A 72,089-nucleotide genomic window follows, 5' to 3' on the forward strand; every position below is an offset into this window, starting at 1 on the left:
GAAGCACTCACTTCCTGATCGCCAGGCGAACTGCGCAGGCTCAAACTGAGCTTGAACACGTGAGCAACGTGTCTGACAGCTGTCAGTCTTCTAGTAGCTGTGCGGAGAGAAATCTGAATCATTCCCTTCCGAATCTCGCAGAGACGGAGAGCGTGAGCATTAGCTGTCCATGAGCTAGCAGCAGGATCAACTTTATCACTCTCTGTGGGCTACTCCCTTCACTTTATCGGACTTCATGCCTCCACGTTCCCCCGATTGCCTGCGAGCTTCTACGCCGGTCTATACGGTAATTTCTCTACAGTGCGACAGAGAGTCGCGTGAGTTATGACGCAATCGTTAGCCTATTTTTACAAAAACGGCTTCTACGGGGCCATAACGTAAGGTACAAGGTAATGGAGCCTTTCATACATTGTCGCGTTTCTTTAGAAATAAATAATGGACAAATGGAGTCTTTGGACGCCTCAGATGTAAAGTTATTCGCTGTCAAAGTGACGCAAAAATGAATGGGAGTCAATGGAATGCTAACAGCAGGTGAAGTTCTGCTACAATGGCGGCGCCCGCGGAGGCTTCAGTTTCCGGCGGATGGATTACCCCCTTGGGAAAGTACTGGGAAGATTATAAACTGCGCGCGTCCGCTCCTCCCAGTCTGGACGGACAGTAATCAGTTTTGATCGCCACATTATAATAAATATGGAGATTCAAACTGTGCTGAGGTTGTTTGTGATGCATTGGTTTACTAACGAGGTAATTAACAAAACAGAAAAGAGGCAGAAAAGAGACGAGCACTGATGCTAAAGCGTGTTCAGAAAGCTCGTAATGCTATAAAATTAGACGATGCGGACATTGACCGTGAGATGGCTGGGACGAACGCGCAGAAAATGTCCTGTTACACAAATACACTTATTAAAGCCCGAACCTCGTCGTCGGTTCAGCTGTGTGTTTTTTTTAATTAAATTCCATATTTGCAGACAGACAACTCTTACTGCATGAAGCCACGAACCGCAATAGATTTTAAAAAATGCCGGTTAAAATCATAGACAGTACAGGTTTCTTGTATACAAACAATACCGGATGAGCGCGCATCCTAGAGGCAAGACCGCTATATGTTATGCCGAGTTCTGTAAAAGTACATTGTAATTAACGTAGATTTCGCATTGTTTGTAAATTCTTGTTGACTCAATAATAAACTGCAATTTCAGAGTTGGATCTGTTTGCTTGTGTTTCATTTGCATATTAATATAACATTATGTAAAACGTTAGTTAGTTGACTAGTATGAAATTGTCCAACTAAGTTTGTGAATCATAAAAACCTGACATACTCTATTTATTTAGGTTAGTTTACAGCACAACAGCTCCGCGTCATCTCTGCTTCTGCTAGATATAGCCGTAAAGAGTGTTGCTTTCTGCCTCTTAGATGCGCGCGCATCTATGTGATGACGTTGCACAGAAACCCGTGTATATACACGGTTAAAATAGAATGCTGCGTGGAGTCATCCAATTAAAATGCGGCGTGAACACAACCAATCAGCATGTTCAGCGCACAAGTCCCACCCCCGAAAGTTCCTGAACTTTAAAAAAGTACTACCTCGTCACCAGGGACTTTCGGAGGGGGAAATATTTACCCGGAACTTCATTTAGACCCTGATTCCTGCGGTGTGAACACACCGAGTACCACCCCAAAGTTCCTAGTTCCTGGGGAAAGTTCCCGGGGTGGAAACCTGGCTAGAGACTGTGCTCCAAACCGCGCAGCGCATGCACGGCAGAGAGGGAGATAGAGCAAGATGCAATCTCCAAAATGCAGAATATAATATGAAAAGTTGGTACTTTTTACAGTGGTTTTAAGCACTCCCCCTCCCTTTCACTAGGCTGGGCGTGACGTCATAAGAGGGACTCCAAGCCTAGAGTTACCGTTAGTCTAACGGCAAGTAGGCTAGCAGTTATATTGGAGACCTAGCTAGCAAAAATGGTTAACTATTGTGTTTGTGCGGGATGTACAAAATAAAAATCGTATTATAGTAAGTCATAAAATGTCATAAAAAGTCATAGTATACTGTCATAAAAAGTCATGGTATAATATGTGATAAAAAAAAGTCATAGTAACGTATGTCTCAAAAAATGTCAACGTTCTCTTTCATAGGTTCACTCAACGCTGCGGATAGCGCAGTGGGATATTCTCTGAATGTGCCGATTGTCTGAAGCCTTATAGAATCACGCCAATTCATTGGCTGATGGCGTCCGCACGACATGGCTCCACCCCGACGCACTCACGTCGCGTCATCACATTCGCGCGCGCGCCATCTGCTCCTCAGATTTCTCTACCTTCAGAACGAAGCGGTCACTTTTGCCCTTCGCTCGTGATTTTTCTGAAAGCTACAACTAATTAAAAGGATTATTCTCGGCGCTTCTGCGACTGTTCAAGCGGAACTCTGTTTCTCCTTACGGTGAAGCTGCCATGGATTACAGACGCTGTACTCCGCCATGTCAAGTCAAGTCACCTTTATTTATATAGCGCTTTTTACAATACAGATTGTATCAAAGCAGCTTCACAGTGATAACATGAAAATAATACAAAAAACAATTTCATCATCGTCCACCTTTAAGGCAGATCTATAATATTGTTGAATATTAAATGTCCCCAACTAAGCAAGCCAGAAGGTAAGGCAACAGCGGCAAGGAACCAAAACTCCATCAGGTGACAGAATGGAGAAAAAAACCTTGGGAGAACCCAGGCTCAGTCGGGGGCCAGTTCTCCTCTGGCCAATGAGTGAACAGTGTATGAAGTTCAGAATGAATCAGAGTATTTGTCCATGTGCTCGTTACATCGCTAACGACGACCCACACAGTAAGTGCGTTAAATGTTTGGGTTTTTCACATGCGCGTGAGGCAGTTATAGGATCGTCTAAATGCAAATTCTGTGAAAATTTGTTGCTCAAAACCCTCAAATCGCGGCTTGCGGTTTTTGAGAGAGAATCATTCGTCTCCCCCTGCCGCGCTCCCGAGGCCTCTCGAGGATCCGCGGCTTGGGGTTCGGATGTAGAGCTTGAGGACGTGGAGTTCGAGCAGACGAGCCCCGCTCTTTCTCTCCCTCCCTCCCCTCGGCACGCACGAGGCATGCCAGTCGAATTTTCACATGATTATTTGCGCCCCAGCCCGGGAGCATGCGACGCGGTTTCTTTCGGGCTGGAGGATATACTTTTTACCGAGGCTTCCGACTCAGAGGATTTCGGGCCTACTCTCGCCGACGAGGTTATCCCGCCGAGCGGCCAGGAAGTGCGGCCTACTGCGGCCTACGCAGAGCTCGTTGACGTGCTTTCGCGCGCTACGGAGAAGCTCACTATTGATTGGCCCGACGAGCCACGTGAGTCTCAATCTTCGAAACTCGACGAGAGGCTTCTCAGTGGCCCTAATTCTAGGCCTCAACGGAGGAAGCTGCCATTTTTCAGTGATCAGCATCATGAGACCTCCAGATCCTGGAAGCAGCCTGAAGCGGTCAAGGAGCTTCGTAAGGCTACTGATCTAGCCTTAAGAGCCACCAAGCATACCGCACGTGCTTTAGGTCGCTCTATGGCTGGCTCCGTTGCGGTGGAGCGCCACTTGTGGCTTAATCTCGCGGAAATACGTGACAAAGAGAAGGTTTTCCTCTTGGACGCCCCCATCTCTCAGACGGGTTTGTTTGGTGAGGCGGTCAACACAGTGGTTGAGAAATTCCGCTCCTCCAAATCCCAGTCGGCCGCATTCAGACAGTTCATGCCCAGGAGGGCTAGAGAACCTTCTGCTCCACCCCCGGTGCGACCCAGAGAACGTCCCTCTCATAGACCGGAGTTCTCTTCCAGAAGGAGCGAACAGGGGCATCCCCCACCTACCACAGTTTGGGAAGCCCGCGGTCGCCCGTTTCCCCGTCAACGGCCTCACAAACGCCTCCAATTGAAGCGGTCTGACAAACCGACCGCTGCGGCGGCCCAGAGCCGTTCCTGACCTTCCGGTCAGAAAAAGGAGAGCTCCTCTGCTTCCTCAGGGTTGGGTCAGACCGCGCAAGCGTTTCTGCCCACCCCCCAGCTCTCCTTTCCTTGCCCTGTCACCTTCGCCACTCAGAGTGTCTCGAAGTGCAGGCCATATTTCACCATATCGACTCAGTCCGGTGCGGGAGGAAGGAGACGCTTTCTGCTTTCTCCCCTCACCCCGCACACTCTCTATAACTGCCGGCCGCACCCTCGGAGGCACTTTCCTTTTTCCTCCGGAGCAGGCGGACCGGGTCACCATGACCCCAGCATCGATGCCTCCTATCACGTGCCAGGACGCCAAGGGCCTTCCTGCACAGTCAACCTCTTTACCCCAGGAACGTCAACAGGGCACCCTCACTCAGGTATGTCGTCTGCATTACAACATTCCTCTTCCTCTATCTCATTTCCTTCCAGAATGGGAGCGCTTACCAGGGGTATCGTCTTGGGTTCTTCGCACATTTCGGTTCGGCTACACTCTTCAGTTTTGCCGCAATCCCCCCTGTTTCAACGGGGTCTTTCCAACTGTAGTAGACAGCGCCACTCAGGCTTCTGTACTTCAGCAGGAAATCTCTTCCCTCCTTCTCAAAGGAGCAATAGAGGAGATCCCTCCAGGGGAATCCGAGAGGGGCTTTTACAGCCGTTATTTCCTGGTCCCGAAGAAGGGCGGCGGTTTGCGTCCCATACTGGACCTCCGCCGACTGAACTTCGCCCTTTACAAAGGGAAATTCAAGATGTTGACGCTGAAAGCTATCATATCTCAGATTCGGCCAGGGGATTGGTTCGTGACGATAGACCTAAAGGATGCCTATTTTCACATCCAGGTTGTTCGGCGACACAGGCAGTTCCTCAGGTTCTCCGTTGGAGAAAGGGCGTTCCAGTACAGGGTCCTTCCTTTCGGCCTCTCTTTGGCCCCGAGGACATTCACGAAGTGCATGGATGCAGCTCTGGCCCCATTGCGGCTACAGGGCATCCGTGTTCTAAATTACCTGGACGATTGGCTTATTTTAGCCCAGTCCAGGGAGCTAGTGGCCCACCACAGAGACATCGTTCTGAGTCACATCCAGTCTCTCGGTTTGAGGTTGAACTCGGAGAAGAGTGTTCTTGCTCAAAGCACCGTTTTCTTGGGGGTGAACATGGATTCCGTTCTCATGCAGGCCCGCTTGGCCCCTGCACGGATTTCCAGCCTGACGACATGCTTGGCTCGTTTTTCACTAGGCCATCATGTGTCTGTGGGCACCTGCCGCAGGATGCTGGGTCTTATAACCGCGGCCTCCTCCGTACTACCGCTGGGCCTACATGAGACCCTTCATGTGGTGGGTAAAGCTCTCAGGGGTTCAACCCTCCGGGTCAACCCTTCGCCTACTGAAGGTATCGCGCAGTTGCTTTCGAGCCCTGTCAGTATGGCGGGACCCTCTTTTTCTTCGGAAAGGGGTCAGCATGGGTGCGGTATCTTGTCGCCAGATGGTTACGACGGATGCCTCTCTCACCGGCTGGGGAGCAGTTTTCGAGGGCAGACCAGCGTGTGGGGTCTGGACTGGAGAGGCTCTCTCTTGGCACATAAACTGCCTGGAGTTAAGAGCCATTTTTCTGGCTCTGCATCATTTCCTCCCTCTTTTGGAGGGGCACCATGTCATTGTCAGAACAGACAACATGGCAGTGGTGTCACATGTGAACCGGCAGGGAGGGTCTCGGTCGGTCACCCTAGACCGGCATGCGCGTCACCTTCTCCTGTGGTCTCAGAGCAGGTTCCTTTCTCTAAGAGCTGTTCATGTCCCAGGGGTTCTGAACCTCGCAGCAGATTTTCTGTCAGGACAGAAACTCAGATCGGGGGAATGGATGTTGAACCGCCAGACGATGGCCCTGATCTGGGAGGTTTTCGGAGAGGCGGAGGTGGACCTCTTTGCATCTCAAGAGTCGTCCCAATGCCCGCTTTGGTTCTCCCTGAGTCCCACGGCCCCATTGGGGATAGATGCGTTCGCCCACCCTTGGCCAACGCAGAAACTCTATGCCTTCCCGCCCATCAAACTCATCCAGGCGGTCTTGGCCAGAGTGAGAGAGAGCGGAGTCCGCCTCCTCTTAGTGGCTCCGTTCTGGCCATCTCAGCCATGGTTTTCGGAGCTAATTCCTCTACTGGAATCTTCCCCCTGGAGGATCCCAGTCAGGGAAGATCTGCTGTCCCAGCTGCAGGGCAGGATATGGCATCCTCGCCCAGACATGTGGAAGCTGTATGTTTGGCCGATCAGAGGCCGTTAGCATTAAGCTCTGGTCTCCCAACTGACGTTCAGGAGACCATTGCGAGTGCCAGAGCCCCTTCTACAAGGCAGGCCCGGGGTGGGTAATCGGGTGAAGCGGGTAGAATTCCTGGTGGGCCGCTTCACTTTTGAGCTGGTCGATATTTTTTTTTTTTTTTTTTACATTTGTCACGTTAGTTACAATATTAGGCTACACGCGTTCCGCATTCGGACACCGCAGCGTGCAGCCTCTGCATGGGTTGTTCCATGTGAGGCAGTTCTCCCCTCCCCTCCCATATAGTTGGTTGGGTCCATAGCGCGTCTTTTCCAAAACGTTTTCTCAGGTACCGATAGCTGGGCCGGCCCTACCGTAACGGTACGCGTCAGGGAGGATGGATGGGAGGAAGAGAAAAAGCCAGGTTGAAAAAAAGAAAGGCATTGGAGGAGGATGCTGCCAAATGTGCCAAGCTTACAGATTTATTTTCAAAAGGACAAACACAAGTGGCAAGCAGGTAAAGAGAGATAGGCCTAGTAATGATTAGCAATTATGCTACGTAATTATTCGGCTAATACCGTTGTATCGTTGTCAACCTATTCACAAGCAAAATATAAAATTTAATTAAAATATTAGCCTTTTTGTATGACTCAATACATGTCATTGCGATTCATAGACTTTGCAAATATTATGCAATTTAATTTTGATAACAAAACTCATGCTTGATCTGTGTATGCAGTAAAATTAACTCTTAATTATTTGTTGTTGCTTCTGAGCAGCAGAACTGTAAACATTAGTTCAATATGCCTCTTTGTGGAAGAGTGGGATACATTTCAAATTCTTTCTTTCTTTCTTTCTCTTTCTTTCTTTCTTTCTTTCTGCTTTTGTTAATTTATCAACCTATTCTTCTGGAATAGTGGAATATTTTTTGTTAACTTCTTCTGTGAATTATTATTTAACCTTTACATTATTTGTTGAACCATGGTATTAATACAAACTACACAATAGCTGAACTGTTGCTTCATTTATCCAATTTGGAAAAAAATGCTAATTTGGAATTCCACCATGGAGAAAGTGGGCCGTCTTGGGCCTGAATATCCCGGGCTGAAAAGTGGCCCCACTCCGGCCCTGCTACAAGGCGACTGTATTCTTCCAAATGGAAGGTTTTTAAGACTTGGTGCCTAGCACATGATAGGAGCCCAGTTAACTGCCCAGTTGGTTCAGTACTGGAATTCCTGCAGGAGAAGTTTGCTGCTGGGGCGGCTGCTACAACTCTCAGAGTTTATGTCGCAGCTATTGCAGCACATAGGGAATCGGATGAGATTCCCCAGGGTAAATTAAGATTAGTTTCTGCTTTTATGCGTGGGGTGAAGCGCCTGAAACCGGCTCGCTCCCCTAGAGTTCCCTCATGGGACCTTTCTGTTGTCCTAGAGGGTTTGACGATGGCCCCCTTTGAGCCCTTGGAGTCAGCTCCGGAGAGGATCCTGACTCTCAAAGTTTCTCTTTTGATAGCGTTGTCCTCATTAAAGCGGATGGGAGACTTACAAGCCCTGTCTGTTAGCGAGTCTTGCTTGGACTTTGCCCCTGGCCTGGTCAAAGTTTCCTTGAGGCCGAGACCAGGGTATGTCCCCAAGGTTCTCTCCACAAATTTCCGCTCACAGGTAGTTAACCTTAACGCTTTCCACCCTCCTCCATTTTCTTCTGAGGAAGATAGGAAGCTTAACTTGCTCTGCCCAGTTCGTTCTCTCAAGATTTATGTAGACCGCTCAGGCCGTTGGAGGAAATCTAACCAGCTTTTGGTTTGCTTCGGGGTTTTCCTCACTGGGTTACAGAGGCTATCTCGTTGGCTTACGGGGTGCGTGGCTTGCCTTCACCCCTTAGCATTAGAGCACATTCCACCAGAAGTGTGGCATCTTCTCAAGCTCTTTTTAGAGGAGCACTTTTGGAGGACATTTGTGTTGCGGCAGGCTGGTCCTCTCCGCACACTTTTGTAAGATTCTATAGTTTGGATCTTGACATGACCCCGGGTTCCCAGGTTCTTTCTGTTTGAACTCATCTTGGTTGTTGTCTCTTTTGTTTACCAGTCATATAAAGCGTTCTAGCTTGGCGAGTTTGGTAGTCCGTTCCCACTGCGCTATCCGCAGCGTTGAGTGAACCTATGAAAGAGAACGTCTCTGGTTACTTACGTAACCTATGTTCTCTGAATAGGGAACGAGACGCTGCGTTAGCGGCCAAGCTCCTCGCGCTGCTGACAGTTTATTTTCGGCAGAGAAATCTGAGGAGCAGATGGCGCGTGCGCGAATGTGATGACGCGACGTGAGCCATGTCGCGCGGACGCCATCAGCCAATGAATTGGCGTGATTCTATAAGGCTTCAGACAATCGGCACATTCAGAGAATATCCCACTGCGCTATCCGCAGCGTTGAGTGAACCTATGAAAGAGAACATAGGTTACGTAAGTAACCAGAGACGTTATACCTAACTACAGCTTTTAAACTATTGATATGTCAGCTCAAATAATATTAATTTTGATATGTCATCCACACCATCCACGTCACCACCTGTAACACCAGGGCAGGAACAACATCTGGAAAGGCACCTTTAAAGCCTACTTTAACTTTGGCATCGGTAAAAGCATATCTTTGCAGATATTTGTTATCATATGTTATAGTATTTTAAAATGCTTCTCATAATGTTACTAATTTATTTTTGTCAGTTTACAAAGCCACGGTATGGTGGGGCCCATGGTGCAGCTTTAAAGCCAAACCTAGGTGTGGCAAGGATGCATGCAACCAAGGTATATAGTCAAAAAAAAATTTTAATTCCATAAAGATATGCTGAGTTTATCTAATCATTGTTACTGCAATACCTGATAATGATAGATTATTTCATTCAATATTGTAAACTGTGTTCTCTTAATCTTGCAGCCTATTAGCACTTCTGCATTGTCTAGCCCTGCATCTAGGACTCCATCTCCTGCTCGCAGTCCCAGGCTGTATATTCAGACTGTCTCCCTCCTCCTTCTTCTGTCTGAAGCCACCTCTGCTTCTAGAGTTGTGAGAAACTCTTTAATTTAATCGTTTTCTTCACACTAATATTGTTTAATCACATAAATATGCTACATTTTGAACAAACATTACTCATAAGTGGCTTGTAATCATATCTACTGTATGCGTTTGCCTTTTTTAATACATTAGGAAGTGTCAGCCGCTGCCTCCTCTGGGACGTCCTCTGCTCCTCTCACCCCTGTGATCAGCTCAACCTTTGTTCCCTCTGCTGCTCCATCTGTGGCTGGATCCTCTATTCAACCTGCCGAGGATAGGGTGACCGCTCCAGGTTCAGAGTCTGGATGGCTTCCCGCAAAGTTGCTGAAAACCATACCACCACAGGATCAGAAATGGATTTCAGCAGCTTTGTGGAAGCAACATCGCCTTCGTACTGACCTGAAGCTGTGGTATGATCCACCAGAGCCAGCTCTGATCTATCACCAAGGCCCCGCTCCAGAGCGCTTCTTTACACACAGGCTTCTACTGTGGATGCCATACCACCTCTGGAAGGTCAGGCTGTCCTGTCCTGTGTGTGGGAGACAGCTCACAGGCTATGGGGCACACAAGAGAGCCTGTCAGGTTCTGGATGTGGACCAGTACTACCTGATGATCACGGAGACTCTCTGGTGCAGTGGGTGCAAAACCGCCTTAACTTCCACCAGCAAGGCCATCTTTGACCAGCTGGACTTAGCCCACAGACTGGAATTTAGGCTGATCCTAACTCGAAAGTGAGTATAGCCTACTGAGATTACTTAGTTTGTGTAACAAATGTTTGTCATTTAAAACACAATTGAGATGAGCTGGTTTTAATGTTTGTGTCTTTCTGTCTCTCTTTTCCTTTGTTTTATTCAGGTATGCCTGTGACATGCGGGTCATAAGGTTCCTGAGGGAGAGGGCCCTGGGCAACAGCCCCTCTCGCTTAGTGAGGCAGCTGCGGGAGAACCACAGCGAGGAGTGGCTGAAGCGTCTTTGCCGATACCTTGGTGCCTGCTCAGACTTCATCTCCCAGCCAAGCCTGCTCCCTGTGAGGTTTCAGGAGCCACCTGAGCAGATGGACCAGAGGCAGCGTAGGTGGTTGTGGCAGAGGATGGACCAGAGGCGGGTTGTGGCAGATGGACCAGAGGGAAAAAAGGGGGGAAAAAACATGTTTATGGAATTTAATCTATCTTTTTTACTTTGCTTTTTTATTAATCTATTTACTCTTTAGATTGTATTAATGGTATTTAGTTTGTTTCTATTTTTCTTTTCATTGCGCTATACAAATAAAGTGAATAGTGCTGTACAAATAAAAAATGTTTTACTGTTATTATTACAGTAAGAATAGTTACCAGTTGTTGATTAGGTGCTGCTGTGGTGGTGTTAGCAGACCCAGTCTGGACAGAGGCAGGAGTGCTGGCTACGCTGGTCGTGGTGGTTGATGAGCCAGGGGACAGGTCCAGCACCTCAATAGTGGGATCCAGGTTAAAGTCCAAACTGACATCTCCGAATCCCTCATCCTCCAACTCCTCCTCCATGCCCACATCCTCCAACATCTGTTCTGTCACCTCAGAGTCAGGATCCACGTCCTGCATGGCCTGCCCTGTTTGACGGTACAGGTAATCTATACCTATGAGTTCACCTGGGACAGACAGGAGAACACAGTAAAGGGAAATCAGTTTTCAGAAAAATGGTACAAGCTGTCTTCCAAGTACCTTAACACTGTGGGTGTTGACACAGTGCACCAGGTCCCCGGAGTAGCTTAACAGGGACGGCCTGCCAGAGATGCCATTTTACGGTCCTGATTCCACCTGTTCCACCAATGTAATGATTTATACTGACCTGGAATGAACCTGTTCAGGTGGAGATGAAAGGACTCCAGTGATGTGGAGCCCCTTGCGCATCTGTATTTTGGCAGCACAATACCATCTTTGGTGTTGGTGCCAGTCTGTGTGTAGAGCAGCACACCTGGTTCATCCTGAATGCACTTTACATGCCTCTTCTGGACTTGTCAGATGTGCTGCATCCTCTCCTGGTCCAAGAGAGGGACACCAAGAAGGTCTCGACCCTTTACCCCCCATCAGCTCGCTGAGGAGGTGCTCGATCATCAGAATGGTCTGCTGCTCTCCTCTTGTCCGCCTTCGGCAGTGCAGGGCCAATTCCTCCTTGGTGATCCGTTGGTCCACCATAGTGTCGGTGATACCAGGGACACCTTCATGATTCAGCTGCTCCCTCTTGGCCTGCCTCAGCAGAGACACATCCCCACTGTCCCATTCAAAAATGCAGCAAGACATGCGTGCCATGAAAATGGGGTAAAGAGGATGTGCATCTTTAGTGCACCCAGCTGCCAGTCGCCGCATGAAGTGGTAGATGTCCAGCTTCACCACCAAGTCTGGCCACCCACCAAATCGCTGCTTGAGCTTGGTCTGCCCAGTGCCCTCACGACAGCAGTCGCAGTCCACATAGAGGAGCTGAGGTGGAGCCACACCCACATCAGTGTACCTCCGGATGAGGTCAGCTGCCATTCGGTCCAGGGCAGGACCCTCCTGAGCTGTCAGAACACTAATGAGGATCTGGCCCACCTCATTGCTGACAGATGTTAGCCACATAGCTGTCCCCTTTGCAAACCCCGACAGCTTCTTTGTGATCTGTAATCACACCGAAAAGACAGTGAGTGATGCTAAATTATTTATATATGGAATATTACTTGCATACTACTGTACTACTACTACTAATGGTGTATTTTCAATTCTTTTGATTGAAATGTAAAAATAGTTACCTTTTTGGTGGAGTCCGTCTTCAGGATGCAGCCATATGTGGACGTTATGCTGGCTTTAATGTGGTCAATCCTGCACAAGATATCTCGCCCATAAACAGCCAGCATCCACCTGTGGGAGGGGATTATTTATGGGCGAGATATCTTGTGCAGGACTGGATCAGAAAGACTCTGTTCAGGGCCAACACAAAAACAGGGAAGCCTGAGCTGACACCACATCCCAACTTCTGGTGGTACCCTCCCCAGCCCCCGACCGTCTTCACCCAGCCCCCTACTTCTCCTGATATCTTCTTCTGCCGCCCTCAGTTCCTCTGGATGCCGCTGAAGATGACAGCTGACAGCCTGACAGCTGCTGGCCTTTATCAGTTCAGTTTATTTATTTGTTTATTTGTCATTGTTACAAGATAACAACGAAATGAAACAGACACGCCTATAGTTTTAAGTTGTCCACCCATTTGCCTTATCAATATATGTCCCCATAAATGCCTCTTCATAAATATCCCTTCTTTTGCGCAGTGAGCACTCTACCATTTGAGCTAATTCCCCTGGACGATGTAGAGAGAAGGTGTTCATCGCTCTCAAAGACAAAGGCGAGGAGTGATCCCAAGCATGTGTGCAGTTGAGACAAATATAGACCCTTTTTCCTCTGTGCTGGCAACTTTGCACTGGCTACCGTTTTAGTCGTAGAGTTAATTAAAATATTGCGCTAAATAAAGTCCAATAATGGTATGAGAGAGTGTCAGTGGTAATATCATTGTGTTCCTGTCGGTCAGTGTTAGAAGATCTGTGTAACAACTGAGGCTTAGCCTGACAGTTAGCCTGCCCTGGCTAGTTTCCCAGCATGAGATGAGATTTAACTATTTTAAGTTTGCTTTATGAAACAGAATCAACCGACAATAAGTCTGACTAACCAAAATAAGCCTGGCTTGTTTTCTAATCTTGTTTTATGGAACAACCCTCAGATCATTTGGATCCATATTTACCTTTTTGAACAACTGGGATCAGGTCTGTAAATTCAATCCTTGTTCAAGAGGTTTTAATGGAAGTATTGGATTAAATTAGAATAATTGTGCTCATACTTTCACTGATCAAGGGTATTATCAGATGATTTAGGTTTATATTTTTCACATTTATTAGTAAACTGACATTTATCAACTTGACAACAAATAACATTTTTATTGATTTTCTTTTTTTTATTATTAATCCTGTGTGTAATCATTTCAGTTGAGAGGTAATTTTAACAGTAATATTAAAATGATTTATGTGACACTACAGTTAAAACTGAATGACTGATTTTCATTAACACAAATAGAGTTTGAGAAAAGCACAGATACACACCATCACTCATCAGGACTCACAAACACACACTGATCTTACTGTCTATATGAGGATTCATTACACACATTTATTCTAACATGATATTTCACTGACAGAAGTTCAGTTGTAGTAATAATGTAATGAAGAGAAAATAAGAGACTCTATAACATCTGGTTTATCATGCAGCTCAAAGCATTATGGGTAGAATCTCTCTACAGTCTGTTCTCATTCATCAACACAGTTTCACTGATCCAGAATAAACAGTAAACCCAGGATAGAGCGGCTGAGTGAATGTGGTCTGGACTGTGTGGATGAGGCTCATTGTGTCAGAGACGCTGTAGAAGGACAGAGTTCCTGCGCTGTGATCCACATATACTCCTATTCTCCTGCTGATGGACTTTACTGGGAGATCAGTCTCTATCTTATTGTGTGTGAATGAGGAACTGGAGGAAGAACAGGACAAACTCCAGGACTGATCATTACATCCAAACCAACACTCATAACCATCACCCTTCCTGCTGATGCTCTTATATGACACTGATATAGACACACCATCACCACTCCACTCAATCTCCCAGTAACAGCGTCCACATACACTCTCTCTACACAACACCTGAGGATAATAATCAAATCTGTCTGGATGATCAGGATACGGCTGCTTTGTGTCAGTGTACGTAATCACTCTGTTCCTCTCAGACAGACGGAGACGTTTATACACAGTGTTCAGATCCAGAGTGAACTGATGAGAATCTGATGGAGAGAAAACACATCAGAATCAGGAATTATGAATCTGTCTGATCTTTTATTATAGCTGATCTTTTCATGTATATCAGCTGTGTCTCAGTAATGAAGTCATCTTTATTTATTTAGTGCTTTTTACAAAATAGATTGTTTCAAAGCAGCTTTACAGTGATAACAGGAAAATTGTTTCGACTGTACAGCAGATCTAGAATAAAATAGTGTCATTGTCCAGCTTAAGTAAGTTCAGTGATGGTCCATTTCTGTTGTAAAATAGTTGTTAATTTAGTTAATTTATCTATACAGCCGCTCTGGAGAAAAGAGTGTCATCGTCCAGCTCTTTTCAGTTCTCATATAATGGTGTCAATGCAGGAAGATCAATAATATGGCAGAGTATACCTGTGCAAATCATCATTTACATCAGTGTATAATTTACTGAGTATTAATGTTATCTAAATGTTGGTTATTATTCTGTGTTTATTATAATTAGGCATATCATTATATCATACTATACCATTGAAATGTTCGGGGTCAGTACGATTCTTTTTAAAAAGAAACTGATACTTTAATTCAGCAAGGATCCATTAAATAGATTCAACGATGAGTGGAATAATTTGATTTACAAGGTTTTTAATCATTGTATGCCTATTGTTGGTGATTTTCAGTGCTGTAGCGTTTGGGGATCTTGAGCTTTCTTTACATTTCTGTCTGTTTCCTCAAAGTTTAAAGACACTTGTTACAAAATCCTGTTCAGGATAAATCCATGGTGGAATTTTTACAGAAGAGATTTCAGTTTATTCTTCCTTTCCAGAAGCTTTTTTACTACTCTGATTTTACCACTAAATCTAGAATGAATGTTCCACATTTTTATTTTATATTTTAAAATACAGAATATTTCAATAGAAAATGGTTCTTTAAAATCATAGTGATATTTCACAATATTACTGTTTTTCCCCCTGGATATTTCGGGATCAATTAGTATGAGATTTCTTTCAAAAACATTTAAAAAGAAAATCTTACCAACCCCAAACGTTTGATCTGTGGTGTATATTATATATTTTTATTTATTGGGGTTTATATATCACAGAATTACAATTACTCACTTTAATATAATTAAGTACGGTAGTTTTTTTGGGTACTTGTACTTTTAGGAGTATATTTTTAAGTCTGTAATTTTACCTGTACTTAAGTACAAATTAAGCTAATTAATTTACTTTGCTGCTTGTAAAATCACAATCCGTTATGGAGTACGCCTAAAATTTGAATTAATATTCATTTCGGTAGCCAATAAAGATGTCTGATCGTGAATGGACCAATAAAAACGCTGATAAAAAGCGTCCGCTGCAGCAGATACAGGAGAGCTGATCATAACCTCACAGCTCAGAGTTATTTATTAACTTAAGGTTTGGAGAACTACATGGCAGTGTTGTCAAAAATATAGATATTTCAAAACATATCGATATTGAAATATCTGACACTGTTCCAATACTCATTTTCTGCACTATCGATACACATGTTCTCGCTGACAAAAGGACAAATGCATTTGCAACGTTGGAGTTGTGTAGAATGTGTTTACAATGTTGCAGACCATTTTCTTTTCCGAATTAAAGTAATTAAAAGTTTCATCTTGTAAATCTTTGGCATTTACGCGCCTTAAACAAACGCAACCTATGAACACCTGAATGTCCCCTTTTGAAGATATTGCTTCTAGCACCCTCGTTGAGAAACACTAATTTACATGATCAACTATAAATCTCTTCTGTCATTTTTTCTTTCACCTTCTACAGTAAGAACATTAAGAAAACAAGCAGACAAACTTACTGAGTGTCTTCATGACTTACATTGTAAGAAGTCGTTCCTGGTTCTGGGAACAATGTTGGTGAAAGTGACTGTGGAAATCAACAGACATGAAGCGTGCGATTAACATGTCAAGAGAAAACGATCCCTGCATCCGTTCCCAAGACATTTCTAACATGATCTTCTACATGATATGAGATGATGGTGATGATTTCTGAGAGCTGGTGAATCTCCAGGACTTTACCTCTGTCAGAGATCTTCTCCTCTTTGCAGAAATCCTCCAGTTTGTCTCTCAGCTGACGGACAGATTCTCTCACGCCATCAAAAGAGGAGAGAGAACTGAAGGGATTGTCATTTACGTCTGTAGATTCAGGAGGAGCTGAGAGAGACTGGAAACTCTACAGAAAACAGAAATCAAAGCTCATCACCTCCACACTTCCTCAATAACCTGCACTACTGCCAGATCTAAGCGGCTCTTGTTGATCTTTAGTAGTGAAGCTGGTGCCATCAACTTCATGGATTTCACATTGTTATAGTGTGTTATAATACACTACATGTACCTGGCGACTGATTTGCTCCTTTTCATTTATTTATTTATTAATAGGATACTCTATATTATACCGGCAGCTTAATAATCATGAATGCACTACGCTATCTTTTAACACATCTCCGGCGAACGGCTTCTTTGTGCAAAAGAAAAACTCTTCATGAAGCGCAGTGGAATGCAGCGACCTGGCGATTCCTGATGGATCGAGGTTGTTCCTTAAATTCCTTTTCTACGTACAATTCACACAAGCTCTAAGCGTGTGCAAGTATGCGTTTCGAACTATTAATGTTGCTGTCTTCACGAAGTGCTGAAATATCAATCGCTATACAGTATCATCATGAGGTGGCCTATAGTCAGGAAAAGTGGCAAAAAAAAAAAAAAAAAATGGGAATATGTAACAAATCACACTTTAAATCAAACAAAAAAGATCAGAGACATAAAATAATAACAATAATTTAAATACATTTAAATTTAACAATTTTAAAAATTACATTTAATTTATTTTTATTATTTAATGTTTTTTACCGGTTGGCCGGTCACACGGCTTAGTTTTCAGTTCAGTGTTATTTTCATTTTTTATTTAGCTTTATTAATAATTTGATTTTCAAATCTGTGATCATTTCGGTTTAATTTTAAACAATTTTGTTGTGTGCTTTTGTCATTTAATGTTTTTAAATATTGCTATTTCGGTTTAATAGCAATAACAAGTGAGTGACGCCCCCCTTTGCTTTTTCGTGTTTATTATGTTAGAAATGTTAACTGATGGTATTTAGCAATTGATTATCCAGTACTAGTACACTGTGTTATTAATTACAGGTATATTGTAATACGAGTTTGGCTGTAGAGCAGATTTTTGAGTGTCGCTGCTGTGGTCTTTAGTGAATGTCTGCAGTATTCAGCCAATGTGATTTATACTTTTCTCTCATCAAAAGATAAAGTCAAGTGCAAAGAAACCCACATGCGATTGTGTCTTTACACATTCATTACATCTGACTGATGATGAGGATATAATAACCGAACAACACTTCAGTCGACGCCTCATTCTGCGGTCATGAAATGTTTCTCTGTGAGTCTCTTGCTCAAGTCCACTATGACCCTGTTCTTCTAGATCTGTGTTACCTGCAGGAACTGGATGTGATCCTGTGTGTGTGAAAGCTGCTCCAGCTCAGCGTCTCTCCTCCTCAGATCATTGATCTCCTGCTCCAGTCGCTCCAGTCGTCCTTCAGCGCGACTCACTGCAGTCTTTTCCTGATCTCTGATCCGCTGTGTCGCCTCAGAGCGGCTTCTCTCAATGGAGCGGATGAGCTCAGTGAAGATCCTTTCACTGTCCTCCACTGCTGTGTGTGCCGAGCGCTGTTACACACACATCACAATCACACAGAGTCTTCAGTGAGTCCTGACTGAGACGTGTCAAACTTCTCTTCTTCTCCAGACTCACCTTATGAGACGCCACAGCCTCTCTCAGCTGCTGAAGATCTTTCTCTCTCTGCTGGATCCTCTGCTGGAACGACCTCTGCGTCTCCTTCAGCTGGAGCTAAAGGACAAACCAATGACAGTGACAGTAATACTACCACAAAATCATCATGTGAACAGCTGAATACAGAAACCAAAAGAACATGAGTCAAATTAGTTGCCTTAATTCATTTAGCAAAAATGTCCTCCAGTTATTTTCACGCCTAATTATGGCTGTTAAAAGAAGTGACAAAAGCAGCACAGAAGTGCCCTCTCTATCTCTCCCTTTACCGTCAGTTAACTTTAGTAGACTAATGTTCCTCGTTTTACTCTCTTACTCTACTTATTGACACATCCAACTGAACTAAAAACTTTCCATCAATGTCTGTAAAAAGGTATGCACCGCTGTGCGCTGAATCTGCTCTGCATGTTTCTCTCGTGAACAGCAGATATGTGAACATTATTATTTTTGATCTACATTTTAGTCTCTTCTTTTTTCGTTGATGATATTTCCTGTTGATATAATCATATTTATCATGTAATGATGTTGGTCTCATCATTGTCTTGTCTTTTGTCAAGAAACATCCCTCGAACACTAAATATGCATGTGTGAACAACATGTAATATTGTGACCAGGAGGGCAGCGGTCTTCCACGACCACCCCAACCTACCACCCGAGGAGCAGACCACACCCACCAATAAGGTTCAGAGGCTCGCCAAATAGTTTAAAACAAAGAATTTATTAAAGTCAAACGGTTAGAGTGTCTCTGGTAGCAGGGCAACCGTTCTTTGCCCCGATGTGTCTCTGGAAGCAGGGCAACCGTCCTTTGCCCCGAAGTGTCTCTGGAAGCAGGGCAACCGTCCTTTGCCACGATGTGTCTCTGGAAGCAGGGCAACCGTCCTTTGCCCCGAAGTGTCTCTGGAAGCAGGGCAACCGTTCTTTGCCCCGATGTGTCTCTGGAAGCAGGGCAACCGTCCTTTGCCACGATGTGTCTCTGGAAGCAGGGCAACCGTCCTTTGCCCCGAAGTGTCTCTGGAAGCAGGGCAACCGTCCTTTGCCACGATGTGTCTCTGGAAGCAGGGCAACCGTTCTTTGCCCCGATGTGTCTCTGGAAGCAGGGCAACCGTCCTTTGCCACGATGTGTCTCTGGAAGCAGGGCAACCGTTCTTTGCCCCGAAGTGTCTCTGGAAGCAGGGCAACCGTCCTTTGCCACGATGTGTCTCTGGAAGCAGGGCAACCGTCCTTTGCCCCGATGTGTCTCTGGAAGCAGTGCAACCGTTCTTTGCCACGATGTGTCTCTGGAAGCAGGGCAACCGTCCTTTGCCACGATGTGTCTCTGGAAGCAGGGCAACCGTCCTTTGCCACGATGTGTCTCTAGAAGCAGGGCAACCGTCCTTTGCCCCGATGTGTCTCTGGAAGCAGGGCAACCGTCCTTTGCCCCGAAGTGTCTCTGGAAGCAGGGCAACCGTCCTTTGCCCCGAAGTGTCTCTGGAAGCAGTGCAACCGTTCTTTGCCACGATGTGTCTCTGGAAGCAGGGCAACCGTCCTTTGCCCCGAAGTGTCTCTGGAAGCAGGGCAACCGTCCTTTGCCCCGAAGTGTCTCTGGAAGCAGTGCAACCGTTCTTTGCCACGATGTGTCTCTGGAAGCAGGGCAACCGTCCTTTGCCACGATGTGTCTCTGGAAGCAGGGCAACCGTCCTTTGCCACGATGTGTCTCTAGAAGCAGGGCAACGGTCCTTTGCCACGATGTGTCTCTAGAAGCAGGGCAACGGTCCTTTGCCACGATGTGTCTCTAGAAGCAGGGCAACGGTCCTTTGCCACGATGTGTCTCTAGAAGCAGGGCATGGCTTGAGTCAGAAGTTCCCCACACTCCCCCACTTAGAGGGTGCCACTACCCAGCTGGAGAAGTTAGTGGAGAAGAACAAGCTGCCGGTAAGGTGTTCCCGGCTTGCTCCCAGGCACTTCCGCTGGCCGTTCGGTATGTCACAGCCCCATCAACGAAGCCTGGGGGAATCCACGGCAAACGTAGAACACGCTTTGAAAGAAAGAAAACACCACAACACGCCAAGGTTCAAGTGAGGCCTCACCACAATCTTCACACCAACAATCAGCAGGCGGTCGACTCGGGACAGAGGCAGGCAGGCGTCGACGGCACTCGGGTGCGATATTCAATTGGATACACGCCAGGGGGAAGGTGAACTGGATGGTAGGTTTACAGTTGCACACCTGGAGCGAAGAGCTGGGGTCCTTAGGCTGTATTGAAAACTGATAATAACAAGACACTATGCTGCAGAGTAGAACAATGCAACAGCACTCGTGAAGGTTGGCTACGGCACAGGCAAGGCAACAATAATGTAAATCCAGTGTGGAACTCACTAGAATAGTACAGCGGAGCTGTGGGTCGTTAGCTACACCACAGGCAAGACAGCAGTAATGCACATCCACTATGGAAGTAGTACAGTGAGGCTGGTGGATCGTTGGCTACAACGCAGATGGCCAGTCCATACTGGACATATACTCATTGACACAATACTTTGATCACCATAACAAGAGGGGAGATGGGGGACGGGCAAGCTCTGGCAGTTTTCAATTGTTCTACAACTCAATCCAGTCACTTTATGTGGGAGTGTTTACTTAGCATGCCATTGCCCAAGCGATCTCTCTTGCCTCGTCAGATGCGGTCGTCTTTATTCAGGGTCCTCGTGGATCCTTAAAAAGTCTTAAAAGGTTTTAAATTAGATTTTTTAAATTTAAGGCCATAAAAAGTCTTAAAGTCTTATTTTTACCTATGAAAGGTCTTAAATTTTAGATGAAACTTTGACGTATCTAAATACTTTCCAAATGAAAACTAATTAGCGTACGTATAATTTTTTATTATTCTATCTTTTTTTGCTTGTTCACGTGACAATTCGCGTCATTTACGGCAGCGTTTTAGTATACGTCTGTCTCCTGCACGCGAGAGGAGAGGATAACAAGTAAATGTCAGTTCAATAGTAAGTTCATTCTTTGTGCTTAGGATTGTCTATTAACTATGATGATATTGTAATCTTTGTTTTAACTACGTACGAGGCACTGTGAGTGCGAGCTGACATCTCATTTGTCTCTCATGCTTGCTTTCACTGCGTGATGTGTCAGTGCAGTTATAGGTATGTCCCCAAATTAGTTTGTCTTATTATTTTTATATCATATTTTGTTGTTATATTAGAATATCACAAGCAAGAGTGCAAGGATGGATTTTAATTTAATGATTTAATTTGACAGTGGTACAGTCTTATTCTAGTATAATTTAATTAGAATGTTAGAATTTGACATAAAAGTTGATGCATACCTCTAAATACGTTTAGAAATAATTTCCATATATAGATGAAAATGCCCCTGGAAATCAATTTAAGGTGGCAAATATTGCCCCTTAATAAAAAATGTTAATTTCAGTCACTACTGTAAACTGACCACTGCATAGAATATGTTAAATATGAAAATCTTCGTGAGTCTGCTATCAACAACAGGCCTAATCCAGCCATGGTACCAGTACAAAATCAGTAAAATATCATCTAATTATTATCAACAAAACTTTGAAAATATCAAGATATATTTTTGTTAATATTGCACACCCCTAATGTACGGTATTAATTTTGATTTCTTCAGGTCTTAAAAAGCCTTAAATTTGACTTAAAAAACATAATATATATATAACAACTTTCCCTGGGTCAAGTTTTACGCCAGCCCAACAGGATGTCGGCTATCATGGGTTGATTGAAAAACGCATGCCCCTGGAATTTGATATACTCCTCCTAGAAAATTAATTCAATCGCCGCCAAACTCGGTCAGCATGAAGTCAAGACATTGAGGATGCTAAATTGCGGACGGATTTTTGATATCTCGAACGGTTTGGCCGTGGCGAGGAAACGAATTTATGGCGAGAAAAGAGAAACAGGAAGTGTTATAACTTCGGCATACATTAACTGATCTTGATGAAACTTCAGTAGCGTGTTTGTTGTAAGAGGCCGATCACATGGATGTAACTAATGTGAGTCAAAGTTATAGCGCCACCAACTGGCAGCAGGAAGTGTGTCACTTTCAAAATGCTTTTTGACAAACGAGGGGGGGTTAGTTTTACCTAGAGTCACAAAAATCGGTATTTAAATTGGAGTCCCCGAGACGGACAACTTTCTAATTTACAGTCATTAGCTCCGACCAACAGAATAGGCCAGAATAGGGCTATTTAATAAAAATCAAGTCATACATAGGGCTATACTGCCCTCTAGTGATGTATGACAGTCAATGCCAGCATGACAGGTCTAAATGAGATAAAAATAGTTCAGACATAAATATATATTTATTAGGGATGTGACTGTGAGGATATTTTCCCACCGGTTAATCGAAGTGTGACACCGGAGGGGGCTTTTAAAGAGCAAACTTAAAACCGAAAACGTCCAGTAGGACTGAACTAAAAAACATTCACTCTGTTCTGCTCGTTCCTCGCCGTGGATGGTTATTGCCCGTGCAGCCGTGAGCGTTTTAGTTTCATTTTAAAAATAGCGCCAATTTGGGGGTGGGATTGCTTGAATGTTTCTTTACAAAAGCACAATGTTGTGTTTTATTGCGAGTGAACATACATAGTTCAAATTGCAATGTGTTTACTTATATGTCCTGTATGAACAAAATGACGGAGTAGCCTATGTTTTTATGTTTCCACTGTTCGATCACGCCCGTGCCTCACACACACACACACACACACACACACACACACACACACACACACACACACACACACACACACACACACACACACACAGTGCATTACAATCTTGACATTGCAGCCTGTTCATTATAGCCAAAATAAAATATTATAATAAAATAGTCAACCTATTTGCAGCAAATAATAGCCTAGTAGATTTCAGATCAATATATTTGTTTCCCTTAAAATTTTAATTAACACTAACTTTATTCTCATCTGAATTATAAATTATTTATTTCTGTATAAAATAATACAAGCATTAAAACATACATTTGATTTTCTTTTTTAATCAATGTAGAATGTGTAATTTAAAAATAAACAGATGTCCAGGTCCAAACAGGTTTGAGGACAAGAAATGAAAACTAATGCAATATGATGAATGTCCAAAAGATAGCACCGACAGACTGTTTTTAAATGAGGTTGGATAAATATTTTTTGCTTTTAAACTGTGTGTGTGTGTGTGTGTGTGTGTGTATGTGTGTGTGTGTGTGTGTGTGGTTGGGTGAAAGTTGCAGGTTACAGATTGACAAGAGTTTATAGTTTAACAAAAGCACAATGTGTTTTATTGCGAGTGTACACAAATATAAGGAAACACTTTGCAGTTTGAAATGAATGATGTCCTGTATGAATAAAATTACATAGTATGTTTTTATGTCTCCATTGTTTGATCAAGCCTCGTACACACACACACACACACACACTCACACTCACACACACACAGTTTAAAAGCAAAAAAATGTTTTTTTTTTTTTTTAATATATATATATATATACCACACTTCATATGAATTTTTGGTCTGATTTCATGTGTCCGTTAAGTCCATGAGACTGTAGGGTGTCTAATTTTTCATTTTAGGTTTCAGAAGGGTGCTCACGCATACTTTGTGGTTGATATGTGCCCTCGATGCGCACTTTTGCAGAACCCACACTGATGCAAGCTCTAAAGCAGACTTCTTCTCGACAGTCAAAGCGGAGTTACGTTATTGCCCGTTGTGCACAGGAACCCTAAAGCAGGGGTCGGCAAGTAACTTTGGCCGCGGGCCAATATTTTTTTTTATCCAGTAGATGGCGGGCCAGCTACATGGAATAGGCCTATTCGTTACGGTGAAATCACAAAATATAATGCACACAAACGTGTCCCTACTACTTATATACAACCACTGATGAGCATAATCGGTTTTGATGAAGAAAAAAAAAAAACTATACAAATGCAGATTAGAACCCAAACCTTTCACACACTTGACGAAAGTTCTACCACTGGACCATTTAAGCACACGAGAAAATGCCGTTAAATGTTATTGTACATATATCTGATTTAGCATTGTATTACCAATGGACTGTACAACTTTTGAACTTTATTCCTTTTTTTAAATTATTATTTATTCGGGACACAAGAGGTCTGCGCGGGACTGTTTTTTTCCGTCCAGCTCCCACAAGGTTCAATTCAGCAACCGCTTAAAATACTTAAAAGTAAAAGCTTAAAAGTGTTCACCTGATTTAAAAATTTAGATCTCGTTTTCAGAATCTCAAATCTCAAAAACAAGTCGTTTTGAATTTTTTTATTTTTGGTTTTAATTTGGGGGGGGAAAAACGATTGAACGAATGATACACGGCAGTGATGCGCTGGTCAATGTATAAACAACCCGCACCCGACCGACGATTTCAACCCGCCCGCAACTCGGACCGCAAACAAAAGAAAGAAAATATTGTAGCCTACCCGACCCGCTTCCTGGCCCGCATATTGGGCCATAGACGTAGGAACTAGGGGTGCGCATTTTTCTGAATGCTGTGTTTTGTAATAAAGGCTTGATTTATTCATTTATTTCGTTTCATTTTCTTAACAATTAAGATGCTGCATGTGTTTATCCAGTCTAATCGACGTGTGCGTCTCTCCTCCTAATTTCCCAACAAAAATCCCGCCCCCTCTCAGAAAGTACATAAAACTCGCATTACTGAGCTATATGCGTTTAAAAGTAGCCTATTAAAATGGCACAATGGCATTGCTCAGTTCAACGTTTTGGGAAATCGGGCATTTTGTCCCGCTTCAGCTCTTATTCAAAAGTTAATAACGCGCTCAACATTCAGGTAAATAAGGATGTCCCACTTTCATCTCTGCAGACTGAGCTCGTGCGTCATCCTCGCGCAATTATTCAGCCAATAAAGTGTAGACCTATGTATTTCATAGAACATTATGTCTAGTACTATATAAATTACAATGGTTTAATTGGCATCTTTATTTCAAACGACCCGACCGACCGCGACCCGAATATCATATGACCGCAGGCACTCGTTGCTCATTTTGGATCATCCTGCGCATCACTGATTCACGGGGCCTATTTGTAAACCGTTATAGTAAAAAAAAAAAAAAAAAAAAAAAAACGGACTTCCAAAATAATCCGGCGGACCAGAAAATATTGCTATATTGCCAGTTGCCGACCCCTGCCCTAAAGGCACCGGGGTGGCGTTTTATATATATAAAAAAAGACAAACTCGCTGAACGCGAGCAATTACTAATGCGTGAAATGCACTCGCGCTGGTTGAGCGCGGTAAAGTTAGTTTTAGGTTCGATATTCGGCGGACATTTGTTTGTGGAACTAAAAGCACCAGGGTGGCGGTGCCACCGGCTTGGGCCCGCAATCGCTGCTTGCAGCTTTAATTTTAAAACTAATCCTGCTATTGATATCTTTGTAAGACTGGCGACCCTATAGAACAGTGGCAAGGACAAACAAATGTCCGCCGAATATCGAACCTAAAACTAACTTTACCGCGCTCAACCAGCGCGAGTGCATTTCACGCATTAGTAATTGCTCGCGTTCAGCGGGGAGGAAGGACTTTGTCTGCATATGTGAACCGCCGTAGATGCACTCACATCAGACAGGAAAACCGTGACTGATAACGTAACGTCGGGAAGCGTGTTTTCTATGGAATTATTTTTGTGCCAATAAAAATGAACGTAACTTTTCAAGAAACTGAAGAAAATATACATTGAAACTGAAAAAAATATCTTTGAAACTGAAAAAGAATAAATCGCGGGCACATTTTTTGACTTCGTTTTTAAAACACTGTATGTTTTGCTAACTATTTCTCATATTTCTTTCGCTGATCTGAACTTACAAATGCGCTTCCAGAGTTTTCATTTACACTTCTGAAGTTTTCGTTTACGCTCCCTGAGTTTGCGTTCGCAGTTCTGACACATTGCTCTCGTGGGGGCGGGGCTAGTAGCAGTGTGTTCTTATTGGCTACTGAGTTTTTGATGGACAGCTTCTTGACCTGGAAGTGAAGACGTCAGTGTTCTGTTTACATGTGTGGATGTGAGCGTCTGTAAGCGCTGCTTTCTATTTAATTGTACTGATATTAAATTTGTATCTGTATTTATTTGCTGGTAGCGTTACACTATATTGTTGAGATTATTTATTATAGGAGGAATAGTACAGACGAATGATATTATTATCATTAGTCATCGTTGCTATATCAGGATACTGGATACTCGTGGTAAGTCTTTTTCTTTTACTTTTTTTATACAATACTAATGCTATTCACAATACAGTACTTGCTTTTTCAGGTGGTGAGGCATTTTAGAGCTCAGTGAGCCCATAACATTATACAGTGTTGGTAACATTATACAGTGTTGTCTTGATTTAACTGTTAGCCCAATCATTACATGACTTGTTTATCTACATATTACAGTCTTTGATTAGATCATATTTGCTTCGATTAGATCATATTTCCCCCAGCCACCCCAAACAACATTGGGCTAGAGTACTGTACAGTATCTGTAGGCTACTGTGTTGCACTTCAAATTAACATTTCTGATAAAAAAATTTTAAACTTTAATACTCTTTATTAATAAATATATGTCCAAATTCAAATCCTAATACATGCAAGTAATTATGACTGAAAACATCCAGCAACTAGGGAATACACAGCCATGGATATGTTTATATATAGGGCTATACAGCCATCTACTGGTTACACAACAGTATTACAGATGATAAATGGTGCATGACTGTAAATATTCAGTACTGTAAAATCCCTTAAAACATTTATATAATTTGTTTGAAATAAATATTTTAAGTCTTGTTACTGTATGTGGGAGTTCAAAGCAATTTGTATTATTAGATTATAATACGTTTCCTTTCTCATTTTCCAGGGAGTGGAGCAACTATTCCATAAGCAGAATTCTGCTGCTGACACAGAGGATGGAGTGATAGTGCCAGAGATCCACTGTCCACATCAGACAAGAGTCTTACTTTGTCACACATCACATTTGAATGAGTGGGATCTTGATCTTCAGACACCTGATATCTAGCAAATATTTTTTATTTCCTCTAGATCCAAACAAACACAGTTCTCAAGTACACAAGAGGTTGCACTTTATTCATATTAGTCTCTGCTGATCATGGATTTGCATACCAACCGCATATGAATGTTAAGGAGATAGTTCACCCAAAAATACAATTCTCACTTATTTTCCTCACCCTCGTGCTGTCCCAGATGCAGTTTACTTTCTTTCTACAGAAAAACACAAATTAAGATTTTAAGGATTGTAATCCATCTCTGCGAGTCCTAAAGATGCTTTAAAAACCACACACAGTGACCGTGATGTCCATGCGACCTCGGTGGATGAACCAATGCCTTCTGGAGTGAAACAATAGGGTAGATAAGAAAAATACTAATAATGTAAACTGTTTTAACTATTAAAAATAACTTCCGACCAACTGTCACACGTACATTAATTACAATCCACTTGTATTATATGGACTCACAGAGATGGATTATTTCCTTAAAAATCTTTGTTTATGTTTATGTGAAGAAAGAAAGTCATACACATCTGGGACGGCATGAAGGCGAGTAAATAATGAGATAATTCTCATGTTTAGGGTGGACTATCCTTGTGCCCACCCAGTCACTGCTTTACTTTTACTGTAACAGGAACTGTTCAAAGGATCCTTGCATCATTTCAAATGTATATGAATTTTAAATATGTATTCTGTATAGTAATGTATATCATGAGAATACTGTGCATTACGTGTATAGTATGCAGGTGATGTTTTGTGGATTCTGGTCTTTCCTGTCACAACATTATTGCATCCAAGACTTTCACTTTGATACTTGTGTATATGCCGTAGTGACAATAAAGAATGTACATTTATTTGAATTCTTATTTTTAATTACATTACATTATCTGGTTGTATAAGTCACAATTGAAACTGTTGATGATTGTTAAAATTTACCATTTAAAATGTTAGAAGATAATATTAACTAAATTAAATAACAAAATAAAAGTAATGATAAGAACATTATTTGTGTGAAATATTAAATGCCCTTCATCTGACAGCAGGCCACGATTGTAATTTTCATATTGTTTAAATCCCTCTTATTTAAGTGATCATTAATTTTGATGGTGTAAATGTGTAAATCTTTCTTGACTGCTGAATATATCACACACATACTGTAAGCTAGTATTCTCTTTATATTGTAACAGCTCAACCTAATCAGTGCCTAACATGCAAAAGAATCATCAGGAATTAACAAATATCATCCGAAAACATTGGACACTACACAATATTTCCAGTATTATTATATACAGTACTTTAATGTACAATTACACCTGAATAGATCTCTTGCGCTCCTAAAAGCTTCTGTCGGTTAAGTAGGCCTAGTAGCAGCAGGTAAATACAGATAAAATAAAAACATAATTTCATATCAGTAAAATGAAACAGAAAGCAGCGCTTTCAGACGCTCACATCCATACATGTAAACAGAACACTGACGTCTTCACTTCCAGGTCAAGAAGCTGTCCATCAAAAACTCAGTAGCCAATAAGAACACAGTGCTACTAGCCCCGCCCCCACGAGAGCTATGTGTCATAACTGCGAACGCAAACTCAGGGAGCGTAAACGAAAACTTCAGAAGCGTAAATGAAAACTCTGGAAGCGCATTTGTAAGTTCAGATCAGCGAAAGAAATATGAGAAATAGTTAGCAAAACATGCAGTGTTTTAAAAACGAAGTCAAAAAATGTGCCCCCGATTTATTCTTTTTCAGTTTCAAAGATATTTTTTTCAGTTTCAATGTATATTTTCTTCAGTTTCTTGAAAAGTTACGTTCATTTTTATTGGCACAAAAATAATTCCATAGTTTTCCTACCATCAATAGCCTACCATCGCGCTATCATTGATAATAATGAATCTATTTATTTATGAATTTATCGGAGGCCCACTTTAACGTCTACATTATTTCATCAATAGTTGTAAGTTCATACCTGATTCTCTGTCCTCTGTGCTGCCGCTGATACAGTGTCGTGGTTTTTATGTTCATCCATCACACACAGCACACATATACACTTCTGATCAGTGCGGCAGAAAACCTCAAGGATCTTGTCGTGTTTCTGGCAGATCATCTCCTGCAGTCGTCCAGTGGCATCAGTCAGATTGTGTCTCTTCCCTTTAAACCAACTCTCGTGTTGTTCAAGGTGACTCTGGCAGTAAGAGTTCAGACACACCAGACAGGACTTGACGGCTTTGTGTTTCTGCAATTTTTCTGCATGAATACAGATCGAGACACAACAGCTCAAATACACTTCAGTTTTACTGTCCCTGAACCATGTGATTTCCATTTCCTGGTTATGGGTTTGAGTGACGTGTGCAAAACATAATAAAACGTCCACTAGATGTCAGCCTTAAACAGTCAAAGAATATACATTACAGAGAAGCAGACGACAAAGTGCCCTGAAACTTTTCACATGTGCAGGAAATTGTCATTGTTGACATGGTAATTGCAATAAATAAATAAAAATGCAATAAAACTGCTAAATTCGGGACAGGTAGCTGGCAGACAGTTGTGCACTAAAACCCTTTGAGAGAAACAGTGAATGTGTGATGAACTCTGCTATCAGTTTGTCCAGGTAAGAGTCTGTTCAGAAACCAAACAGGGTTATGCATAATATAAATTATTTTAAAACTCTCTGTAATTTAGAGAGTAATGGAGATGGAAGCCAGGCGAACTAATATTATATATATATAATCTTGAACACACTGTGGCTAATGAAATAATCATCTTGGTCAGTTTTAACTATTTATTACAAAATATCATAGTAAGTAACAGTAATTAAATCAACAACAACCATTAACAACTAAATCATTAGCATCACTGTGCCTTCTTCACAAGAAAAAGAAAATTAATAATATGATTGCCACAACTTCTACATATTATCAAGGAGTTATATGAGAGATAACATCTCAAGGCAAGCACCAGGGATGAGGGATGTGCTTATGAAAATCCAGAAACCGTATTATACAATGTCTTTCTAGAGGCCTGGTGCTGCTTCAAGAGTGAACATCTGGAGTCTATGGCTGCGTTGGCATTAACATGCGACCTGTATCTGGATGTTGTCCACATACACATTGAAAAGACGAGTGTAAACGCGTTTCTGATGGGAATGTTATCCGATCAGCGTGTCCAGTTTCGGAGGTAGTCGAGGACGCCTTGTGATCGGATCTCAGTGTAATGTAAACGCAATCCAGCCATCGTGTCTGCATTCAGAGGTGGACGTCATATAAATCCCCGCCCAGTCTCCCCACGTGGCTGTCAGAAAATAATGACCAGACGCAGTTTAGACAATAAATTAAATTTATTTGAACCTTACAATAAACGTCAATATTTAAAACAGTTTATTTAGATTTAGGCTACATGATACTGTGTGTGTCATTTTTCATTTTAATTGTGTGTGCAACATTATCTGAACGAGGCGATCGCCTGTACAATCACAGCTGTGAGTAGGGTGACCAATGCGGGACAGTCCCGAAATTTGAAGCTTTGTCCCGCGTCCCGCAAGTCATAAGCAGTGTCCCGCATTTTAATTGTGTCTGAATTTTATTTAATCGTCCTTTAAATTACAATTCTACAAAAAAAAAAATATTAATAAGAAAACACTGAACATGCACAGCGCAGCCGTTATTATTGGTTCTAGCCAGCCCAGAGCGGGAAAACAAACACTGAGAAGAAGGGGGGTGGAAAAAACACACAAACAAAAAAATAAAACGCAAAAGAAAAATGGATCAATCTGGAGCTCCCGAGAAGAAAAAGCGTCTTTGTTCATATAATAAGGAATGGGAGAAAAAATATACATGGTTAAAACCAGTTACAGGTGACCATAAAAGGGGAGACTGCAGTGTATGCCACCGAAGTTTCACCATCACGCATGGAGGTGAGGGGGATATAAGGAGGCATGGAGATGGGGAAAGTCACAAGAGAAATGCACAACAAAGAAATGCTAATGCTAGCATGACAAGTTTTTTTTCTCCACCGAAAGATAGCAACCAAAATAAAATCACAGCAGCTGAAGTGACAAGTGTCTATCATAATGTGCAGCATGGTTTATCGTATAGGTCAGGCGACTGTACTACTAAACTAGCCCCAGTCATTTTCCCCGATTCAGATATAGCAAAGAAGCTGGCTTGTGGAAGAACGAAGAGTGCATCCATCGTTACAGGTATGCTTGCACCAGCATCTTTAGAAACATGCTTGAAACAGTTAAATACGCCAATGATTGCAGATAGACCCGATTCTCTTCCACATTTCTCAATTGCGTCTGATGCATCAAACCATGGAACAACCAAGTTATTCCCGTTAGCATTAAGATATTACACACCCGACCTAGGAGTGCAGAACAAACTGTTGGACTTTTATGATGATTGCAACAAAACTCTGAAGCGATTTTCAACCAGGTCGTTTCAAGGCTGGAGGAGAGAAACCTGGGGTTAGAACGAATCTCTGCATACTCGGCTGATAACGCCAGTGTCAATTATGGTGTGCATAACTCTGTGTATAAAAAACTGACAGACAAGAATGCATCAATTATCAAGGCCAACTGCGTGGCCCATATTCTGCACAACTGTGGGAGGCATGCAGGCGATAAGCTGAGAATTGACATTGAGAACATAGTCACAAAAGTTTGCAACCACTTTTCGTCTTCAGCTAAACGTGTGCAAGAATTAAAGGAAGTATTTGAGTTTGTGGACGAGGAGTACATGGCTCTTTACAAGAATGTGCCGACACGGTGGCTATCCTTGTGGGCAGCTGTCAAACGTCTGCACGACTCCTGGCCAGCTGTCAAAAGCTATTTTTTATCTCTCGGAGAAGAGCGCTGTCCATCAGCACTTTGGAAATTGCTCGCAAATTGTGAGGATGGAGAAGATGTGCCCTGTGAACTCCAGGCATACTTGTTGTTTTTGCAAAATAGCCTCAAAGTTTTTTTCGACGCAGTGCTTAAAGTTGAGGGAGACGAGACAACTGTGTGTGAACTTTTCGAGTTCAATCTCAAATTGAAACTAGCGAAAAGGGAAAAGGATCGATTCTTTGGATTCGAGACCAGTACTCTTCTGCAACAGTTTCCCACCGCACAGGTTGCTGTTATAGAGCAGGACTTTCTTATGTTCTATCAAAGAGCGCTTGCTTACCTACACAAGTGGTTTGATTTCACTGATGTCAACTACCTAAAGCACATCTCATGCCTGGCTATCAAGAGGGAATTTAGCTTCCAAGACCTCCGTGGAGCAGCTGAAGCATTACAAATTTGCACTAAACTGGACATGAACCAGTTGTATGATGAATTCTGTGTTCTTTTGCCGCACGTAAAGGAAATCGCAACAACAACAAATCCTGTTGCATCTAAGTGGACAGCTCTGTTGAAGCACGGCCGTACCCCAAACATAACAGCTCTGGTATCTTTGGCTTTGAGCATTCCTGTCACCAACGCGTTCGTGGAGAGGGTGTTTTCTCTGATGACTGCTGCGTGGACAGAGACAAGGAACTGCGCAACTGTGGACCTCATAAAAAGTGAACTCCTGGTGAAAGTGAACTACAGCTACACCTGCCAGGAGTTCTACAGACACATAATGAATGAGAAAGCCCTGCTCGAAGCTGCCAGATCAGACAAAAAATATAAATTCAAGCTGCACTGAATCCGGTAAGAACGCATTCAATCTTTCTATTCTTCACTAATGGAATGTATGTTACGTTCCACGTGTGTTTTGTCTTGTTTCACTGGGCTGCGCACAATAGTATATTCGCACGTGTTGATTGTTTGTGCTCATTATCCTTCTCTGTTTCTAGCTCGCTCGCCGGCTGCTGTGATTGGCCTAGTGGGACGTCACTCATCATTGGGGCGATGCCCGGGAGCCAATTAGAGTCGTCCAGCTGGGTTCAAAGGGATGGCGTCCTCATTCATGCGGTCTCTCTGAAGCGACCATGAGCTCGTGTAGCGTTTTGAGTAATAATTAATTGAGATTCATATAGTGAAGTCTTGCTCTTTGTAGTGGAATGAGTTTTGTGCTTTGTAGTGGAATGAGTTTTGTGCTTTGTAGTGGAATGAGTTTTGTGCTTTGTAGTAGAATGAGTTGTGTGCTTTGTAGTGGAATGAGTTGTGTGCTTTGTATTACTTTGTCAATAGGCTACTATGAGGTCCTGTAAGTAACACGGCTACTTTGGGAAAGAGAACGACAGGTCAGTTATGCCGCGGTGTACATAATGCCCGTAGTGTTGTTTATTTGTTAGATACATTAGGAGTGAGCGCCACTCTGTGTATGTTTTGTTTTTGTAGTTAGTTTATTTAGGTGCCGAATGCACCGAAGAATTCGGTTTTCTTTTCACCCTTTTCTTTGGCTAAGTTTAGGCTTAGTATAAGGATTGTTTTGTTATATTCTGTTCTTTTCTTTGGCGACACTTTTTGGTTCTCTTCCCTTTTTATTAAGTTATTTGATCATTTATACTTTAAACATTGTACATAGTGCACTTCATTATTATTGAGAACTGGATCTAGTGGCTTCGGCTTTGTGTTAATAAAAATCCAGTTTGTCTCTAAGTTGAGTCTGTCATGTGTTCTTTCCACTTTATTCAGCCACCAGCAGTAATATCAAAATAAGTGTTGTTGCGAATCCTCTCCTAGACTTTAAAAGATCGTAACAGTGCTTATTTGGAAATGTGCTTTTTAGCGATTGGATTATTATTTTAATTATTTAGATTGAATAAACCAGTGCTGTTAAAATGAGTTTTATATTAATAGTGACGTTCACAGCGCCGGTCAGCGCCGTCATTAACATTTTTATAAAGCCTATTAGCAATTTAAAGCATGTTAACATCACTGCAAAAAGACATCTAATATAAAATCAATATTTATTCACCTAGTATAATAATAGTAAGTTCTCTCCCTCGTGTCCCGCATTGTCCCGCAAAATCAGGTCTGCTGACCTGCAACAGAGCAATAGCCAGGTGGTCACCCTAGCTGTGAGGCATGAGATCTTAATGAAGAGCGTGCGCTGCTTTGCCAAAGGAATAATAGGAATACACTTTTAATTTTTTTATGTTTTAAATGTTGAATGTTTTTTATCGTTTCAGCATGTTTATTAATCTCCTATTTCTGTTAATATAGTCATTGCATGCTATAACCTTAAACCCCGATGATTGATGATGTGACTTAACCATGGTTATTTTTGTATGATCAACTCTGGAAATATATTCCTTCATTTAAAAAACGTAATTTGATTTAAGGATGGAGATTGCACAGGAAAGTAAAGTGAGTGAGTGAAAGCAATTGGGACATTGCTTAATTTGTATAATCTTTACTCTTATTGGTGTCGTGCTACAGACCTAATTTAAATATTATGCAGGAAACAGAAATCTGATCGGTTATCCAGATACAGAGACTACTTAATATGAACAAATGTAAACGCTCCGTGTCCTGATTGGCTAATGATCCGATCTGCTTGATCGGATCATGGTGATCGCATGTTAATGCCAAGTGTAAACGCAGCATATAAGTGGGAAATATACATTTGCTGAGCTTCGACCATCACATGTACTCTGGTGTTCAGATACTCCAAGAAATGCATGTCTTTGCTGCTATCATGAAAATCTTAATTTATCCATGGACACAGGATTTTGTTGAAGCTGTGGCCTGAAATCCAGACAGTTCCCACTGCATGTTTGGTCCATGTGCTGAATGCAGGAGTGGCAAGCTGTTGGAAATGCATGTCATTTGTAACATCCCAGAGGAAGACAAACAAATTAAGGTGACCTGGTACACATGGGCAGCAACCAAGCGACCAAGCACACTAGGAGATGTACTTGATTTTCTAAAGACAGCTGCTTCAGAAATTTCTATATCACCATTTTGTGAAGAGAAAACAAAGCACATTTATCCAGGCCAAAAAAATAGCTAACAAAAATGGTCAAAGAAACTGTGGTGCTGCTGGGAGACATTGCCGAAAACTACACGGATGCTTGCCAACACCAGGGGCTTCAATTATAAAACTTTGCGTAGGATTTGCGTCAGAAGTGGCGTACGGATGAAACATAGGACGTGCGTACGCACAGAAATATTCGAATTTATAAAACCGTGCGCACGCACATCCTACGCAGTTTTCCCTTAATAAATCACAATCAATTCTAAATGTAGCGCAGCTTTTGCGGCTTCATGTCACGCCCATAGTTGCCCATAAATAGTCCGTGAAACGCCCACAAGTTAATATTCATCGATTGCGAAATCATGGCAAACAGAGAGGAAATCAAAAAAACATAACTTCACTCAATGTGAAGAAGAAGTTATCGTTGGCGAGGTGGAAAAGAGGAGAAAAATGTTGTTTGGAGGGCACAGTGTGGGCATTACTAATGCCAAAAAGGCACTTGAGTGGCAAAAGGTTGCAGACGCCGTAAATGCGGTAGCCTCACAACCTCGGACCGTGGCCGAAATAAAAAAGAAATGGTCGGACATCAAAGTCGAGGCAAAAAAGCGTCTAGCGCTCCATCGCCAGAGTGTGTCTGCCACGGGTGGGGGAAAGGGGACACCGGAGCTGACCCCTCTTAATGAGAGACTGGCGGCTATTATTGGGGAATCCCTATTAAGAGTGGTGACTGAGGCGGAGGGGGACACTGACGCGCCAGATGCACCGGATGACACAGGTAAGTGAAATAAGTAAAATGAATGCAGTCAAGTCACATGTATGTAGGCTACACCATTACAGTTTATTCATATAGAACCATCTTTATTTCAGTCGCTGGGTGATCCAGCGGGGCCAGTGGTTACGATGCTGCAGCTGAGCAGCCGTCTGGACCCAGCGTATCCACGGCACGCAGCTCTCAACCCTCCAGCAGCGGACGTGTCCTCACCGATGCAGTCCTTGAAATGCAGAGGGAAGTCATTAATTCAATCAGAGAGGTGGCCAAGGAGTTGGGAGAAATCAAGACTGTCCTAACTGAAGTAAACTGCACAATGAGGGAATTCTTGAATAAATAATATATTTTTCCACACCTTTTGTTGTTCTTTACAAGCGACGCATCACTTCCAAACGCTGGCGCACAGCAGCAGCATTTGGCTCAAATGCCTGGGGATGGGGGTAACGGTCGGGGCCAACACAGTAATCGGCGTCAGGGGGTAGAGGCACGTTTTTAAGCTGTGCCACATTGTGTAGCACAGCACATGCCAGTACGATTTGGCACACCTTTTCAGGAGTGTACAATAACCTCCCTCCAGTGCTGTCGAGGCAGCGCCATCTGCCCTTAAACAGGCTGATGGTGCGCTCCACTATAGCGCGAGCTCGGCTGTGGCACATGTTGTAGTGCCTTTCCTCTGCACTATGTGGGTTGAGGAAAGGCGTAAGCAGCCACTGTTTGAGGGGATATCCACTGTCCCCTGCAAGGATAGTGAAAGGGGTTAAGACATTGAAGTACAGTAGAATGTGAAATGTCTATAAATCAAACGTACCTAGAAGCCAGCCATCACGCACAGCACCAGCCTCGAGTCTGCGTCCAACACTGCTGTGTCTTAAAATGAATGAGTCATGGGTTGACCCAGGCCACCGAGCTACTACATTAGTGAGCAACATGTCTGCATCACAAATAATTTGGACATTGATTGAATGGAAATGTTTTCGATTAATGAAAGCATTTTCAATAACATTCGGTGCCCTTATGGCAACATGAGTGCAGTCAATAGCACCGATTACGTTTGGGAAACCGTACATAGCTGCAAATTTAGCTTTCTTGTTTGCCTGTACACCCGCCGTGTATGGAAACTTTATGGAATCATGGGACAAAGCTATTATGCCTTTTAACACATCTGGCATTACCCGGATATGGGTCGGCTGAGATATACCTGACCTGTCAGCCAATTCCCTCTGAAAAGTGCCAGTCGCCAGGAATCATAGTATTAGGACTTAAAGTGGGACTGGCACGGCATGGTTCCTCCGAGTGCTCCTCTATGACGCTGGGCCCAAAAGACCGCAGAGGTCCAACAGGACGGCTCGAGGAAGTTGGAACCGGCTCATAAGCCACTCGTCCTCGTTTGCCAGAAAGTCTTCTTGCTGTCTGAAGATGCGTTCACTCCGAATCCTTCCATTTGCCACATCTTCTAAGAGCGCAAGATCGGCCATTGTGCGTCATTACGTATTGTGATGGGGCCTTTTATTTCCATCCATTTAATTGCATCTGACAAGCTAGAGATGTCGGTTATAATCTACGTGGAAATGAGAAATAGTTCAGTGCAAATGTAATTTCTTGCAGCTTTCTGAATGGTTGAGACATACGTCATACGTTATTTTATCAAAAATAAAACAAACTAAAGGCATATGCATGAATACCATGATTCGTAGCTGATGAAGAAATTTTTACTATGAAAACAACTTTCCCCAGTGGACAATTAATACATCTATCTATCTATTTATCGATATATATATATATATATAGATCTCCCTAATTATCTATCTGTCTATCTATTTGCATCTATATCTGCTCCGCCAGACGGACACATTGACGAAAATATCAGTTTTGTACATTATTTCGTTCTGTTTACCATATTATTTATGAGGATGAATTGCATAACATGCCAATATTATTGCAGAACATATTTCACTTTTCTTTTTGCAAATATGTGTTAATTTCCATTTATGTTGTCATTTTCGTTTGATTTTGTTTGTTTTACTCTGCAGATCGATGAACGGGTGTTCGTGTAGGCTGTTAATTGTAAGACTTGTTTTGTGAAGTCTTCATGTTATTTATTAGAGGCAGTATTGCCATTTCTTTTACACAACGGTCTACAGTTTCACACACTTTCACGTGTTTCTTTCATCTGCCGACGGTGTCGCCATTTCTCATTTCACCCGTTTTTGTGCGTACGCCTGGGTCAGAGCTTGCGTGAAGGATCGCACATTTTCCCGTGAAGTTTGCTTTTTATAAATACCAATTATTTCGTAGAGAGCGGTGTACGCCTTCTTTTGTGCGTACGCAACGTTTATAAATGAGGCCCCAGATCCAGTCAGAAACAAGTGACGGTGTTTCCCTCTGTTTTGTCGTCTGAAGGGGAACCAGAGTCATATGCCATAGAGATCGTGACAGCTTGGAACATGACAAGAGGTCTGTGGCAACGTTCCTTTTTTTCTCTCCGCCTCGGCCTGTCGGCTTGGCCTGGGCTCTTCCCACCTTCGGCCCCACCAGTTACGCTCTGCCTTGTGGCTCCACCGTGTTCTCAAAATAACTAAAAAATAAAATAGAACTTGAAAAAGCCCATTAATGGCATGTTTGAGTCATGCCCTTAACCAGGGCCGGATTAAGAGTTCAGAGGCCCCTGGGCACAATGACTTGTAGGACCCCCCCCCCCCCCCCCCCCCCCCAAACAACTTAACATAGAAATGAAATAAACAGTGATTTATTTTTTACCTTTTATCTTCTTTTGTGTTTAGCACAAGAAAGAAATTAAAACATGTATGGAACAACATTAGAGTGAGTGAGTAAATAATGACATCTTTTTTATTTTTGGGTAACTATCCCTTTAAGGACAAGCGCATGCATGTTTACTATTAGGGCTACTGTCTCTTTAAGATCTGCCCGCGACGATTTTTTTCTTATTTTTTTCTACTGTTCTTTCACTTTAGACATAACCAACTTTGTTTATGTAAACCTTGTGTGTATTTGACAGTATTAGAGCAATAAGACTCGAAAGATAACTTAGATAGCTGATAGCTAAGATAGCTGTTAGACAGGCTTTTAGTGCATGTTGCGCGTCGGCGGGTGTAAGTTAACGTTATTGCGCTCAGAAAAGCGCCCGTTAGAAAAGCACATCAGCAGCGAATGACATGTTTAACCGGCAAGGCTTTAAAGCACATGGAAATAATTAATTTTTATAAACTACAGTGTCCCGCCCGTTCCTCTGCATTTCATGTGAATATACGTCGCGCTGTACAGTATGTTGAGACGGAGGCGCCAGTACGGCAAACTGATAGAATGCACGATCCTACGATATTCGACTACGAAAAGCAGATCGTGGAGACATTTTAATCATAATATTTGACATAATATTTGACGGTGCCCAGGGCCCCTCAGATGTCATGGGACCCTGGGCAATTGCCCAGTTGCCCTAATGGTTAATCCGGCCCTGCCCTTAACCAACTATGTTTAATTTCCTCTTTCCATATTGTGAATAATAAATGTGTATCACTTTAATTAGCTTGTTGTTACACAATGGAGCCTAACCTATTGTAATAATTATTTGACACTCAGAATTATTCCTTGGCATCCTCACGTACTAAAACTGCATTATTTTTAATTGTTTGCGTGCTGGCGATATGCTATTACCTCCTGTGGAGAGTAATGTTAACATTTAAGGTAGCTGGTGAGAGAAAATGGTACTATCAAAGAGTCTAAAGAGGAAAGTTGATAGCGAAAATAGGGCATACAAATAAGAATGGAAAGACAACTATACGTTCATTCTACCTAGTATAAGTTTAGAGGTGTGTCTAGCGATCCACAGACTCTTTTGAATGTCTTTCGGAACTTTTCAAATTAAAAGCTCTCAATTAATCTCAAAATAAAACACTGCTGCAAAAACGTTCTCGTACTTTTATGTTGAAGGCAAAATCACTAAAGACAAAGTGATTGTGAGTAACTGTTGCTGTCATGACAGATCTATTTCAGCTATCAAAATAATCTGTTATATATTAATAATGCCAGATATTATTGCTGGGGGGCCAGTTTTGGCTTTCCGTCTGCACCCTTGGATCCATCAGCTTTGCCTCTGTCGATCGTCGCCCGGATGTCATCAGCCACATCTACACCTTGGCTCCTCCATCCCTCGACTCAGCCGGGGTCTCGTCGTTCCACCATCACCATCCCTTGTCCTCCACCTAAGCCCTCTCCTTCGCTGGCACAAGGTCGCACCTGTCCAGAGTAGAGTGTAATGTCTCATGAATGTTCTGTTGGTTTCATTATTATGGGACTTTTTAGTTTGTATTCATTAGCTCATGTGTTCCTTTGTTTAATTTCCCCATGTCTCCTTGGTTACAAATATGATTTGTTTTTCCTTCAGCTGTGTGTCATAAATTACCTAATTTTCATTACTATTTAAGGCGCTGTTTACACAGCATCGTTTTCAACTAAAAACGTAAAACTTTGTATGCATATCGGCCTTTCGTTTGCCTTACTGTTTAAGGGGCTGCTTTTTAACTAAAACCGTAAAACGATTTATGCGTTTTGGCCTTTCGTTTACACGAGAACAGCGTTTTGGGTGCCTGAAATTGCAAAGTTTTAAAAACGGGTTTCAAAGTGCAAGTTTTTGAATGCGATCTCCGTGTGAATCTCTGAAGACGATGACGCCATGCACATCCGTATTACGAGTTCAGTTTATAGTGTTTCAATGTAATCTAATGGCCTGGACACAGAATACAGGGTTTATTCGTGGATCCGTTTGAAAGTGGATCGTTTTGACAATGGTGTCGCCTGTACGTGAAAAACTCAAAGGAAAAATGTCTCCGTTTTAAGCATATCGTTGTTGTGTAAACGTACCCTAAGTTCTTGTGTTTTCAGTGTTCAGTTGTCCTGTCTCGTTTAAGTTATGCACAGTGTAGTTTGCATTAGATGGATATGTAACCCTCTTTCTCTCTGTCCACGCGTGCGCTGGTCTCTAGCACCGCCGGCTGCTACTCTGCGTTGTGTTGTGAATGTTTGTGGGTGGTGGTGGTAAAGAGCGGGGACTCAGACACAGAGGGGTTCGGGATCGTGGCTTGACCGTTTATTCCACAGCACGGCATCTATAGTGTTGATAACATGAACTCAACTTTTAAACTAGCAAAGTACATTTCAATGAACATGCAATTCAACAGCAAGCTCGTGCTGCTTATATTACCATAAATAGCTTTGCATTAGCCACCGTGCATTAATCACATTTTAAAGGAAAAACAAAACATTTTAACTCTCTGCATTACTCTGCATTTCGGTCTTTAGCAGTTTAAAACACAATATATATCAATAAACTGAACTTTAGTGCATTAATAACAAATATATTTTACATTTCTTTTTCCATTACCAATAACGTGGCTTACCTATAGTGTTGATAACATGAACTGAAGAAAAGATCACGCACTACTCGCGTATCAACACTACGGTACATCGAGAGGCTCAAACCGCGCTAAAGGCACTTTAATCTGTCCTAATACAAGTGTTATAGTGACACCTTGTGGACAACACAATATACTGCCTTACAGATATATAATATAGATCTAATGTCTATCTGTGAATAATGTGATTCATGTAAAGAATTAAAACACCCAGAACTCTAGTTAGAATCAAAATGTATATTTTATTATGTGCATATCATGTGTACAGTTGATATTCATAACATTAATGCTGAAAGTAACCAAATTAAACTTCAAAATAAACTAGTTTAAACAATGGTAAAGGCCAAATCTGTTTGCTACGCACTCGTCACTTTGTTGCAGTTTTTGTGTTGGTAAAGATGAAGTGCAGGAAGATATGTGAGGTTTTATTAAGTGAACTTTGTGTAATTGCTTCACAAATCTATTGAACAAGTCAAGTTTGTGTTGAAAGATTTTCATGAGATGTTTTAACTATGTTTTGCACGCGGTGGAAACTGGCAAAAGTGCCAGAGGAAACGCTGAAAGTATGAAAAAAGTTTGTGTTTTCCTTCTTGATTGAGGTGAATTCCGTCATCTTTGTACAGGTTTTGGATTATTTTTCCATTTTTGAGAAATGCTTTTGAAGTGTTTAGATATAGAATATTTCTTGTTTGTGAAGTCCAGTGTTGAATCAAGCTGTTGCATTGTTTGATTGTAGTTTTCAGTGTGGAGTCGTCATTCACTCGTGGTAAAATAGCACTGATTGCGAAATACAGAACGTGTGGATTGACCAATGAGATTCTTGCTGTGAGATTTTTCATTCGCTGGACGACAGTCGATGCAGGCGCTCCACTTGCGATGTCGTTTGTTCCTATGTGGAGAACCACTATTGTGTAGTTGTGTAGTTTCTCAAAGTGTTGTATGTGTTGCTGAACGGATCTCAGGAGCGTTGTGTCTGGATGAACCCAGCATTGAGCATTTGGAAAGTAGTCCTCAATATCCCGACACATTGAGTCTGTGAGGAAGCAGACCTGTAGACCTGTGAGAGAGAAGACATACTTGCTTTTACTGTGTTCACTATATGAATTATGATTATATTTTGTTTATTAATATTGCATGTGTTACCTTGTGGTATGACGAATGTTCTTCTGTTGATTGTAGTTGTTATTGTGCCTTTTTCTAAAGAGAAAGAAAAGTAGTAATGAATGATTTTGCAAAGTTATTGTAATCTCCCATATGGTTTTTAAATATAATTAAGAGGATTTGTACAGAAGAGTTGTAACAACTCTAACATTGAGCACTCAAATTTCACGGTTTATGCCAAATTAATGTTTTTGTTAGATGCATGAGGCGACCGAAATAAATAAAACTACTTAAATGGACACTCGTATGATATTCGTCAAAAATATCACAAATTTCTGTAGAGCTGGACATTTTAATAAGGATCAAATGACTGAGTTCAGCTTTGAGAATGAAACCAACCTTTTTGTTCCCCAGTATCTTCATGTTTCACTCTGAATGTTTCTTCAATCTTCACATCTTCATGTTTCACTCTGTATGTTTCTTCAATCTTCACATCTTCATGTTTCACTCTGAATGTTTCTTCAATCTTCACGTCTTCATGTTTCAATGCTTCTTCAATCTTCATGTTTTCACTCTCCTCTTTAATAAACTCCATCTTTATAACAGTGCCACGTGGATCTCAGTCGCTTCACCAGTAGTGCTGCAGGCTTCAAGTGTGACTAAAGCAGTGAAACATTCTGGTTTTATACAGATTTCAGGAGGCCGTCCTTACAGGTGAAGATTAAACAAACAAAGCACGTAAAGGATGTAAGCAGTTACAGGAACGTTCACAAGCTCTAATCCAATCAGCTCAACTATAGCAGTGATTATCATAGACATCAGGAAGAGTCACACCTTCATCCATTCATTCACACTAAACTCAGCTATTGTTCAGCATCAACAACAACACCAATTAAAGTAATGAGACAGAAGCAGCAAGAGCCATTGAAGACAAAAGCCTCACAATTTACATTTGTATTCCCACACACCTAAAGCAAAAGAGATTAATTTTAAACATTTACCATTCTGCTGACTTGCTAAGGCTAAATAATTTCACCAAAATAATTGTCTAGTAAAATTATATTCATTTCCCCTGCCACTTGCTCACCTCACACTCCTGTAGCAAACACAGACACAGCTTCTTCAAAGATGGAGTTGGTCGAGCTTTCGCTCCGATCGGGAAACTTTACCAAAACATACTGATAAGTTGTACTTTCTTTCAGTAAGAGGTTCAGGCAATAATTTATGTGCCTTTGTTAGAAATGTATGTTTTGTTTTTACAATCGCTAGGACACATTTCTCATTACTTAGGTCACAAGTGTTCTTCCTTCAATTCATTACCATCCATTCAAAAGGGAAAACTTAGGAAATGTGTTCTGTAATGTAAACATGGACCATATAACTGCAGTGAATTATAAGCAGCTGAGTGTCAATCTTGTTTTGTTAAGAAATTTTACACACAAAACATTGTATAATACTGTCTGATATAAGTGTTTTTAGGTCTGTGTTTTATGATTGAAAATGTGTGTTTGATGGGAGAAAACCTTTGCTAGTGTTCTGGGAGAGTGAGTTGATCTGAGACAAAGTGTTTTGGTAGTTTTAGTGCATTATGAATGTAAAATTAACTTCTGTGAAGCTGAAAGTTGGTTTGGAGAACTGTGTGAAGAGTTTTGAAAAAGCGACGTAAGTATTCAGAAATCTGTCCTAGTGATTGTACAAATCTTGATGATTGGACATGAAATGAAAAGATGATTCCTTCCAAAAATAATTCCCTTCCAACATAAGTACTGCAAAAGATCATTATTTTGGTGAAAATTCAATTGTACCCTTAGAAGGTCAGCAGAAGGGTCAATGTTTAAAATGAATCTCTTGCTATAGCTGTGTGGGAATAAAAATGTAAAATCATGGTAAATGAGGCTTTTCAGCTTTTGTCTTTAATGGCTCTTGCTACTGTCTCATTACTTTAATTGGTGTCGTTGTTGATGCTGAACAATAGCTGAGTTTAGTGTGAATGAATGGATGAAGGTGTGACTCTTTCTGATGTCTATGATAATCACTGCTATAGTTGAGCTGACTAGATTAGAACTAGTAAAAGTTACTATAACTGCTTGCATGCTTTACATGAAGAAAAATGAAGATGTGAAGATTGAAGAAGCATTCAGAGTGAAACATGAAGATTGAAGAAGCATTCAGAGTGAAACAGGAAGACTGAAGAAGCATTCAGAGTGAAACAGGAAGATTGAAGAAGCATTCAGAGTGAAACATGAAGACTGAAGAAGCATTCAGAGTGAAACATGAAGACTGAAGAAGCATTCAGAGTGAAACATGCTCATATGGTCAGTGATCGAACACCCTCCATCTTCAAACAGAGAAGAACTCCTCAATTGAGTTCAGAAAAGGCTAGTTTGCAGAGAGGAATTGTATACGGGGCTGTGCTGCAAAACATTCGTTCACAAGGCGAGAGTGGTGGAAGGCAACATTTTCCCAAATGATGACATGATACAAAGTAATGCCAGGCCTCAACAGCCCTCTCTCCTCTCCTCTTCAGTCTTTCATTCAGTGCATCAAGAAATGTGACGAGGCGTTCTGTAATGTTGGCACCGATAGTTAGTATGTGGCAAAGGACAGACTGTCTCTCCTCTTGTTCACTGTCTTTTTTGCTTTCAAGTTCGCTCTTCTCATCAGTAGAATTTAGAAGATGAATCTGAAGCAAAAGTGTAAGTGCAGCTTCATTTGTAAAAAATAAAATAAAAATAAACAACATCTTCAAAACAAAACAGCAGTATTTAGATCCAACCCAAATGTAATGAAATCAAAATATAATTGAATAAACAGCCCACTAATACAGTCTGAAGACACAGAGCTGTGAGAGGCCCATCCAAACACAAACTTCTAGAGGAACATTTAGGTTATAATAATACTTTATATTGTGCAAAATCTTTTATTTATCATTTACATACCTTGAGATGTATATAGAAATCTCTTGGATGTTTCCACTCGGAAATCGTCTCTAAAAGACTGCAAAAACGTCCCCAGAGACCTCAATCAGAAAGCACAAAGCGTCTCTTTAAAGTGAATTTCGTTTTGTATTATATGCATCTTAATTTTAATCAATGTTTCATCAACCAATTGCCTGAATTGAATAAATAAGTAAAGCAGATAATATATCACGACACGGAGGCGCATGAACTGGAGCTCGTCTCATAAATGAACCGAAACTCAGCATAGCCTACTTGCCTCACAGACCTAAGAAATATATCTATATTATCTACAGAACGCTTTAAATCATACTTTAAAAACAGAACAATTCTAAACGAAAGAAAACTATGTAGGCTAATCCGCATGAAATGTGCATTTCTCTCTGGCGCGTTCACTAATGCGAAGATCACGAGTCAGCATCGTCAACTTCATCTCTGCAGCCGACACAGAAAAAATGTCTCCTTGCTATACTTGACATATTCATAATCATTATTTTTGCCGTTTTTTTGTGACAGCTTTTAGGTGCGCTGCGCTTCTCGGTGTGCGATACCTCGAGTTGTCATAGACACGACGCCTAACTCTCTCTGCCTGCCTTGCTTGTGGTAACAGCTGCGCAGGGCTCTCTTGCGTGCGCAAGCTGCACCACAGAACTGGCTTAAACAGACGATCTGATGGGTTTTAGAAGATTAAATACAACCCGAAACTAAAAAACAGACCCGGCCTCTATTTGAAACCGGCTCTTATTTATCCAAACCTGTAGCCACACCAGACGTGTAAAAGAGACAGGCGTCTATTTGGGACTCGGCTATTATTTTAAGTTTTATGGTATACATCGGTATCGGCATCGGACAAAATTAGTTTGAAAATATCGGCATATCGAATATCGGACAAAATCCATTATCGTGCATCCCTACTAAAAACGTAAAACTTTTTATGCATTTCGGCCTTTCGTTTGCCTTACTGTTTAAGGGGCTGTTTTTTAACTAAAATCGTAAAACGATTTATGCGTTTTGGCCTTTCGTTTACACGAGAACAGCGTTTTGAGTGCCTGAAATTGCAAAGTTTTAAATTATATTTTATAAACAATGTTCGGGCGGAACACGATCAGATAACCAATCCAAATTACTTGTCATCAAACAATTGCGTCTACCCTAATCAGCTAGCCCAGGCCGCGCCCCAGCCTCCTCTCCGCTCCGCTGAGCTACAGACCGCAGCTTTCGCCAGCACCACGCCTCACGTCCCAATGCCATTTCTAAACGAAACAGGCCCCCCTTTTAGCGTGAGTATGCCCCCACCAATGGCGCAGGCTCAGCTACCATATCATTTTCCTGTCACTTTTTCCAACCCGTTCCCCTGTCCGTGGCCAGCTCCACCTCCAGACTCTAGCGCGAGGCTGCCTCAGCTAGAGGAGCAGGCCCAGACTCCCTTTCTGCCTACCCAGCTCCTTTCCTTTCCCACTTTTTCTGTTCCTCCACAAGCTCCACAAGCGCCGACCTAAGTGTGAGGTTGCCTCCACAAACGGCCTCGGCCCCGGGATTTTTTCCTCCTATTTTTTCCCAAAATCGTCCTCCTTTCACACTGTTTTCCGCAACGCCGATGCCCATCCCGCCAAACGCTACAGCTATGGAACCGCCCCCCGTGGCCAGTAACATCAGAGCCCAGATCCTCACAGGTGCAGACATCGATTTATCTTCCCTTCTCTCTTTACTCCCTCCCTCCCTCCGTCTCAAACCGTCAAATCGACTGTGGCGATTTTGAAGTCACCCTCAAAAACCCAGTTCATAATTCATCTCGCATTCTTTCATTCTCTGAATTTGCTATTGCTTTCAGCCGGTATAGCGAAATTATTTGCGCCGCACTACCCCACAGGAGAAGAGAGCTTAACGATTATCTCGCGATAATCGCAGAACTCGCGCTATCATACGGAGGAACCCATTTCTTTACTTACCATAAATTGTTCTCAGCAAAAAGCGCCGTCCGTATAGCCCAGTGGAACCAGTGCCCATACTGGGGTGTCCTGGACACAGAATTACACAATAGAGTGTTCCTAGGCTGCCGTAACATATCCTGCGCCGTTTGCAGATCCGTTTCCCACTCCACCACAGCCTGTCCCTTGATTAACCCTCCAAATCCTCCCCGCCCAGATTCATCACCAGCTGGGAAATCAACTAGTTACGTACCACGGCCAGCAAACACAAATTTCAACGACTCGGATTCCAAAAGGAGAAATTTCCCATCCAACAGCCAAGTTTGCAACAACTTCAACTCAGGTCATTGCTCACGGCAACGCTGCCGTTATTTACATATTTGCAGCTATTGTGGCGGCGCTCACGCCCGCACCATATGCCCTGTCAAAAGGTCCGTAAATAAAGATTCAAAAAATTACTTGTCGACTCCTGTGAATATTTCTCATCTGTCTACTGAATTGTCCCACCACCCTAACACCGACTTTACCGACTATTTACTGTCTGGTCTCGAGCGCAGCTTCAAACCCGGCGTTGAAAGCCTCCCCACCCAAATTATCATATGCGATAATCTCCAGTCCGCGCTCGCTGAACCCGACACAGTCGACATCCTGATTAAAAAAGAAATCGATTCAGGCTTTATGATTGGTCCTTTCAACAATCCTCCTTTCGAGTGTTTCCGCATCAGTCCCATCGGAGTGGCTACCAGAAAATTTTCTGGCAAAAAACGCTTGATAATCGATCTCTCAGCCCCACACAATTCCCCGTTTCCAAGCATAAACAGCCTTATTTCGCTCGAACAATTTTCTCTGAATTACCACACCATTGACCAAGCTTTAACCTTGATTAAAGACGCAGGTTATGGCGCTTGGCTCGCTGAAGTTGACATCACCTCTGCTTTTAAAGTGATGCCCATTCACCCAGACTCATGGCATTTGTTCGGCGTACGCTGGCAAGGATAATTTTCTTTTGCCGTCCGTTTAACTTTTGCTTGCAAAAGCAGCCCCAAGATTTTTGACATGCTATCAGAAGCCATTTGTTGGATCCTTTCCAATAACTACTCAATACCATACTTAATCCACCTGCTAGATTATTTTTTAATCATCTCACCGCCCGACGCCATCCCAGCCGCGCATCTCCTCACAGTCCAAAAAGCCTTCGCTGAGCTCGGGATTCCAATCGCCCAAGACAAAACCCTGGGCCCAGCCACATCCATCGAATTTCTAGGGATCAACTTGGACTCCGTTAACTTCCAAGCATCTCTACCCAAGGAAAAAATCGACAGGATCATTGTGGTAGCTTCCAACCTCCTAGAAAATCCAAATTGTTCTAAACGAGAGCTACTATCTCTGCTCGGCCACTTAAACTTTGCGATGCGCATCATCCCGCAAGGCCGCCCTTTCATCTCACATCTCCTCTTCCTCGCATCATCAGTTCACGCGCTGGAGGACCAAATCTCCCTGACTACTTCATGTCGCAACGAGCTCAGTTTATGGATAACTTTCCTTAAACAATGGAACGGCCTGTCATTTTTCTATAATGACCTGATTTCTCTCCCTGAGGATATCCAACTGTTTACCGACGCAGCTCCCTCCATCGGTTTCGGGGGGTATTACCAAGGCCGTTGGTTCGCGTCTACATGGCCCGCCCAGCTGTTAGACTCACCGCAGTCACTAACATCCTCAGCGCTGTTCGAGTTGTATCCTTTAGTGGTAGCAGCTTTCCTGTGGGGTAAAGAATGGTCAACTAACAGCATTATGGTACATTGCGACAACGAAGCAACTGTGCATTGCATCAATAAAGGCCGCTCAAATTCCCCCGCACTAATGCCTCTCCTAAGACGCCTCATCTGGATCGCAGCTTGCGATCAGTTCATTTTAACTGCAAAACATGTTCCCGGTTCCAGAAATCAAATAGCTGACTCTCCCGTTTTGCTTTCGAGAAATTCAGGCTGCTGGCACCAGATGCGGACCCATTCCCAACTCCAGTACCTCACTATTCAGAGCTGATATTCCCATAAACCACCCATTGAAACCACTTCTCGACGCCTTCCTTAATTCCATTCTTCAAGCCGTTTCACCCAGCACCCTCCAATCCTACCTAACTGCATGGAAGTGTTTAACCCCCTGGGGTCGGCAATCACGCCGGCGTGATTTGCGCGTTTTTTTTCACATAGCAGCTGAATAAACTTAAAATACTCCGTCATATATGGTCATACAGACTTAATAAAAATGAAAAAAGAATCTGTGAGATGTCTACTTTTGTATGTGTCCACTTACAATCAAAACAAAACGTTGTGCTTTTGTAAAATAAAGAAATTAAACAGGGTGTGCATTCTGCCTCTCCGTCTCGTGAACTTTTTTTTCTTGAGCACCTCTCTAAACATTTAAAAAACTCAGCGAATATTTGTCACACATTTGTGAGCTCTATATATTTATAATCATTTAAGTGTGTAGTTTTAAATTATCTGATTCAAAACGAAAACAAATATTCTCTGTTTAAGTAATTTGTATAAAACCAACAAGATATTCAGTTTCTCTAACCCTTCCTCATTAGTTTTAATGTGACCACACCCACACGCGCAAAACATATAGAGATGCAAATCGTCCATGTGTCGCGCGAACGCCCCCATTACCTCAACAACAAAGCGGCAAACTTTATCAGTCCTGCAGTCGTCGAGTTTGGAAGACATGCTGTGAGATTATTGGGTTTACACCTGAAGAAGAAGATCGCGATTTGAAGACAAGAACGATTTTAAGGTAATAAATAATTCTGAATTATATTAGTTATTGTTATTGTTGCATAAACTTCATATTGCCATTGAACTGTTGCACGATGCTTCAGTGAATGTTCCCTGCACGCGCTGTGTGTTTGAGTCAGTCACGCGACGTGCGTTTGAAAAGCAAAACGCACCATGATTTTACTCCAATCTCATTTCATAACGTCATATCGATTGTAAACATTTGAAGTAACATATGATAATCAATATGTTTTTCTCTAGTGTAGTGTTACTGAAGTGTTCCTTTTTAACGATGCCTGCTATACTATTGTTCTTATTATTTGATTCAGCCCTGCAGGTATATGCCTACAAGGCACAACAAATGTATATATATGTATATATATATATATATATATATATGTATATATATATATATATATATATATATATGTGTGTGTGTGTGTGTTAGGGCTGCACGATATTGGAAAAAAATTACATTGCGATATTTTTTCCCCCAACGATATATATTGCGATATTGAGAGCCATAACTCCAGTCTAAAGACAATAATTACCATTCCATGATATTAATAATTTCACTAATAAGCAAGCTTCATTACAAGTGACATAAAGGTCACTTAATATTTTATTCCAAAATTAGAACATTTCTGTAAACACAAAGCAGAACACATTTTTAACAGCAGATTTACACCAACCCCCTGATTGGTTTACAACAATATAACTTAAAATAAATATATTTTTTATAAAACAACTTAAGCATTTTGGTTCACAATCTTTTAAGTCAACTTTTCTTAGCCAAAGTAAAACTGTGTTGGTGTTGGTCATCATAATCATATGAAATAAACAAAATGATATAAAACTTTAATATATTTTGTATTAAATCTTCTAAACAGATTAGAGAACATGTTTCTGTAAACAGAAAAGCCGAACACATTTAAACAGCGGCTTTACCGCCTCTGTCAGCGTCACCACTCCCACCACGCGCATCAAGAGCTGAGGGAGCACCAAAAAAATAGCCTAATGAAAAATCAATAATTCTAATGCCGATATTATTATAGATACAGACCTCCCAAGTCTACCGGAAGTTCCGGGAGTCTCCCGCATATTGATAGCGGCTCACTGATGGCCCGCAAATTAGTTAAAATCTCCGGAATCTAGAGCGAGCGCGCCCGCGAGACAGAGACATGTGTGCTCCAAACCGCGCAGCGCGTGCACGGCAGAGAGGCAGAGAGGGAGAGAGAGCAAGAGACCGTGCGCGTGCCTCATGAAGCGCGTAATATCTCCCGCTGGTGCTACTGTGCTACTACCCTTCACATCGCATGTTCCGACGATGTGACTATCGCTCACTCGCACATCGCGATGTCGATGTTAAAATCGAATATCGTTCAGCCCTAGTGTGTGTGTATTTTGTAAATTTTAAAAAGGAATTTTAACCAGAAAAAATCTAAAATGTATTCCCACAATCATGCAGCCCTGGTTTCTTCTTGATATCAGCATGTTCACAGCTTTTTTTTATATATATATATTTTAGGTAGCTACCCGTCCTGCTGACTTCAACATGAGCATGAGGAGGTAAAGTGAAAAAGCAAACACCTTGGAAATGACAGGTAGGCTATGCACTATGTTTCAGGAAAGGAAAGGTGTGTGACTGGTTAAGTCTCTGTCTTTAGTTCAGTGTGTTAAATAATGTGCTTTTTGCCATTTGTTGTGTATCTTTGGATTATGTTGTGTTGTAAATAAATTCAAACAATCAAAAAGCCGTTCTTTTTTAAATCTCCTCATTCTTTGTGCAAGGTAATGTAATGATAGGACCTGAGAGCTCCTAATAGGGCCATTATGGGAGGCTCTTTGTCTTTTCTCAGGTGTGAAACACTCAATATTCACGGTGGTTAACGCCTCCTCGCATAAAGCTTTCTTACACAAAACATGTCATACAAATTTTAAATCAATATATTGTCTTATCTGAATGAGTATTCAGGATGATTTTCACATAGTTTTGGAGCAAATATTCTAGGCTACGTGATACAATTTTCAAAAGCCTTGCGAATAAATAATTAGTTTGTGTTTCATAACATTATTTCAGTGACTTTTTTTTGGGTCATTTTCACAAACCACGCATAAATGTTATTATCTCAAAACTACAAACGTTTACATACATGCTGCTGACATATTATTGTAGCAGAGTTTGTGCTGAATGCAGTGTAATAAGACCTTAGCCATGAAAATGTCACAAGTAACAGAAATAAGCACAAATGTTAGAGCATGTCAGAACACCTCCAGGACCCAGAAAACACCTCAGACCCCTGAGGGTTAAGTCTTTTCACTTCACATACATCCTGCCTTTTCCCAATTTTTCTCTGCTCACCATCACTTCATTCATATCCTATCTCAACAGCACCAAGAACCTCAAAGCCTGCTCCATCAAGGGTTATCTAAGCGGAATCCAATTCTTCCACGAACTCCTTTTTGGTTCACCTTCCACAAATATAGCAAATTCTCAGACATCAATGATCATCAAAGGTATCCAAAAAACCCAACCAACCCGCCCAGATGACATGACCTGATATTTGTATTTTTTTCAGTTGCTTATAAACATATTAATGGCAAAGGTGTAATTACACTCTATTTAGCACGAACATGGCTATCATAATATGTGAGCAACATGTATGTACATGTTTGCATTTTTGAGAGAATATTATTTATGCGTGGTTATTCAAAAAACACAAACTTAAATTTTCTGATATAAGTGTCACGAACCCACACAGGAAAAGGTAGATCCAATTGCAGTAGTTTATTAGGGGTAATCCGTACTCACAACACAGTCCAGGCAAGGGTCAAAATCCAGTAAAGCAATCCAACAGACACATGAAACAGGCTGACAAACTCAGAAGTGTGAGTGACATTAAACAAGGACTCTGTGACAAACACTGAAACTGACAGGGTATATATACACAAGTGCAAACAAGGTGACGAGAAACAGCTGAAGGAAATTAACAATCAGTGACAGACAGGATTATGGAAAATGTAGTGAAAATGCCTAGACACCGTGAAAACTGAGACCTTTAGTGTTAAACCCAGGGAACCACCAGACACTGTGACATAACCTCCCCTCTACGGAGCGCCTACCAGACGCTCCAAGACCACAAGAAACAAACAAAACAAGAGTCCAGGCGGGAGGTGGAAAGGTGGAGGATCAGGGGGTGGGATGGGGGGCCAGGTCCATGGAGGGGAACAGGAACAAGGGGGAACGGCTTAAGCGGCAGCCAGGGCGAAACAGACAGTCCATCGGGCGGCCAGGGCGAAGCAGACAGTTCATCGGGTGGCCAGGGTGGTGAAGACCCCTCGGGCGGCCACGGCGGTGAAGACCCTTTGGGCGGCCACGGCGGTGAAGACCCCTCGGGCGGCCACGGCGGTGAAGACCCCTCGGGCGGCCACGGCGGTGAAGACCCCTCGGGCGACGACCCGGACGAAGACGACCCCTCGGGCGGCCACGGCGGTGAAGACCCCTCGGGCGGCCACGGTGGTGAAGACCCCTCGGGCGGCCACGGTGGTGAAGACCCCTCGGGCGGCCACGGCGGTGAAGACCCCTCGGGCGGCCACGGTGGTGAAGACCCCTCGGGCGGCCACGGCGGTGAAGACTCCTCGGGCAGCCACGGCGGTGAAGACCCCTCGGGCGGCCACGGTGGTGAAGACCCCTCGAGCGGCCACGGCGGTGAAGACCAGGGTGAAGACGACCACTCGGGCGGCCATGGCGGAGACGAGCAGGGTGAAGACGACCATTTGGGCAGCCATGGCGGTGAAGACCAAGGCGGAACAGGAACAGACCCTGGCTCAGGAACAGTCACAGACACCATCGGCTCAGGAACTGGAACAGACACCACCGGCTCAGGAACTGGAACAGACACCACCGGCTCAGGAACTGCAACAGACACCACCGGCTCAGGAACTGCAACAGCAACAGACACCACCGGCTCAGGAACTGCAACTGCAACAGACACCACTGGCTCAGGAACTGCAACAGACACCACCGGCTCAGGAACTGGTACAGACACCACCGGCTCAGGAATAGGAACAGACACGGGCACCGGCTCAGGAACAGACACGGGCACCGGCTCAGGAACAGACACGGGCACCGGCTCAGGAACAGACACGGGCACCGGCTCAGGAACAGACACGGGCACCGGCTCAGGAACAGGCTCGGCAGGCGTGACGTGAAGCTCAGGCTCGGCGGGCGTGACGTGAAGCTCAGGCTCGGCGGGCGTGACGTGAAGCTCAGGCTCGGCAGACGTGTGCCTCCTCCATGCATGCAGAACCGCTACTGCATAAAAGAGGAACACCGCCCTCTTGGCTGTGGCCGGACTGATGGTGGGCAGTTCCGAGACGACAGCGGGCTGCACGGGAACGACCTCCGGGACGACAGCGGCCTGCACGTGCACGGCCTCCTGGACGACAGCGGGCTGCACGGGCACGGCCTCTGGGACGACAGCGGACTGTACGGGCACGGCCTCTGGGACGACAGCGGGCTGTACGGGCACGGCTCGCAGGTACACAGCGGCCTGCTCGGGAACGGTCTCCGGAACAACAGCAGGCTGCACGGGCACGGCCTCCGGGATAGACAGCGACCTGCTCGGGCACAGCCTCTGGGTCTTTGGGGAGGCTGGAGGTCCTCCTCCTCCTCCTTTTCTGATGGCGAGTAGGCGGCTCCGGGCGGGACAGGAAAAACGGTGAAGGGAGCTCTGGGTCGAGCATCACTGGTCCGGAATGGAGGAGAGACTGAGGCGTGGAGTGGTGCTGGAAGTCGCCTCTAGTACCACCTCCCCTGCGGCCTCCACGGGTCCCAGAGAACTTGGCCAGGCGGGTTCCCTCAAATGAGTGTCCGTGCCTGATGGAAGTGGGCTCGGGGGAATTGACCGCCATGGTCTCTGTTCGGTTCTTTAAGAATCTCCCCACCGAACGGGGCGTCAGGAGAGGACACGTTGTTTTAACTCGTTGTAGTTTTTTATTCGAACTGTTTAATTTTCCACAGACAGTTGTTTTGTCCACAAATAGCAGGTTATAAACCTGTAGAAATAGAAATAGATAGTCACATATGATAAATATATACCAAATATTCTGAAAAATATAAAAATATAAATACAAATATATTATAAATACCAATAGTTTCATATTTCATATAATAAATATTATAATACACTTAGTGTTTAAACTAAATGACTAAAATTACATGCATCTAAACACAGAAATGCAACAATCTCACACACCTCAAATGTACATAAATGTCAATGTTACACATTAAACCAATAGCCCAAAACCACACAAAGCGTTCTCAGTGCATTGGCCCAAAGTGAAAACCAGTGAGTGTAGTTTAAATAGCCACGCTGAGCATAGTAATCTGTTGCCAATGTAAATCGATTAACTACATTACCCATCCAGCACCGCAAACAGGAAGTAACTCGTGTGAAAGTGAAACGCTCGAATTTCAAACACTTGCTGGAATATAGCCACGGACACTATCGCTGACAACATTAAACATTACATCGCAACAGACCGTAAACAAGGTTTTATCAGCGTGACCAGAGTAACGGTTATTAAGCATGCATACAAACCGCACACATACACAGCGGCAGTGCAAACAGACAAACAAATTAAACCGAAGCTCAATGGATAGTAACAGCAAGCTTACCGGTGGCGCATCTCTCCTGACGAGACAACATGCCAAGCCTAGTACTCGCTTCCGCTTATAGCCCGTGCTTATTCATTACTAGATTTAATACACCTGTTGGGGCTTCAATCAGGTAAGTGAACCTCCCACCTATTATCCGCGTTAAGTTTATGCTGAACACCTGTGACGTAGTGAACGCAACACCTCCCACTTGACCGACTGATCATGTGATTCAAGGCGGTCACAGACAGAACATTACATTACACCACATTATGTATACATTTTTTTTTATTTTTTTTTAAGAAGAATAAGACACCATTGTCACTGTTCGAGTACCTTCCCTGACAGATGTGTGTTATTCTGTCAGGTTTGGTCATATGGGGTATGTACTCTTCATTCTTCGTGAATAGTGGTGCAAGTGGGGCCGAAGGCAGCATAGATACGTACCAACCAGCGAGGAAGACAGGGAGAGAGAGAGAAAGAAAAGGAGAGGTATCCTGAGGTAATGCCTTCAGAATCAGTGGCCGAAGAGACGAGGTCTAGGGGTCACTGGTCTTCCACAGGAATAAGGACTATCAGTCTCCTCACGTCTCTCCGTAGGATGACTGACGTCAGCTGCTGAGAGTTCCTCTTAAGTTGCCCAACTATTAGGGAGGAAGGGGGGCCTGCACACGTCTTAATGTCTGCGTCTCTCACAAGTCCTTTCTTGTCAGGGTACACGGCCTGGATCCGTCCGAGCCGGAATTGTCCTCGCAGTGCGTTTTGATCAGCAATCCAAACAATGTCACCGATTGCTACATTTCTATGGGTCCGGTGCCACTTTGGTCGAACAAATAGGTTAGGTCCGGCAAGTTCACTCCACTTCTTCCAGAACATATCCACACCAATCTGGATGGATCTGAGACGGCGCCAGGGATGGGTGCACAAGTCAATTTCTCCTGTATCTCCTCCTTGTCTGGTCCTCCCGAGAAGCAGAGTATTGGGAGTCAAATACTCTATAGAGTCCTCTTGTTCTTGTGCCCTGGCGTCAATCGGCCTTTCATTGGTGAGGTTAGCTGCCTGGTAGAAGAGGGTTTGGAGTTCACCCCAGGTGAGTGAGCTTGTTGTCCCTCCGAGGCTAGTGAGTGCCCTTTTTATGAGCTTAACTGCAGCTTCCGCAGCCCCGTTGCGATGAGGTGCATCAGCCGGATGAAAGTTCCATGCCCACACTGTCCCATTCTTGGCGGCTTTGTCCTCTATGGATGCTTCCCGTAAGGTAGCCAAGTACCTATGCAGGTCTTGTAGGGCAGGTTTAGCTCCAATGAAATTGGTTCCCCTATCGGACCACAATTTTCTGGGATGACCTCTCAATGCTATAAAGCGAGAGTAAGTTTGGAGAAAGCTTTCAGATGATTGGTCGTCAACAAGGTCCACATGAACTGCCCTTGATGCCATGCAACAGAATACTATGCCCCAGACTTTTTTTCCTGTTCTTTTCTTGACAGCATCCTTGATTTCAAAGGGGCCAAAGAGGTCAAGTGTGGTATACTCAAATGGGTTAGCACGCTGTGAGCGTTCTGGCGGCAGATCACTCATCATCTGCTGGCACATCTTCCCTTTCAGTTTGCGACATGTAATACAGTCGTTCGCAACTTTCTTTACTATTCTCCTTCCTTGCACAATCCATCCTTTTCTCCTGGTGCGCAGAAGCGTGGCAGCAACACCTTCATGGTTCTCGTCATGAGCTTCTCTCGACAGTAGCGTTGCGAGCCATGAACGAAATGGAATTAAAGGAACAGCTGTTCCATCTTCTTTCCAGGACTGGATTCGTCCTCCACAGAGAAGAATTCCTGTGCTCTCGTCCTTGTGGACCACCAAGCGGTTCAGTGTTGAGTCCAGGAACTGACTGCCGTCTTGGGCTGCGAGGACCAGGTCTCTGAAGGCTTGCGCTCTTTCCTCAGTAGACAGGATAGAGCGGTTTGCCTCCCACTTTGAGGAGTCTGGTGCCTGCCGTTTTCTCAGCCAGGTTTCTGCAGCCCGTCGAGTCCAGGCTATGGAACCACACAGTTTGGTCAGAGAACTGAAGCGTTGAGGTTCCACAAGGCGCACTAGTCCATTTGCCCAAGGCCTTCTCTGTCTAACTTCCGCTGGTGTTGCACCCGGGACAACTGGTGATGTCGGTCTACCCTTGACTCCTTCATGCCTGAGGTCCGCCTTGACGTCTAGCCCGTTAAGGCCAGTTCTTTCTTTTGACTGGGCCCTGGTGACCACAGCTGAGAAGGCTTTCCGCTGAAGTTTTCCCACCTCTTCAGCAGCAGAGGGTGTAATCTCACTAGCCATCTTCATAGGCCAGTCGGTCTTGGGCAATTTCAGGAATTCAGGGCCTTGCTGCCATTCTGACCCTTCATTAAGCTCCTCAGGAGTTGCACCTCTGGTAAGTATGTCAGCAATGTTTCGTCTGCCTTCAATCCACCTCCAATCTTCCCCATGTCCGGCTTTCTGGATCTCACCGATTCGATTTGCGAAAAAGGTCTGGAAGCCGTAGCTGTCCTTCTGGATGGCTGCCAGGATTGTTTGGCTGTCCACAAAGTGAATCCATTGCTTTACTTTAATGTGGCAGTGTTTCTCAAAATACCTTTTAAGGCGGGTAGCGAAGACAGCACCACAGAGTTCTGCCTTGATCACATCTCCCTTTTGGTCGAGAGGGGTGAGTTTAGCCTTGGATTCCACCAACTTTATTACAACTTTGTCTCGGGTTTCCCACCGTAGGTAGAGTACGGCTCCATAGGAGGATTCGCTTCCATCTGAGAACGTGATCCCTGTTGGTGGGCCTATGGCTCCAGGCGGCGTGAGGCTTCTCTCAAACCTTACCTGGCCAAGTCTCACGAATTCTTCAAAGAGCGTTATTGCGGCTTCTCGAAGTTTTAGTGAGAGAGGGGCATCCCATGTGTCTTTCGATGGGCTGTCCTTGCCAGCTTCCTGGAATGATTCTCGTACCAACATAACTCCCTTCTGTTTGGCTGGTGAGGCAAGACCTACTGGGTCGTACAATGCGGCAATCTGGCTAAGAAGTATGCGTCGGGTAAGGGGATTTGGTGTTCCTTCCCTGACATCCTCCATGCTCAGATTAAATCCTGTCCTCATTTTCCCTCTTTTCTTAGAGAAGTTGATAGAAGTCAGCAACCGAAGCTTGTCAGTCTCAGGTTCGTAGCCGACCCCAAGTGCTTTGTTCTCCCCATCATGCATTTGGTTGGGCAGTACCAAAGTCCTGGGTACAGTTACTTCGGCAGGGGCTCCCCTCCTCCCACTTTGGCGTGACAGAACCCACGGTTTGAGGAAGAAGCCTCCTGCTTTCAGAATCTCCTCCACCCCTTCGGTGATCCTTTCTAGTGTCTTGAGGTCATTGTGTGAGGTCAGGATGTCATCCACATAGCTGTCCTCAGTCAGAGCTCGCCGTTCTTCAATCATATCAGCAAACTGAGGAAGGTTGGCTGTCTCCTTCATTGCAACTTGGGCAATACATCCTGCAGGTTTATCACCGATATTGACTCTGACAACTACAAACACCTCAATGTCGTCCTCAGGGTTGTCTCTCCAGAGAAACCGGTGGAGGTGAACTTCATTATCTTTCAGCCACACCGAATTGTACATCTTTTTTACGTCACCCAGTGCAGCATGGAGTCCACTCCTGAACCTCAGAAGGACACCTCTGATGGGATTGAGTACATCGGGACCCTTATGAAGGAGATCATTCAGACTTATGCCTCGGAACTCTTGGCTACTATTCCACACAATTCTCACAGGGGTTGAGGAAGAGTGAGGGTTCGGTGCAACCAGATGGCTGATGTACCATTTAGGTCCTCTCCAGTTGTTAATTTCCTCCCTTGTGAGTTTTGCAGCAGCCCCTCTTGAAACCATTTCATGTATTTGTTCTTTGTATGCAGCCTTCCACACAGGTTCCTTCTCCAAACGTTTCTCAGTGTTTCTGAAGGTTGCCTCCACTGCCTGCCGATTGTCTGGCAGCGTTGTGAGGTCTATCTTCCAGGGATAAGCTGTGTCCCAGTGGGGAGAGTTGCTGTGTTTGTCCGCCAGCACGTATGTTAGGCATTCTTTTATCTTTTCCAGGTCCCGCTCTTCCTTGAGGGTCATTTCTTTTCCTCCAGGGGGGCACCTACCACACTTGCAGCCGCCACATTGAGGACTGCACGCAGCTCCGATGCTGTCCCACCTGAACCACTCGAAGACCTCTTTGTTGGCGGTTGTGGTGCTCCGGACAAGCGCATTACCTTCCTCTTCTTGAGGTATGAGGGTCTCTTTATACGCCATCGAGGCTGATCTCATGGTCCTTGCCAGGTGAGTTTCAGAGTGGTACACAGCCAGGTCGACTGTCTCAATGAGATCGGGATGGGTTCCCCCAACAGTCTTTCCCAGCGGACCGTCCCAGAGGACGAGGTCTCCCACAATCCTGATTGGCTGGGGAACAAGACGACCTTCCCGGTGACTGATAAGAAGGTCAATCTTTGTGGGACGAACCAGTTCGTCTCTGGGTACATTGGGGAAGAACTTCCGTAGTTGCACGGGAGTGACTGATTGAGTCACCTCCGCGATGTTTTCCAGGCCATAGCAGAGAATTCTATGCTCTGCCACTTTTCCCTTGGATGTCTTCACCTTCAGTCGCAGGGAATATCTTTTAGTCAGAACAGTCTTCTTCATCCCCCCGATTCCATGGACTATAAGCCTGATGTTCTCACCGCACAGTCCAAGGCGATCAGCTGTTTCATTGGTGATATAATTGGTGTCAGATGCGAGGTCGATTAGGGAGCCAACAAGGCAACCCGAGTTTGTCGTCACTTCCATCAGCATCATCACCACTGGATGTTCTTGCAGTCTATCTCCAGCCTTGGTGCATACAGTTGATGATATCTTATTAGAGAACGCATTCTTATATTTCTCTCTTTGTTCTGGAGTAAGCTCTGCCAGAAACTCCTCTTGTTTGTTGGTTAGACCAAGTTTCTTTCCACCAAATTTTATGGTACTCTGCTCCTCACTGCCGCTGTCCCTTTTTGGAGTCAGTGGCTTAGGACACAGAAGGTAATTGTGGTCCGACACACCTCCTTTCCGACAGTCTACTTTTGGGCAGAGGTATCTGGGTGTGCATCCCTTCCCATCCTTGGGGTGGGGCCGCAAACACTTGGAGCACAACCCTAGCTTCTTCACATGGGCCCTTTTTCTGAAGAGATCTTGCTCCCTGAAGACCTTGCACGCAAATAGCTTGCCGGCATGGGAGTCATCTTCACAGACAGTACAGCTGGGATAGTCGTCCTTCTGACCTGCTGTGGATTTAGTAAAAGCCTGCCTCCCTCTCTTATCTGGGTAGTCTGCAGCACCCTTTTCCACAGGGCCTTTGTCTGCAAGGCTTGGCTCCAACTGATCCAACTCTTCCAGAATCTCCTCTTGCTTCTTCAAGAATCCTAGGAGGCAATCAAAATGATACAGTGGAGAGAACCTGTTTGCCGGGTCAGTTTTGTGCATAATCCACTCCTTCTTGAGTGAACTGGGAAGCTTGCTTTCAAGAGATTGAGCAACAACACGGTTCTTCACGGCGTCCTAGGATTCTTGAAGAAGCAAGAGGAGATTCTGGAAGAGTTGGATCAGTTGGAGCCAAGCCTTGCAGACAAAGGCCCTGTGGAAAAGGGTGCTGCAGACTTTATATTTTTCAGAATATTTGGTATATATTTATCATATGTGACTATCTATTTCTATTTCTACAGGTTTATAACCTGCTATTTGTGGACAAAACAACTGTCTGTGGAAAATTAAACAGTTCGAATAAAAAACTACAACGAGTTAAAACAACGTGTCCTCTCCTGACGCCCCGTTCGGTGGGGAGATTCTTAAAGAACCGAACAGTTATAAACCGCGTTAAGTTTATGCTGAACACCTGTGACGTAGTGAACGCAACAGTCTCCTCAGTGATCCGAGCCCATAACTCAAAACACTGAAAAATGTTCATACGAGGCGGAACCTCTCCAGCTTGCGAGTTCCCCCTCTGCTGCCTCCTCTCTGACCTTGTGGTTGAGGAAAACCCACAAAAATCCATACTGCTGGATCTTGTTGTGACGGAGTCCTTCTGTCACGAACCCACACGGGAAAAGATAGATCCAATTGCAGTAGTTTATTAGGGGTAATCCGTACTCACAACACAGTCCAGGCAAGGGTCAAAATCCAGTAAAGCAATCCAACAGACACATGAAACAGGCCGACAAACTCAGAAGTGTGAGTGACATTAAACAAGGACTCCGTGACAAACACTGAAACAGACAGGGTATATATACACAAGTGCAAACAAGGTGACGAGAAACAGCTGAAGGAAATTAACAATCAGTGACAGACAGAATTATGGGAAATGTAGTGAAATTGCCTAGACACCGTGAAAACTGAGACCTTTAGTGTTAAACCCAGGGAACAGCCAGACACTGTGACAATAAGACCACAAACGACCAACTTCACATATTCCCACAATACTTTTGACTAATGGATGTTGTCGGCTAGAGTTTTTACTTCAAAATGATCTGAAAATCATCCGGGCTAATCGTTCACATTAAACAATAGATTGATTTAAATTTTGTAAGACACTTTTTGTTTGGAAAGGCAATATGCAGGTGGGCGTGAATTATCCAACAAGGTCATGAATAATGTCCTAATTCACACCTGAGAGAAGACAAAGACCTGCTAATGCTGCATACTAATGAGCCTTTCATTCAGTTGTCACTGAGCCACAAGAAAGAATGCAAAGACAACACACATACATACATACATACATACATACATATATATATATATATATTACTACAGAATTGGTTCAGAGTTGGAAACATCTTGAAAAAAAGTGTATTTTTCCACAAACTGTGTATGCTTGCAAATTGTATAATATCCAAGGTAAACATTTCTAGTAATTGTGCAGTTAATTCTCATTTGTATTTTCAGAAAGTTTTGGATGTAGACTAACCTCTCTCCAAATTTGTCACTAATAAAACATAAAAATAATTTAAAGAGAAGGCTTATATTGACCTTTTACGATTTTGTTTGCACCTTGTAAATTAGGTTTTGATGTGGCAGTAAAAACGTTATAATCTATCCAAAAACGAAATGTTTTCTTTCATATTTTGTCTGTAACATATCGTCTTTTATAATATATATTAGGGCATAAATGTTAATTTGCAGTTTAATATGTTGCTTATACAAAGACATTTTATTTCAACGTATACAGTCGATTTTTACTCATCTCAGTAGGCAATATAGATAGTTTCATTCACACACAGACACGCACGAGCTGTAGTAAACAACAGCATGCATATGCGCCGGGCATTCATTCAAACACAGAAACGCGATTCAAATTTAAACAGTCTTTTGCGGTTTACAGACACCATTTCATATCGCGATTAGAACAAAGAACTTACTGGTGATGGATCCGTTGTTAGGCTACTCCAGCACGTTTGAGGTCAAATTTCCAGGATTATCACGATATTATTATTCCTCACTACAGTGTGTTTTCCAGCTGTTGTGGGCATTGACTGGTTTGCATGTGTTGCCTCAGATAATCTGCGTCTGAATAGTGCGCGCTCTCCATGGGCGTGTCACATTAGCAGAGTAATGAGCTGGCAGAACGATAATGAGAACGGCTGATCTCTCGCTCTTTTTATATAAATTGCATAAACAGAATATTTATTTTAGTTTTGAATTAGATAATTTAAAACTGCACACTTATATGATTATAGAGATATATAGTTCATGTCTGAGTGAATAGTATTCGCTGAGTTTTGTTTGAGTTTAGAGACGTGCACTAGAAAAAAAGTTCACGGAGACGGAGAGGCAGAAAGCACACCCTGTTTACTTTCTTTATTTTACAAAAGCACAATGTTTTATTTCGATTTTAAGTGAACCCATAAATAAGACATTTAACAGTTTATTTTTTCAGGTTTCTTAAGCCTGTATGACAAAAAATGACGGGAGTATTTTAAGTCTATTTTGCTGCTATGAAAAAAAAAATGAGGAAAACGCGCCGGCGCGTTTTTGGTCCCCAGAGGGTTAACCCAAAAATCCACCCCACAACCACAGATCTATCAGTGCTAGACAACGAAACCATCTCCTACTTCATCAAGAAAAGTAAAACAGATCAAATCAGGAAAGGCCATTTCATATATATTTTCAATCTCTTATCACCAATCCAACCATACCAAACTCTCTCAGCCTATTTGCTTTTCAGAAATTCACAGACTAAATCCCCTCCCGACCCACTTTTCGCAGACGACTCCAACCGCCCCATCACACGGTTTTGGTTCCAAAAACACCTCAAATCTGTTTTGCTCCTTTCAGGCATCCCAGCAGAACACTTTTCCAGCCATTCGTTCCGCAAAGGCGCAGCAACCACAGCTGCTCAAAAAGGCCTCTCCCAGCAGCAGATCCAATCTCTTGGCCGCTGGTCATCGGAAGCCTTCAAGAGTTACATCCGCTCAAACCGCTTCCATATCAAAGAAGCCCAACAAACCCTCATCAGTTAATTACTTTGCCAACTCCTCTCCCACCCAACCCTACAGACCACCACTCCCGCAGGAGCCTCGCTCCGCATTCTACCTCGCTTCTCTGCCACAGCAACACTTTTCTGTTCCAGCCGGAGCTCAGATCTCCGTTCCACCCACAGATCACAGTTCGAAAGCAAGTTATCATCAACACCACAGCAGCACCACCTCTTCCTCTAAGTATACGTCTCTCGACACAACCGTCAGTTAGGAGCAAGTCAACCAAGTTCTTCTTCTACAGCTACTCTACTCCACTCCCGCAGAGGTTCCACCACTCCGTCCAAACTTGTTTCCACTTCCGCAGCAGCGTCATCTACTCCGCTCCCACGGGAGCTCCGTTACTCCATCCAAACTTATCCACTGCCGCAGCAGTGTCATCTACTCCGCTCCCGCAGGAGCTCCGTTACTCCGTCCAAACTCATCCACTGCCGCAGCAGTGTCATCTACTCCGCTCCCGCAGGAGCTCCGTTACTCCGCTCCCGCAGGAGCTCCGTTACTCCGTCCAAACTCCACTGCCGCAGCAGTGTCATCTACTCCGCTCCCGCAGGAGCTCCGTTACTCCGTCCAAACTTGTCCACTGCCGCAGCAGTGTCATCTACTCCGCTCCCGCAGGAGCCCAGTTCTACGTCCAAATAGTTTGGATATTTTAAAAAAGTACATCACATATGACCATCCCCAGTCTACCACCTTAGAGGCCCACCCATCTGATGTCATGACAATCAACTCCCGTCCGATGTCACAAGGAGACTTCCAGCGACTTACCCCTTCCCACTTCCGATACCTTAAGCTCTGCACCCTGCAAGTTTTGGGGGGGTCATCAACATCATGGCGGCTGTCCTGCATTTAATTTGCAGCTTTTGGGGGGAGTACTCTGGGTTCGGGCCGAATACCGAGCCCGGAGCCCTCTCCTCGGACAGCATGCTTAATATGCATAACATTTATTCCATCTGACTTATATGTAAGTGTGAACTCGTGGAAAACGGGTTTCAAAGTGCAAGTTTTTGAATGCAATCTCCGTGTGAATCTCTGAAGACGATGATGCCATGCACATCCGTATTACGAGTTAAGTTTATAGTGTTTCAATGTAATCTAATGGCCTGGCAACAGAATACAGGGTTTTTTCGTGGAAAAGTGGATCGTTTTGACAATGGTGTCGCCTGTATGTGAAAAACTCAAAGGAAAAATGTCTCCGTTTTAAGCATATCGTTGTCGTGTAAACGTACCCTAAGTTCTTGTGTTTTCAGTGTTCAGTTGTCCTGTCTCGTTTAAGTGATGCACAGTGTAGTTTGCATTAGATGGATATATAATATAGATCTAATGTCTATCTGTGAATAATGTGATTCATGTAAAGAATTAAAAGACCCAGAACTCTAGTTAGAATCAAAATTTATATTTTATTATGTGCATATCATGTGTACAGTTGATATTCATAACAATGCTGAAAGTAACCAAATTAAACTTCAAAATAAACTAGTTTAAACAATGGTAAAGGCCAAATCGGTGTGCTACGCACTCGTCACTTTGTTGCAGTTTTTGTGTTGGTAAAGATGAAGTGCAGGAAGATATGTGAGGTTTTATTAAGTGAACTTTGTATAATTGCTTCACAAATCTATTGAACAAGTCAAGTTTGTGTTGAAAGATTTTCATGAGGTGTTTTAACTATGTTTTGCACGCGGTGGAAACTGGCAAAAGTGCCAGAGGAAACGCTGAAAGTATGAAAAAAGTTTGTGTTTTCCTTCTTGATTGAGGTGAATTCCGTCATCTTTGTACAGGTTTTGGATTATTTTTCCATTTTTGAGAAATGCTTTTGAAGTGTTTAGATATAGAATATTTCTTGTTTGTGAAGTCCAGTGTTGAATCAAGCTGTTGCATTGTTTGATTGTAGTTTTCAGTGTTGAGTCGTCATTCACTCGTGGTAAAATAGCGCTGATTGCGAAATACAGAACGTGTGGATTGACCAATGAGATTCTTGCTGTGAGAGTTTTCATTCGCTGGACGACAGTCGATGCAGGCGCTCCACTTGCGATGTCGTTTGTTCCTATGTGGAGAACCACTATTGTGTAGTTGTGTAGTTTCTCAAAGTGTTGTATGTGTTGCTGAACGGATCTCAGGAGCGTTGTGTCTGGATGAACCCAGCATTGAGCATTTGGAAAGTAGTCCTCAATATCCCGACACATTGAGTCTGTGAGGAAGCAGACCTGTAGACCTGTGAGAGAGAAGACATACTTGCTTTTACTGTGTTCACTATATGAATTATGATTATATTTTGTTTATTAATATTGCATGTGTTACCTTGTGGTATGACGAATGTTCTTCTGTTGATTGTAGTTGTTATTGTGCCTTTTTCTAAAGAGAAAGAAAAGTAGTAATGAATGATTTTGCAAAGTTATTGTAATCTTCCATATGGTTTTTAAATATAATTAAGAGGATTTGTACAGAAGAGTTGTAACAACTGTAACATTGATCACTCAAATTTCACGGTTTATGCCAAATTAATGTTTTTGTTAGATGCATGAGGCGACCCAAATAAATAAAACTACTTAAATGGACACTCGTATGAGATTAGTCAAAAATATCACAAATTTCTGTAGAGCTGGACATTTTAATAAGGATCAAATGACTGAGTTCAGCTTTGAGAATGAAACCAACCTTTTTGTTCCCCAGTATCTTCATGTTTCACTCTGAATGTTTCTTCAATCTTCACATCTTCATGTTTCACTCTGTATGTTTCTTCAATCTTCACATCTTCTTGTTTCACTCTGAATGTTTCTTCAATCTTCACGTCTTCATGTTTCAATGTTTCTTCAATCTTCATGTTTTCACTCTCCTCTTTAATAAACTCCATCTTTATAACAGTGCCACGTGGATCTCAGTCGCTTCACCAGTAGTGCTGCAGGCTTCAAGTATGACTAAAGCAGTGAAACATTCTGGTTTTATACAGATTTCAGGAGGCCGTCCTTACAGGTGAAGATTAAACAAACAAAGCACGTAAAGGATGTAAGCAGTTACAGGAACGTTCACAAGCTCTAATCCAATCAGCTCAACTATAGCAGTGATTATCATAGACATCAGGAAGAGTCACACCTTCATCCATTCATTCACACTAAACTCAGCTATTGTTCAGCATCAACAACGACACCAATTAAAGTAATGAGACAGAAGCAGCAAGAGCCATTAAAGACAAAAGCCTCACAATTTACATATGTATTCCCACACACCTAAAGCAAAAGAGATTAATTTTAAACATTTACCATTCTGCTGACTTGCTAAGGCTAAATAATTTCACCAAAATAATTGTCTAAAATTATATTCATTTCCCCTGCTACTTGCTCACCTCACACTCCTGTAGCAAACACAGACACAGCTTCTTCAAAGATGGAGTTGGTCGAGCTTTCGCTCCGATCAGGAAACTTTACCAAAACATACTGATAAGTTGTACTTTCTTTCAGTAAGAGGTTCAGGCAGTAATTTATGTGCCTTTGTTAGAAATGTATGTTTTGTTTTTACAATCGCTAGGACACATTTCTCATTACTTAGGTCTTTCAATTCATTACCATCCATTCAGAAGGGAAAACTTAGGAAATGTGTTCTGTAATGTAAACATGGACCATATAACTGCAGTGAATTATAAGCAGCTGAGTGTCAATCTCGTTTTGTAAAGAAATTTTACACACACAAAACATTGTATAATGCTGTCTGATATAAGTGTTTTTAGGTCTGTGTTTTATGATTAAAAATGTGTGTTTGATGGGAGAAAACCTTTGCTAGTGTTCTGGGAGAGTGAGTTGATCTGAGACAAAGTGTTTTGGTAGTTTAGTGCATTATGAATGTAAAATTAACTTCTGTGAAGCTGAAAGTTGGTTTGGAGAACTGTGTGAAGAGTTTTGAAATAGTGACGTACGTATTGAGAAATGTGTCCTAGTGATTGTACAAATCTTGATGATTGGACAAAGATGAAAAGATGATTCCTTCCAAAAATAATTCCCTTCCAACATAAGTACTACAAAAGATCATTATTTTGGTGAAAATTAAATTGTACCCTTAGAAGGTCAGCAGAAGGGTCAATGTTTAAAATGAATCTCTTGCTATAGCTGTGTGGGAATAAAAATGTAAAATCGTGGTAAATGAGGCTTTTCAGCTTTTGTCTTTAATGGCTCTTGCTGCTTCTGTCTCATTACTTTAATTGGTGTCGTTGTTGATGCTGAACAATAGCTGAGTTTAGTGTGAATGAATGGATGAAGGTGTGACTCTTTCTGATGTCTATGATAATCACTGCTATAGTTGAGCTGACTAGATTAGAACTAGTAAAAGTTACTATAACTGCTTACATGAATTTTTTTACATGAATAAAAATGAAGAAGCATTCAGAATGAACCATGAAGACTGAAGAAGCATTCAGAGTGAAACATGCTCATATAGTCGGTAATCGAACACCAACCATCTTCAAATAAAGAATAACTCCTCAATTGGGTTCAGAAAAGGCTAGTTTGCAGAGAGGAATTGTATCAGGGCTGTGCTGCAAACCATTCGTTCACAAGGCGAGAGTGGTGGAAGGCAACATTTTCCCAAATGATGACATGATACAGAGTAATGCCAGGCCTCAACAGCCCTCTCTCCTCTTCAGTCTTTCATTCAGTGCATCAAGAAATGTGACAAGGCGTTCAATACACCAAAGGTAAGTGCAGCTTCATTTGTAAAAATAAAATAAAAATAAACAACATCTTCAAAACAAAACAGCAGTATTCAGATCCAACCCAAATGTAATGAAATCACAATATAATTGAATAAACAGCCCACTAATACAGTCTGAAGACACAGAGCTGTGAGAGGCCCATCCAAACACAAACTTCTAGAGGAACATTTAGGTTATAATAATATTTTATATTGTGCATAATCTTTTTTTCATAATCATTTACATACCTTGAGATGTATATAGAACTGAAACCCATCCAGAACAAAAGAATATGACTGAATATGACTGAACAAAAGAATATGACTTCTAAGCCATTGGGGCATTGTTTTTGAAAAAAATGGCGGATCCTGCCCTGGGTGGTTTGGAAGGCTCCACTCATGTGCTAGGATTTTATAAACATTTTAAAATTGCCATTTTAAGCTTTCTCAGACTACTTCTTAAGGTAATTATATGGCCTTTAAACAATTTGCAACATGGAATTATGAAGCAGAGCTGTGGGAGTAAAAGCAAACATGCGCAAAGTAATGCCGGCATGTATCTCATCACCTGTGGCGTCTTGGTATTGATGCCTGTTTTACTCACGGGCAATCCACCAAAGACTCACCCCTTTATCATTGATCCACTGGGCATTTTATCAGAAAAATCACAACTATATCTTTTTGGATTTGGTTACGCCGCAGTCTTTACACGGATTCTGAATGATGGCAGAGCGCAGGTCTTCAAGCCAGCGTTCACAATTACAAAGCGGCGCACAAATAGCTTATCTTCAGCCAAAGTACTGTTGCTACTGCTGCTACTATCAGGAGATGTTCATTTGAATCCTGGACCACTTTTCCATTCAGAGCCTAACTTAACAGCGCATAAAATATGCCGGAGCCGGGTGGCAGTGAACAAACATGTTTGGACTTTTTTTTTTTTCACCACAAGTCTGAAAGACGACATTTTATTGAAGACAAATATCCCAAAATCTCAAAATTGACCAGTGAAAAAAATAACGATGTCAAAAACGACACGGCAGGTGTCTCGCCTTAATATATGTTATTAACAGAACTTATGTCATTTTTCAAAGTATAGGCTACTTAAATACTTAAGCCACAAATTTCCTCACTGAGCGATTATTGAACACTTGCACGGAGGGGAAATTGTTGGCGCTCCAGTCCGCTCACATACTCTTATTTAAACTACGAATATTACCACTGCGCAGCTTCATTTGTTAAGTGGTCTGAGGCAAAAATTGGTGTAGTGTTTTGTTTTAGGGAGCAAGGAGCAGACAGCTCAATTGATTATTTTCAGGGCCGAAAATGATCACCTATTTACAGGGGCCAAAAACTCAGCCAGTGTGGCTTGGAGGGCAACGACCCATATGTAATATTTCCACTAGGCTCTCTCTTGTGTATTATATTAGCCCTCACCCTGTTCAAAGCCCAGTGGAAGGCACTAGTCTTTCACTTTTTTGTAGTCTTGTCATGTATGTGTACAAATGTTTTTACTAAACTTTGGATTCACAAAATGCTGTGAGTCCCGCTGTGTCCTATTTTTCCCGCTGTAACATAACCAATGTTAAGGTTGCACTCCTGTCCAGTGTTGTTTTTGGCAGCCCTTTCAGTTTTAGTCTTAGTCTTTTTGATGAAAATGCTTTTTAGTTTTAGTCACATTTTAGTCACTTATAAACTTGATAGTTTTAGTCGACGAAAATGCAAAAAGGTTATAGTCAATTTTAGTAAAAAAAAAAAAAAAAAAAAAGTAGTAGTCTTTAACAAATTAATGTAGGTTAAAAAGTATTGGAAATGGGCTTAGGTTTGACAGGTTGCAGCAAGTGTTGCAATTCATAAAACAACAGTTAACCTTAAAACCTTTGCATAATAAACTAGACTTTCTCATTGATGGAGATGCAGAGCTGCCAAGCTGTACTTCATTGTCGCATTGGGCAGAAACCTTTTATCCCCATATTCACCTAGTTTGTTGTGGCCACATTTACCGTCATCTGTAGCCTACATCATGTCCTCATAGCTACAGTGAAGTGCTGAAAACACCACGAGCGTGAAGTCACGCTTGCTTCAGTGTGTGTGTGTGTGTCACGACACACACACAGGAGAAGGTAAGGTCCAGGCGCAGTATATTTATTAGGGTAATCCGTACTCACAACCAGTCCAGGCAAGGGTCGAAATCCAAAAAGGCAATCCAAAAACATGAAACACAAACACTAGAAACAAGCTCAAAGCACAACAGAAGTGTGGGGACAATATACAAGGACTCCGTGACAAACACTGAAACAGACAGGGTATATATACACAAGTGCAAACAAGGTGACGAGAAACAGCTGAAGGAAATTAACAATCAGTGACAGACAGGATTATGGGAAATGTAGTGAAAATGCCTAGACACCGTGAAAACTGAGACCTCTAGTTTTAAACCCAGGGAACCACCAGACACTGTGACAGTGTGTGTAGTAGAACACACATTGAGCGCTCATTCCCAGAGACGTGTTGAACAACTGCAGTCTCTTTGAGTTTTTAATATTCACAGACACTAGTCGAGATTTGATTCATTGTACAGCCCTACTTTTGATTTATTCATTCATTCAAAAAATGTCCAAATTCCGTGACGTTCTGTTTAAACAGTTGTGATTGGATTCCGCGATTTGATCTGTGCATTGCAAACACAGACGCGGTGAATTTATGAATGAAGGTGTGAAAGTTCTGTCACAAAACTAAGTTGTTACGTACCCTCACGCTTTTTTAAGTGGGTATACGGAAATACTTGGCATTTCCTAGTGGGTATACGGCTTATACCTGCGTAGCACGTAGACTACACCACAATACTATGCATTCCGTTTTTCTTTCTGATTGATTATACTGAAAGTATTTCCATAAATCATCTCGTCGTTTCCGACCACCAAGCCCGTTTATTGGCGTCGCCGCCATGGTCCTTCGAAGATGTGTGGTGAGTAACTAGCCGCAGGTGTGTTGTTGTTGTGTGGAATCTGGTGCGCGGCAGCCGGGTGGTGGGCGTACCCAAAACAACGATTAGAATGCGGCATTGCTGATACTTTTTTAGCTCAAAACAGACCGATTTCGCGCAAAATAGGCAGAAATGACATGCATTGTGAACGTCAGACTTATAATCATTTTCGTTCCATCTCGTCTCGTCAACGAAAACTCGAAAACGTCTCGTCATGTTTTAGTCACCTTAGAGCCATTTTTAGCTAGTCATCGTAACATGATCGTCATAAAAAAAGGTGCGTCAACTAAATAATTGCGTTATCGTCATCGTTGACGAAAACAACATTGCTCTTGTCTTAATATTTTTCTTAAGGTGGGTGTACACGGTGTGATTTTTGCTGTTTTTACGAGCTGGCAGATTATTTTTTCACTTGGGAGTGGAAATCGGTGATGCTCGCATGGTCGCGGCTCGCAGTGT

At 42.8% G+C, this 72,089-nt stretch overlaps 3 protein-coding genes and 2 long non-coding RNA genes across 5 annotated transcripts; 1 reads left to right on the top strand and 4 right to left on the bottom strand.

The window, feature by feature from the left end:
- Positions 1-8,739: 8,739 nt before the first annotated feature.
- LOC307004522 (uncharacterized protein) lies at positions 8,740-10,491 on the top strand (the record flags this gene model as incomplete). The annotated part of the gene is made up of 5 exons (XM_079623841.1): positions 8,740-9,024; positions 9,155-9,283; positions 9,425-10,002; positions 10,127-10,420; positions 10,482-10,491. The coding sequence occupies exons 1-5, from the start codon at positions 8,908-8,910 to the stop codon at positions 10,489-10,491; spliced, it is 1,128 nt and encodes a 375-aa protein (XP_079479967.1). The 5' UTR covers positions 8,740-8,907.
- A 2,651-nt stretch (positions 10,492-13,142) lies between these two features.
- On the bottom strand, positions 13,143-29,235 carry LOC307003776 (tripartite motif-containing protein 16-like). Its single transcript, XM_079622567.1, has 6 exons — positions 28,879-29,235; positions 17,864-17,959; positions 17,545-17,778; positions 16,123-16,276; positions 15,923-15,970; positions 13,143-14,093 (listed from the first exon to the last, which is right to left on the bottom strand). Exons 1-6 carry the CDS (start codon positions 29,230-29,232, stop codon positions 13,576-13,578), a joined length of 1,404 nt encoding a protein of 467 aa, XP_079478693.1. The 5' UTR covers positions 29,233-29,235; the 3' UTR covers positions 13,143-13,575.
- Positions 29,236-35,618: 6,383 nt separating this feature from the next.
- On the bottom strand, positions 35,619-38,225 carry LOC307003794. Its single transcript, XR_013798812.1, has 3 exons — positions 36,376-38,225; positions 35,923-36,303; positions 35,619-35,790 (listed from the first exon to the last, which is right to left on the bottom strand). It is a non-coding gene; the product is annotated as an uncharacterized lncRNA (long non-coding RNA).
- Positions 38,226-41,753: 3,528 nt separating this feature from the next.
- On the bottom strand, positions 41,754-42,812 carry LOC307004523 (uncharacterized protein; the record flags this gene model as incomplete). The annotated part of the gene is made up of 4 exons (XM_079623842.1): positions 42,497-42,812; positions 42,140-42,193; positions 41,868-42,053; positions 41,754-41,773 (listed from the first exon to the last, which is right to left on the bottom strand). The coding sequence occupies exons 1-4, from the start codon at positions 42,690-42,692 to the stop codon at positions 41,754-41,756; spliced, it is 456 nt and encodes a 151-aa protein (XP_079479968.1). The 5' UTR covers positions 42,693-42,812.
- A 22,736-nt stretch (positions 42,813-65,548) lies between these two features.
- LOC307003800 lies at positions 65,549-66,733 on the bottom strand. The gene is made up of 3 exons (XR_013798820.1): positions 66,626-66,733; positions 66,269-66,322; positions 65,549-66,182 (listed from the first exon to the last, which is right to left on the bottom strand). It is a non-coding gene; the product is annotated as an uncharacterized lncRNA (long non-coding RNA).
- Between the last annotated feature and the right edge of the window lie 5,356 nt (positions 66,734-72,089).

Source organism: Phoxinus phoxinus, assembly GCF_949152265.1.
Source record: "Phoxinus phoxinus genome assembly, chromosome: 9".
NCBI lineage: Eukaryota > Metazoa > Chordata > Actinopteri > Cypriniformes > Leuciscidae > Phoxinus > Phoxinus phoxinus.

Bases quoted from the DNA above. Each gene is read 5' to 3' on its own strand.
- LOC307003776 (XM_079622567.1), bottom strand. From the start codon at position 29,232: ATGGAAATCACATGGTTCAGGGACAGTAAAACTGAAGTGTATTTGAGC. The intron at 16,277-17,544 runs GTAACACAGATC...TGTTTTCTGTAG, and splicing joins ATCACATCCAGTTCCTGCAG to AGTTTCCAGTCTCTCTCAGC. The intron at 14,094-15,922 runs GTAAGTCATGAA...TCTCTCCATCAG, and splicing joins CAGGAACGACTTCTTACAAT to ATTCTCATCAGTTCACTCTG.